Source organism: Nelumbo nucifera, chromosome 1, assembly GCF_055504915.1.
Source record: "Nelumbo nucifera cultivar China Antique chromosome 1, China Antique-T2T, whole genome shotgun sequence".
Lineage (NCBI taxonomy): Eukaryota > Viridiplantae > Streptophyta > Magnoliopsida > Proteales > Nelumbonaceae > Nelumbo > Nelumbo nucifera.
The window spans coordinates 107,008,073-107,080,161 of record NC_142649.1 but is presented as its reverse complement, the minus strand read 5'-3'; the positions used below and the strand labels follow the sequence as shown (position 1 = coordinate 107,080,161).

The window sequence follows — 72,089 nt, the reverse complement described above, 5'->3', positions numbered from 1 at the left end:
CGGCGATTTCTCGGTGATGATTTTGATGGTTTCTGATGGATGAGAGAAATGGCGATCTACTGAGGAGGGATTCCGATTTTCTAACTAAAAAAGGATTAGAAATTCTTGAACTCCATAGATGGATGCACGTTGACGTTGTCGAGATCGATTTCGTGCTCCCCATCAAAGAAGATCATCGGGAAAGAAGCGATTGTGGAATTCTCTGTCATATTTACTAGATTCCCGACTAAATTTCGTTGCTCCGCCGACGGAACTCCAGGGGCAAGGAGTTTGGACGAATAAGAAGATACGAGAGCAGTTTTTAAATTGGAGAAAGGCACGAGGTTTCCTCTTTCAAAACTGAAAATGCATGAAGAAAGTGATGCCGGGGAGAGGCTCATCACAGTTGTCTGCGTTCTAGTCTGAGGGATTTCTCCGGTGAGGTTGTTATGCCTTAGATCGAAGCTCATCGTCACCTGCAATCTCCCAAGTGATGTCGGGATCTTGTCGGACAAATGGTTGAGCCGACTGGAACTAGAAACGAAGGGATCACCGCCGTAGAGAGAGAACTCACGGTTGTGCCATGCGTCGCAGCTGGAGGGATAAAATAGGTATTTTGAAAATATTATCGGTTTAACGTTTTTCGTCTTGGTCGTTGACGAAGGGAGGTTTTTGTTGATTTTTTTGAAAATAAAAGGGAGGTTTTTGCTAAAGTTAAACTATAGGGGAGGTTTTTATGATTGTCAGAAACTTCAGGGGAGGTTTTTGTATTTTACCCTAAAGGAATTAATGAGAGAATTTGAATTAGGCGCTAAGTTCATATTTAAATTTAAATTTGCCTTGGAATAATTGACTAATTAATGAAAGAGAAATCAGATTTAATACTACGACATTAATGAGAGATTCGATATTAAATATGGATTAACGAAATTAATTATGAACCGAATGTATCGGACTGCTTTAGGCCCGTATCAGCCGATACAGATCCGAAACAGCCTGATACGGGCTGATACACATTCCGCGTATTGGGTTCTTGTCAGAATGATATGTATAGGCCGATACAGCCCGATACATTGTGATATTTTGAACCTTGGTGCAGCTAACTCCTTGAGACTTGGGAGGATTTAAGAACTATTAAATTCTACCTTTAATACTTACAAAGGGAAATTTAATTAGAAAACAAAAACAACCAGATTCCGTTTATTCACTGTAGTCATTAAGGAAATTATGGAAATTTTTACTATAGATGCTGTTCTGAACAGAACAGAATGGCAAAACAGGATTCATGTTTTTCTTCTTTTTTTTTTTTCTTTTGATAAGCAAAACGGGATTCATGTTGCTGGCTCCACATGGTTGAGACAAGGCTTAGATGATGGTGATGATGCTACTCTAATTCTAATTGTTTCTCTTAATATTTCTAAGATAGAAGCAGAATTTTATGGGTAGGCGAACATTGTTTAAATGTTTGAAACATTGGAACATTTTAACTTTAAGCGTGACTTGTGAGGTCCTGTTCTTGTATTCTGATTTGTGTACTTTGCCTTGCCAATAATGTAACCAATTGACAAGAATGATACAAAGTTTTGGCAAGTTCTCCCATGATTAGAAGTTTGAACATTATATTGTGAAGTGGATGCTGGAAAAAGGGCTCAATTCTTTATTGATCAATAATAAAAGGCCCAAACTCTTGTTTTTAATGCTCAGAAGTACACTGCCAAGTGCCATCTATTTGGGTTTGGAAAAAATAAAACAATCAGCAATTGACCTTTTTTGTTCCAGGATGTGGACGTGCTTGCTCTTCAGAATTTTTAAGAGATGCAACATTCCAATGGTGGTGATGGGAACGGTACATAGGTTTTCCTTACTCCCTTGATCTGGCATGCCTGACCCTCTCTCTCTCTTTGAAAACTGAAATGTATTGCTTGCGTCTCTGTACAGTTTCCTCCAGGTCTGGCCTTGAGAATTGAGAAGAAAAGCAGAAGGATCGAAATCTCTCTCTATTGCTTTGCAAGAGCTATTGAGAGCTTCTTCACATGCATGGCAGATGCCGGTCTTTTGCCACCGGCGACTAAGCTGAAGAGAGCCGATGTGGTTATATTCAGTTTGTCAACAGCCATCATCATGCACTGTTACGCACAAGAAAGGGAAGTTTTCCGCTCCAAGTACTTGAATGTTCTCGATTGGGTGTTTGGCGTTCCTCCCGCCATATCTGAAACTCCACGTTGCAAAAACACTTGATATGGATGAGCAATGGCCCAATGGGTGTTTTCAAGGGGGAGATTTTGATTCTTATTTTTAACATGACAAAAGAGTTCCTATTTTTGTAAGTGGTTAATCTTATGCCAGTTTTAACACCAATAAATTGAATACTGGCTCAATTTTGGCTTTCAAAATTTTAAGTGGGTTAATCTTGTTCCCTAGATATCCTGAAATCTAAGCATAGCTCTATAAACGATTTGGTATCCAGGGTTTCCCCCTGAATTGATCAATGGCAAAAAGGATCCATAGGACATCGTTCGTCAAGGTGCCATTTGGCAAGTCTTTTTTGGAAAGATCTAACAACCCAAATGGTCAAAAGGCTTATTGAGTCTTTGGGGTCTTACCTTTAAGGCCCTCTTCGTTTTTCGGTAAATTATTTACCCAGGTAAACACACTTACCTAGGTAAGTGTTTCCCAGGAAAGACTTACCCGAGTAAATGCACTTATTTGGGTAAGTGTTTCCCAGGAAATATTTACCCAGGTAAGTGCATTTATTTATATTCTTTTATTTTCCATGTAAACAAGGCAATGACCATTTTAGCCATAAAAATTCATTATTAAAAGGCATTTTTGTCTCATTAAGTGTTGGTAATTTTCCTCCCCAGTGGAAATGTTTTTTACCTACCTAGGGGATGGGTATCACTTGGTCTCCACATAAATCTAATAAAAGAACATGGGTTTCTTGGTTCCCCCTCTCAAAATCCAAAAAAAGAACGCCCCCCAAAGATCAAGGCCGTTTGATAAGTATCCTGGTCTAGCGAGCTGTTAAAGGAAAGATTTTGGACGTTTTGGGCATCTACAAGCTTTTTGGGACGTGGGTCTTCTCATCTCTTATTTGTCAAATGGAAAAAGACCAAATTTTGGTCTTTAAATATTTGAACAGCCAGCCTGAAGACCACATGGAACAGAGGTTTTCCATTTATGTAGACAACATTTGTATTGAATTCACATTGAATATTATTAATAAATTAAATTAAAAATATCAAAATATAATATATTGTTAATAAAGTGAACTAAAAAATGATTTTGATATTGTATGTCAAGAATAAAATGAAATGAACACATCTTTAAGGCTTGAATCTATTAGGGATCAGTACCTTGTACTTTGGCTCGAGTGACAATTTGGTACCTAAACTTTAAAATGCAACAATCTAGTGCCGAACTTTCAAAATGTGACAATCCAGTACCCAAACTTCAAAAATGTGACAATCCAATACCTATCGTTAACTAGTCCGTTAATTAGCCATTAAGTGACATTTGAAAAGTAAAAAATGCCCTAAAAATTTCATCTAATTCTCTTTACCAACCATCCAAACATTGACAATAAAATGAACAGTCCCAAATTATAGATTCTTCTAAACAGTCACCAACTTTTTTGAATAGAAGATGGTAATGGTAATGGTAAAGTTACCCAAAGCATATGATAGGATAGAGTGGGAATTCCTCAAACAAGTAATGGTAAAATTAAGGTTTGGAAGAATCTGGATTGATTGGATAATGGAATGTGTTTCCTTTATCTCATACAAAATCCTAATCAATGGGGTCCCCAAATAAAACTATCTACCATAGTAGAGGCCTAAGACAAGGAGACCCCCTGTCTCCCTATTTCTTCCTATTAGTCTTAGAAGTTCTCTCTTCTCAATTGAATAGGTTGGTGAATGCTCAACAACTATCAGGAATCAAAATTAATCAAGATTGTCCTGTGATCTCTCATTTATTTTTTGCAAATGACAGCTACCTCTTTTCAAAAGCTGATTCAGCTGAAGGACAAGTTCTTTTGGAAACTATCAAAAAATATGAACAAGCTTTGGGTCAACAGGTAAACTTGTCAAAATCTGAGGTTTTCATTAGTGCAAATATGCACCCCAAATTGCAAAAATTGTTAGCTAGAACTTTGGGTATGAAGAAAGTTGAACATCCTTCAATCTACATACAGACATTGGGAAATCAAAGAAAACCTTATTTGGGCACTTAGTTGAAAGAGTGGAAAGCAAGAAGAAGGTTGGCAAGATCTTCTCCTCTCTCAAGCCGGGAAGCAAACATTAATTAAATCAGTGGTTAATGCCATTCCTGCTTACTCAATGTCATGCTTTTTGATCCCCAAAACTATTTGTAACCAACTGTCTAAATTGCAAAGAGAGTTTTGGTGGAATGATAAAAAAATCAAAAAGGAAGATTTATTGGGTCAGTTGGGCCACAACCTATAGGAATAAATTGGATGGGGGAAGAGGTTTTAGGGACCTCATTTTTTTAACCTTGCTCTCTTGGCAAAACAAGCTTGGAGACTATGTATAAATGAAGAGAGCTTCTGGATAAAGGTGATTAAAGAAAGATGCTTAAAAGGGAGAAATTTTCTAAATGATCCTTTGCCCTCTAGGAGCTCTTGGGGGTGGAAGAGTGTGTTGGCTGCTAAGGGGATTATAAAGAGAGGTGCATGCTGGTTAGTAAATATTGGTTCAAATATTACAATATGGGAAGACCCTTGGCTTCCAGACATCCCAGGTTTTAGAATTCAGGGCCCAAGAACCAAAAATGAAAACATCAGGGTAATTAAAGACTTAATGACTGCTTAGGAGAGAACTTGGAATGAGAGTCTAATAAGAAACAACTTCAGTGAGGTGATAGCAAGTCATATCCTCAGAATTCCTTTAGCAATAGGTGAGTGGAAAGACATGTTAAACTGGACCTTGAGTAAAAATGAAAAATTTATAGTAAGGTCTGCATATTTCACAGCTAAACAGAGAGAGCAGGAAATTTCAAATAATCAAGTAAGCAGTAGAAAAGCAGTATCTTTCGATAAAAACCACTGGAAAGCTCTTTGGAAACTGAACATTGATCCCAAAATTAAAATTTTCTTGTGGAAATCTTGTTGGAATGCTCCAGCAGTAAAAGAAAATCTGAGGAAGAAGTTCATAGGAGATTCAGACTTATGCCCAATTTGCTAGAAAGAGAGTGAGTCAATAATTCACTTCCTTTTATTGTGTGATCATGCAAAAGCAGTCTGGTTTTGCGAGTTCTCTTAATTTGAAATCTGATACCTCAGATCTTTTGAGTCCTTTGGGACATGGTTTAAATGGTGGATTGAAGTATGCAAAAATCAAAGTGGTAAAGAAAACAATATGTTGTCTATCTCAGCAATAATCTTATGGTCAGTTTGGAAAAGCATAAATGCTTTTATATTTGAGAATGTTTCAGTTAATCATGTTGCATCTCTAATGATTATTAACAGGATGATAAATGAGAGGAGATTGACTTCCCAACAAGGATGGCAACATTATTCTCCAGTTCCTAATCAGAGGTCGAAGTCCTTTTTTTGGTCTCCCCCAAGAGCTGGAGTCCTGAAGATAAATGTTGATAGAAGTTTTGTTTCAAAAGGTAAGGCAGGTTTTGGTGTGGCTATTCGTGATCCTGAAGGTAAAGTGGTGGCAGCTCTTTTTGGCAATTGTACAGTGAGCTCACCCATTCAAGTTGAAGCTTTTGCAGCCGTACAGGCGTTAAAGACAATTTCTGTTTTTGATGGTTTCAATTTCTGCCTGGAAAGTGACTGTTTAAATTTAGTGAATGCGATCAACAAAGGTGTTTTGGAGCTGGCTTAGGATGCAGTCTTTCTAGCTAGTCCAGGACTTTTTAAATGTTATTAAGGGAAGGAAGTTTCTAGTCTCTTTTGTACATAGGGAATCAAATAGATTGGCCCATACCCTTGCTGTAAAAGGGTTAAATGAATCTGGATTGTATTTTCAGGAGCTAACCCTGGGTAGGGGTGTCCATGAAAAATCGAAAAATTGAATCAAACCGAGAAAACTGAACTGCAAAATACGGTTAATTGAATCGATCGATTCGGAATTTTTGAAAAATCGAAAGACTAGTTTGGTTTTTGATTAACTTACAAAAAAACAGATGGTTAATCGAATCGACCGATATATATTTATATGTATATTATATATATTTTTTAATATATGTCACATATTTTCTATATATTATGTATAAATATATACTTATATTATATTTATAATAATCTATTGATAAATATATTATATATTTTTAAAATATTTATAATATATTATATATCATTTATTATTTATAATATAATATTATACATATATTTATATAATATATATTATAAATATAAAAAACTAAAAAATTAAAAAATCGAACCGATCAAAAACTGAAACCAGTAGATCGGTTAATCGATGATACCGGTTCGGTTAACCGTGGACACCCCGAGCCCTGGGTGATTACAGGAGCTACCCGTGAAAGACTTTTTCTGTTCTGAAATTTAAATGCATTTTTTACCAAAAAGAAAAAATTGATGTTTGACAAACATATTAAATTTTCTAATTGAAATAATTTACTTATACATTTGGGGAGATAACTTTTGACGTCTATTTATTAGCAACAAAAGGTAACTCTTTTGTAGAACATCTTTTGCAAGGTAATATCACAAAAGGGCGGTAAAACATGAGGTGCATCCGCCGTATGGGAAAATGCGTTTGATGCATTTTTTATGACAAAACTGCCCCTCTTCCTCTTTTTTTGCAAAATGTATCGAAAACCCAAAGAAATCTCTCCGCCTTTCTCTTCCTGTTAATCGACTGAAGCTTTTGAAACCCCATTGTTCTTCTTCCTAAAGAAATGAAAAACTATAAAAAAATCTTAGTCCTCTCTCCAAAATTGAAAATAAACCCTATTATAGCCTTTATTCTTCGTATGAAACCCTGTTCATCTTTTTGTTGCTAATAAACTCCGGCAGCTGCAATCCAAGAGCTTCTTCCCAAGAAGCTCCCGATGGTGAATTTTTCGATGTTAGCCTTGCTCATGACGTAAAAACCTGCCCAGTTTTTGTTGCTCGAGACATCAGCCTTGGCCACGCGAAGGCCGGTGATGCTGCCGTAACAGCCAAGAAAGTATAGCATTACACGACCGACGTCACCGTGCAGGGCGAGCTCGCTCGCCAGGTTCCTGGTAATCTGATTTCGCTGGAGGAGACAGACGATGTGGGTGATGTACTGATATATCCTACTGGTCTCCCCCATTCCTTGATGCAGGCAAGGCTTGCTTCCAGCGCCATCTCCAGTACTGCTGGTTTGCTATTTCGAGCCTTTGCTTGATCGTTGGTGAGCCCTCTGTTGTCAGTTCTGGGTACTTGTCTAAGATCTCCTTGGAGCAGCAGCCACCGCCTGAGAGATGGTCTTGTTATTAACAGACCCATCTGCTGCCACCACAGCACCAGCTCGTAAAGCTGCACTGGGTGATTGAAGAAGCTTCCGATTTGCAGCAGAAACCCATGTCGGGAAGCCATCAGAAAGCAACCGGCGATTACCACCTTCATTAATGAACAGAGCAAAGTATATTTCCTAATTTCTAAGAACAGTCCAGAGTAGGAGGTTTTTAACGGAGAGGGTAATTTTGTCTTATGATATAAATTCAATGTATGTGTCATACGATGAATACACGTCATATATCAGATGCCTTAAAGCTGATATTTTCAAAGGATCATACCTTTGAATGACCAATCAGCATAGATCAGAATTTTATAATCCCATAATACAGGGGGAATGCATCCTAATGTGATTTATAGGAGGGAGAGGGGCTAGAATTCAAAATTCTGGGTCTTTTCGTACTTTTCCGTAAACTTTTGTAGTTAAAATGACACTTTTATACATACATTTTTCCTGGTTGAAATCACACTCACAAGTCACATCAACAAACTTGTATAGATCAAATCAAAATGCAACGGCACCGCAACGCCACGATACCGACCACCCACTTATTAGTCACTTACATTTCATTCAAACGGTGAAGAGGCCTATGACATCAGCAGCAGCAGAAAGAAATCATGCACATGCAGTTCGTGTGGTGTGCTTCCAGTTTATTCATCCTTTATCATCTTCATTTTACTCTCTCTGTCACGCAAACACTACGACCATTTCCTCTCTTTATAGTTTCAACTTTTAGGATTAAGGTTTAGGTTAGGGCTTTCCTTTTTCGGCACCGGCATCCGTGATCCGTGATGATGAACGACGCTGTTCTCCGATCTTCGCTCCTTTACCTGGGCATCATAGTACTGTTAATCGGGATATTCACTTACTCCTTCAAGAAGATGATGGTCACTTACTTCTTCGGCCTCTTCGCCATTTCTGGAGTGCTTCTTCCCGATTGGGAGTTCTTTGACCGCGATTTCTCTCAGTGGTTCTGCCCAGTAACCATCGAGCATGGAGCAGACTCCAGTTCTCCTCAGATATCCAGATCAACCGGGTAAGATTTCTCCTTTACTCTTTTAGGCCTGAGGTTCTCTACTGTTTTCGTCTCCGAACTCTTATTGATAGATCTGAACTGAAGGTTCGGTCTTTGAGAGTTCTGGAACGTGTTCTTCCTGCCTGTTCTAACTTCTAAGAATTCAGTTTTGAGTGTTCTGGAGTCGTATTGAACCCAGCAGATTCCTTTCATCAGTTTTTCGCTGATAAAGGCTCGATTTGTTTACCGTGCAAATTTCATTTGTATTAGTGTGAATGCATAGGGGTGCAAATAGGCTCTTTTAAATTTGGTTTACTTTTCTTTTAGATTTGACTGTGTTTTAGGTTAAGATTATATTTTTGGGAATGGTGTAAGAAGCAAGATGACGTGGTTCCCATATTATACAAGAGAATTGATGTATGTAGACTGTCAATGAGTGAAAAAAAATGAGAATGAGACAAAAAGTACAAATGGTACAAATTATAATTACAAACAATTTGATGCAAAATTAAACCGGGTGTAAAATTTGCATCTGATTCAGATTTACACATAAATATACTGTAAATAATAGAGTCCACATTAAGGCCTTCTGTGTTGTGTACGACTAGTGTAATTGTAGTTTTTTTTTATAAAATAGTGGAGTTGTAGGTGGTTAAAAGCATTTCTCTCTCCTGAATCTGATTTGTTTGTTAATTTGCAGCAGGTTCAAGATCTACCCATTGAGGCTGGCTTTGTATGCAATAGTTTATGGATTTGGTCTGTACAAGTGGTGGGTGTATGTATCCAACTAGCTAAGCCACTTTCCATCTCTCTCTCTCTAGACTTCATGTTTTCCATAAATTGCTAAGCTGTATTATCGTTAAGTAGTCTCTGGCAATTCTTTTTAAAGCCTTGATGGAGCTGCTTAACCGGTCATGAAACATGATCGTGAATGTCAAGTTTCAACTCTCACCCACTTGGCCACTAGTGTGCCTTTAGACAGGCACTGAGGCACATAGTGTCTGCAGTAGGGGTTTTATTTTTTTTGTTCTAAACTACAATTGATGAGTTAAAAGACTAACTAGACAACTATAAACTGTTACATAGTTAATTTATAAACTAAAATAAGATTGGTCATAACTTATAAATCAATGTCTCCACATGCTTACACATGCATTTCCCGACGGGAATCCGGTTACAACAACCAATCACAATTCCCTAGGTCAAACCACAACAGCACTGGACCTTGCTTAATAGATCAAAATTGTTTACCTTAACTAGTTACATTAGCCTCCGATTGGCTAAAGGTAACGCTGGTGGAGTTGCCGTTCAAGCGGTGAGGAAAATAATGGAGAGAGAGGTGGGGAAGTAGGAAAATAAATGGGTTATGGTGGCTTGGAAGTGAAGCCAAGTATCAGAATTATATGGTAAAGACGTCTGAAAATCAATACCTAACATTCCTAAAAAAGATCTGGATCAGGTCAAACCGTCAACCATTGCCACGCTCTACTCAGAAAGATCTTACCTGCAATGAAGTAAACTTATTCATACATCATACAAGTATATTCCACAGTCCACACACACACCAAAAATGAAAAAAAAAAAAAACGTAAAATTACAAATACTAGGAGGGAGAGAAGAAGTTAGTACAGGAAAAGATTACATCAGTCCTCCCCACGGGAAAAAATAACCATTCAAATAGAATGAAGACTTGAAACAGAAAGGTTGACCAATGCAAATGCTGCTATTATGCTACCAAAAAAGAAAATGATTTCAGTGTCAAGTATTTATTGATCAGGCTCATGTCGACTTCTCTGCTTCTTTTTCTGCTGCCTCCTCCTCTTGCAATTTCTTGAGAGATGGGGGTGGCCTGACAATAATGCTTTTCTTCCATTGCCGGTCAAGCTTCCTTGACAACCTCTTGTTGATACCCTCTTCAATCTCTCTTTCCCTTCTTACCGTAAGCATGCGGGCAATCTGTGCTTAGAGAAAGTGTTGATCCTTTAGAGGATATTTAGGTGAAAAAGATACTAATCTCATCATCATCTACGCCTGTGCCAACTATTTTGGGTCAGCTACATAAACCCTGTTTCCGCATTTCATATTTATTGTTAAATTATGTCCAATCATTTCTTATTATTTCAAATCATGTCCTTTTGGCTGTTATCTCTTCTACTCCCTCTTCAACTTTATAACAGATCAGTTTTTTTTTTTTTGTGGAAATAACTTGAGCAAGCTGGACCAGGTTTAAGATCAATCCAGGCCCAACCCTGACACCTAGGCCTAGGCTTGAGCACGGACTGAGCCCAATCTAAGCATGGACCAAACTAATTTTGATACCCAGATTGAGCTTGGGTCGGTATTAGGCTCAGGTTGGTCAGTTAGGCTCAAGTAGGCCTATTAGGCCCAAGATATTCAAAAATATTTCACACCATTAGGTAGGAATATATCTCAAGCTGGTTTAGGCTGTTTGAGTTGGATCAGGGTCAGGCTAGGATTGGACCAAGCTTGATATGGGCTCAGGCTACCCAAGAGAAGGACAGACAAGGTTCAAATTATCAGTATCTAAGAGTAGATAAATTAAGATATACATGATTATGCTAGGGAAGCTCAATTAAATCCCAAAAATACATCAATGACACTAAATCTAAAATCTACAATGGTCAAAAATAAGGTATATATACACATAACATATTTTAATGGTACCAGGATACACTTATTAAATGTTGGGAAATGGTAGAAGAATTAAAGTATGGCTTACATAGGAAGAATGACTAATTTCAATTATCAACCTTTTTTTAAATTTTCTAGTTGATATAGTATTAATAAAAAAAGTTGATAAAATGGCTTAAAAAGTTAAAATTTAAAGCATATTTTATTTTATCAAATTGTAGTAGTATATAGCCTAGTAGAAGGATTCGTTCTATTACATCTGGGTGACCTGGGTATGAGTCTTAGTACCGGCATTTATAGAATTTTTAGCAGAATGAATTAATAAAATAGTAATTGGGGAGTTTAGAGCTAATAACTTAATAAAGGAAGTTGAGTTTTTTTAATTGTTTAATGTTGGAAATTAATAACATTGGTTTTTAACAGTTACCAATGCCTTAAACCTTGGGGGAAGGGGGGGAAGAGGCTTGTAATAGTGAATCAGGATGGAGTTTTGATCTCAAAACAAATTAAATTGATCTTTGATACCAGAAGAAGGGCTCAAACCTTGAATTTAGCAGTTAATACTTAACAGTAAACCCTAACCGAGTTACCTCAAGATTTAACAGGAGATCCAAGGATAGAGGTAAACAAATATACTAGATTGTATAATGGTGACTAAACATGTGACAGAAAGGACGATAGTGACATAAAGAAGAGGAAATTGAAAATTGTCCACAGAGTGTTGCTACTGAATCAAACAAGCCCAACAATGTCCACACCTATTTTCCTTTCTTTTTTCTTTTCTAATAGTGAGCCAGAATGGAGTCCTGATCTCAAAACAAAATTAAGTAATCTTTGATACCAGAGGAGGGGTTTGAACCTTGAATCTAGCAGTTACTGAATAACAAACCTTAGGCAACTTATTCATTGTGCTCAATCTTGGTTGAGTTTAAGAGCATCAGTTGTTCTTTCAAGGGCACCATATAGAAATGCTTTATATATTCTTTGAGAGAAGTTTCATGGGAGCTGTTGAATATATGCTTATATGCAGCATCTACATTCCTAATATTAGATCTAAGTATATGTGACAGTCAGCCCTACTACCCTGTCTCTACTTGAAGAACACTTCAGAAGCCATGATCACATCAACAAGAAGGCCACCAGTGAAAGACAAAACAAGATATCTGTTTTCCAATTTGACACAGACAATTTGCAAATTTCATAGGCTAAAAAGGGGCCAGTACCCAATTTTGGTTCCAGTTATCTTGGGTCTTGCAAGGGGTGAACTGGATACATACCTAACCATTGGTGCTTTTGCAAGAAGTGATCACTCTAAAACTCAAACCCACATTCTCTTGATTATCAGCCCAAGTTTTTACCACTGCATCAAGTAAATGCCCATTTTAGTCTAGAGGCCATTGCTTGTTTCTCGACTCTTCAGTGAACTCTATTCGCAATGACAAAGCCATTGAAGATCAGCCCTACAAAAATGACATAAAAAACAGAAGGCAGCAGGTTTATTCAAACCTGAGGAGATAATGTCACTGCCTTCCCGTCCCTTATGCAGAAGAGGTTCCTGAAAGAATCGTAACAATGGCATTCTTAAATGGAACCTCAGACAAACAAATTTCAAGTATGAACCCAAAACCAAGAGCATCTTTCATCAGAAAGACTGCAAATATCATACAACATATTAATCCTCTCAGATTTTGCCAGATACTTTCCTTCTTTTTCTTTTTCATGTAAGCACCTTTAACCATCAAACACCCTTTCAGAAGGAGAGCTCACACAGTTACACCATAAGTCCGCACCCTTTACACAGTCCCTTTTTTATTCTTATTTGTTTTACTTTCTCCACCTTTTCCTTTCACTTTAGTTTTTCATAAGAGGCAGCATTCTGCTAATTAGAAAACAAAACAAAACAAAACAAAATAAGCCCACTTTCCCATTAAGAAACTGACATCCACTCAACCCCTTCCCCCAGCCGAGATAAACAATCAAGCCAAAATGAAAATTTTATGAGCAAAAAGGAAGCATCTTTTTTTCTTTTAGGCTATGTTTGGTTTGAAGGAAAAGGCAGGGAAAGGAAGGGAAAGACAGGGAAACCAATACAAGGTTTGTAAAGGTTTCCCTACCTTTCCTTTCTTTTCCCTACATTTTTTTTATCAATAACAATTTCACTAATTCACCAAAGAGGTTACATAACGAAGACAAACAAACTTATCTTCCAAGTACAATCAAGAAAACAAAAGAATGGGTAGAGACAAAAAATTACAACTTAGCCCAAAACATTGAATCCCTTTCTGCCCCTTGTGTAGCTAAACCATCAGCTAGAGAATTGGCTGATCTTTTGACCCAAGACATTTTAACTTCCATCTCCTGCACCAGCCACTTAAATTTCCTCCTCTGATTACTGTACCTCCATAAACCATTGTTTTCTACATTCAGCCACCCTATCACCACCTCTGAATCCCCTTCAATTAAGAGTTGTCTGATGTTCATCTCCTTGGCTTTCTGGACTCCTTCCATAACTGCAAAGATCTCAGCTCTAAGGGAGTCACCCACTCCAATTGGGTTTGAGAACAAGGCAAAAATGACCCCATTCTCATCCCTAAAGACACCCCCAATCCCCGATTGTCCAGGGTTCCCCCTACTACTCCCATCAAAATTTAATTTCATGAACCCAGCAGGTGGAGGTGTCCAAGACACACTCATTACTGACTTGGTCTGTGTGCACTTTGCTATTTCACCCCACTTCCTCAACATGTCATCCATTGTGTAACATGTGAATAGTTCCAAAGATTTCAGCCACTTTGCTATTTCACCCCACTGTACTTTAGTTCTTCCACCCCTCTCTCAGCCGCTAAGAATATCCTGAAGTTTCTTTCTTCCCATATTGTCCAACATATTGCAGCCCTCAAACCTCTTCACATAGTCCTTCCCCTTTTCCTACGCCACCTGAAAACAGAAGGGGAAAAAAGGCCCTGCAGATCTGATGGAGGGTTCCATCTACACCCAAAGAGGGAAAAAGCCCATTCCCAAATTGACCTCACAAAATGGCATTACACCAGTAGGTGAAAACCAGTCTCCCCATCTGCTTTACATAGAACACACCAATGGGGTGACAAGCAAGTATTGGGTTGCTTCTTTTGGAGTAGATCACCAGTGTTGAATCTTTCCAAATAGGCTTCCCAACAAAAACTACCAATCCTAGGAGGGATTTCTCTGCACCAAACCTCATCAACAGGGAAAGAGGGGGTTACAGGACTGGTGGACTGGCTTAGGACTTTGAAAAAGGAAGCACAAGAAAAGAAGCCAGTGGGGGTAGGGGTCCAAATTCTAGAATCCGCCCTTGTGGGGACTAAGACAACATTATCAAGAAGTTCAAGAAGGCTCAAAATATTAGCAAAGTCTGAATCCCTCAAGGCCCTTCTGAGACCCAAATTCCACCCAAGCCTAGAATTGGAAGAGGACGGAGTAATGAAGGATGAAACTGGCTCATTTTTAAGATCAGGTAGAGCATACAAAGAAGGAAACCGATCCTTTAGAGGGGCATTCCCCACCCAAGTTTGTTCCAAGAATTTTATGGAGTTACCGGAATCCAGATTATACCTGATATTGGGGGAGAATACTGGAAGCAGATCGTGAATGGCTTTCCAAGTAAAAAAGCTTGTGGTCCTAGCTTTGATTCCAGCATCCCAACCATTGTGCTCCAGCCCATGTATACTTGCCACTATTCTAGCCCATAGCTTCTCCTTCTCCAAGGGGAACCTCCACAACCACTTCCCTAGAAGAGCCATATTCCTTCTTCTAACATTCTCGAGCCCCAAACCACCACAAATTTTACTCTTGGACACTACCTCCAAGCTGACTCTATGATCCCTCTTCTCCTCTCGCGGATCCCACAAGAAGTCTCTCATCAACTTCTCCAACTTGTTAGATACCTTCACTGGGATTTTGAACACAGACAGGAAGTAAATGGGTAAATTAGCAAGTGTGGCCTTAATCAGTGTAACTCTTCCACCAAGAGAGAGGTAATTCTTTTTTCCAAGAGACCAATCTTTTTTCAAACCTTTCCACCATCGGGTTCCAAAAGCTCTCCCTCATATGGGTTGTCACCTAATGGTAACCCTAAGTAATTCAATGGCCACCCTGACACTTCACACCCCAACACTTCTGCACTCTCCATGATCTCTCCCTCCTCCATATTCACCCCTGCTACACAACTTTTCCCAAAGTTCAGCTTCAAGTTAGACATTTGCTCAAACAGTTGTATCACCAACTTCAAGTTCCTGATAAAGCTCACACTGCCACCTTCACAGAATAGAATCGTGTCATCAGCAAATTGTAAGTGAGTGAGGGGGGTTTCCATCCTCCCGACTCTCCAACCTCTAATGAGACCCCTCGAGTTTGCTCTGTGAATCAATTTCCCCAGGACCTCCGCAATTAGTATGAACAAGAAAGGAAAGAGAGGGTCTCCTTGTCTTATACCCCTACTGGCTGGAAAGAACTCTACCACTGTCCCATTCACTAGCACTGAATAATGACAATTCCGAACACAGCCCATGATCCAATTGCACCATCTACCACCAAACCCAAATTTGATCAAAACTTTCCTCAAGAATTCCTAGTTCACCAAGTCATAAGCCTTTTCCAAGTCCAACTTACAGACCACTCCCTTCTTTTTATCCTTCTTAAAGTTCTCCACACTCTCATTAGCAATTAAGATTTGATTAGTGATTTGTCTTCCACTCACAAAAGCTCCTTGATTTTGTGCGATGATGTCTGGCAAAACCTCCTTCAACCTCAGTGACAACACCTTAGCAATGATCTTGTATAGGCTATTTACCAAGCTAATTGGCCTAAAGTCCTTCGGGTGGGAGGCATCTTTCTTTTTTGAAACCATAGCTATAAATATAGAGTTCACACTCGGATTGATAATTCCTCTCTTGAAAAACTCCTCAAACACTAGCAAAAGATCATCTTTCAAAATATCCCAACAATCCTGATAAAAAGCCATTGTAAACCCATCCGGCCCTAGAGCTTTTGTTCTATCCATAGAAAACATAGCATCCTTAATCTCGTCCAAATCAAATCTTCTTTCCAACCTTCTCCTGTTCTCCCTACATCTGGCCAATTCAAATCTTCTTTCCACACAAGCCCCAGTTATCTCCTCTTGTTGTGTTAACTCAACTCCACCTACTACCAATTTGGAGATAAAGTTCCTCCTTCTCCTTCCATCCGCCAAGGAGTGAAAATACCTAGTGTTTCTGCCTCCCTCCTGCAACCATTTACACCGAGATTTTTGCCTCCAGCTTGTTTTCTCCTTATGCAGGCAATCCTCTAACTGTCTTCTCAAGCCTCTCCTGAGTTCCTTATCTTCCTCTCCAAATTCTCCCCTTTCTTCTTTAGAGTCAATGTTTTCAAGTTGGTCTATCAGCGTTTTCTTTCTTTCTTCTAACCTCCCAAACTCCAAAAGATTCCACTCCTTGACCTTTGCTTTCACAAATTATAGTTTCTTATGGAATCTTATCCCCTCCCAATCCACCATTGGGTTACAGTCATACCACCACTCCCTTACTTTATTGGTAAACCCTGGGTGGAGTAACCACATGTTTTCAAATCTAAATGGGGTGGGTCCTCCACTCTTTCTTTCCTCCTTACAAATCACTATGGGCCAATGATCCGAGGTCACCCTTGGGAGAGCTCTAGAAGCCAAATTTCCCCAATGTTCTTCCCAATCCAAAGAGAACATGAATCTATCCAACTTAGAGCAGACGGAACTAGATTGGAGACTTGACCATGTAAATGTTTTGTGGGCTAAAGGAATCTCTTTAAGCTCAAAGGCATCCACAAACTTGTTAAACTTCCACATGCTTTTTGTCACCCTTTGATTAATTTTATTGGTTTCCTCCGAGTATCTGATCACATTAAAGTCCCCACCCACACACCATGGCCCATCCCACAATCCTCTAACATCAGCCAATTCCTCCCACAACTCCTTTCTCTCTCTGTAGTCATTTGGTCCATATACATTTGTGAGCACCCATACATAACCATCCTCTTGCTGCTTAAACTTCATGGAAACCGAATACTTCCCAATCAGCTCCTCCAGGCCTTCAACCACATCCCTCTTCCACATTGTTACAATCCCCCCCGAAGCACCCCACGAAGGAGCAACCACCCAACTAATCCCCCTGGATTTCCATACACTCCTTGCCCAACTATTATTAAACTCCATTCTCTTGGACTCCTGTAACAGAACAATATTTGGGTCATACCTCCTTATCACCTCTTTTATTGTTGCTCTTTTTCTTGCACTCCCTATTCCCCTTACGTTCCAACTAAGTATCTTCATTTCCACTTCTTTCTTGACTCCCTCTCTACCTACCCACTACTTTCCCCCTTTTCTTCTATCTCTTGTTGCCTCGAACTTCTCATCCCCTTCTACATCTCTTTTCAGTCTCTCTACTTCACTCAACTTCCTCTTCTTTGTTTTTATCTCCTTCCTCTTTTGTAGACCTTCTTTCAGCACATTCAGATCTTCCAGCCTACACCCCATCTTCCCCACAAATTCAGCTATCATGTCCTCTTTCACCGAATCCTCCACCCCTATCCTTCCTGCACTTTCCCCTCCAACTCTGCCCCCCACCCTTCCCTCCTCACCTCTGGTCCCACCCCTCTTCTCTCCTCTCCAACCATCCCCCTCTCCTGTTACCTGCCTCCAGCCATGTTCTCTCCCCACATTCCTCTCCCACTCTACCCTCTTTCCTTTCCTTCCTCTCCACTGACCCCTCCCCTCTTCCTCCTCCCCATCCCTCCTCCAAGTCAGAATTCCTTCAACTTCACTAAACACTCTTTCAATGATTTTCCACACTTTTTCGTTCCTATACAACCCACCTTCTAGCTTGGTTGCATATTCATGGGCTACAGTACATGGCATTGGGACGGAATTTGGAACCAAAGATACAAGAGACACATTAGTAGCACAAACTGAATTCACTTTGTTACCTAGGAATGATGGAAAGGTTGGAAAAGGACTGTTCCCAACCTCCCTCTCTTGTTCCAAAGGTTGGTAAACGTCTATCTCCCTGAGTTGGTTGGAAAGTACTTATGTCCTTTGGTCACTCTGGTGATCTCTCCTCTCTACCCCTAAATCACCCCTAGGAGGTGTGTTCCTTCTCTTCTTCAGGTTCTCCCGATTTGCCCCTTCTGTTGTACCTTGCACACTCTGGAGTCTTGGAGATGAATTAGTCTGGTTACAACCTTCACCCTGAAATAAGCTTGCAATATTCCACCCATCCATGTCACCTCCGACATAGCCACCTTCGTCGTTTACACTGCCCACGCTGGTACCATCATCTGAGCTTTCGTCCAAATCTTCATCTTCCTCACTGCATTGCACCCAGCCTTCATCCGCCTCTTCCCTCTCTTCTACTCTTTCCCTTGCATATCTTGGATTCGGCCTGTCTGAGGAGCGTTGCAGGGGGCTAACCTCCTCACAGTTCCGGCGGGGGACCCACTGAAAGTTCCCCTTCTCCAACTTCCGCTGATGCGAGCGTCCCCCATCCATTCTCGCCATTTGGGACAAAGATAGACCAAGTTCACTGTCTAGTAATGGTCTGTGTTGTGTCTCCTTACCCCGACCCACGCGACAACTTAAGTTATCACGTGGGTCATTCGAAAAAGACCTGTGTTCGGTATTAGGCCTGCCCGACCCGCCCACGTGACCACTTAAGTTGTCATGTGGGCCCTTAAATGAGTGGCCCGGTTCACTTTCCAACCCACCCACGTGACTTTTTAAGTTGTCGCATGGCTCCTTCCAAATTTGTCCCGATTTAATCTTCAGCCCGCCCGACCCACCCACTACCTTCACCGGCTCGGACCAAGCCATTCTGCTCCCAGAAGCAATCTACTTATTTGTCACGTCAGCATAAGATGAAGAGCTTGGCCTAATTTTGTTTAATTCAAACCCATTTGAATTAATTTCCTTAAATAGGTTCCATGTCGTTTGGTTTTCCCCAACCGACACAGTAACCCCAGATTTAACCTTCATCTGCTCCACCTTTTCACCGCCCTCCCTCTTCCCTCCACATGTCCACCACCCTGCCATCTCATCATCTTCAACCTTAGGACCTCCTTCCCACCACGACCATTCGACTTCTGAAGCCACCCACACCTTGTACCAGGCTTCATCCGAACAGATATCAAAGAACCTCAACAAGTTCTTGTGTCTAACACCAGCAACCCATAACTTCACTGCACTCAGGTTACACCTATCAGCCTTCACTAAAATACCTTCCAGGCTCTGCACTATATACTCAAGAACAGGGTCCCGCCATAGGTGAAATGGAAGGCCTATTAGCTTCAGCCAAACACACCCATCTTGAACTTTGACTTCATTGCAGATTGGGCTCCAGTTCTGAACCTATATCAAACCTCCATCCACCACAACTGCTTTGAAGCTTAGTTCCTGGTTGCCTACATCAAGCATGGATTTCGTCTCCGCAAAAGGGAACAGCATCGCTTCATTCCCAGCACCTATCTCTCCTGCAACTGTACTCAGAACCTTCTTCCAATCTGTCACCCCTTTAACAGCCACTAACACCATTCTTTTCTTCCATTCCTCCTTCCCCACTCCTACCAATATTCTTCAATGAATAGAAGAGCAAGCAACCACCATTTCAGGACTCAAATGGCCTTGCACTTCTACACTCCCAGAGGTACCAATGGATGTTGCCTCCTCCTGAGTTTTTTGACTCTGGTCTTCAAGCTTTTGGCCAGTTGCCTTCCCTCCATCCACTCCCTTCTCTTCCGAAGCTACAAGGTAAGACTGCAGCACCTGCACAAAAGCCATCCACCCTTTCTGCAATCTCCCTTCTGGCACACAAAGCATTTGTTTTCCATTTGTTCCAAAAAACTCCACCACAGTGACGAACCACCCCTTCTTGTTTCTATTCAGTTCTGTTACATATCTCTTGCCTGGAACTGACATGGAGTTTTTCCAACCATTCACCTTACCAGAGTTGATAGCCCCATCTACGAAACCTTTCATCCATGCTATAACCTCCTTTGACACCAACACTGTCGCCCTGTTATTCTCTCTGATTTTCAGTACAACCTTGCCTTTGGTCCTTTCCTCTTCGAACTTGAATTGGCTTCGATCAACACCTCAGACCTCCATCTTCCTACTGCTCTGAATCCTCTCTCGCCCTCCATTCTGATCTCTTCAAACCATACATAGCCTTAGGGAAAAAATCAAAGCAACAACTTAAACAATGGATATCCCATTCCCATCCTCAAAAAAAGCTCAAAACTCAAAAGGGGATCAAGAATTTATGAGAGAAAAAACAACAAAAATGGAAAGAAATATGATTAGATAATTCTTGTGAGCTCTTGCAACTCCCAAAAGGCCAAACTAACTAATTGTAAATTGAGAATCAAAAATCCTTTCCAAAGCATGCTCGACTGCATGCTTCTGGTATTCAAATGAATCAAAACCTGAAAGTAAGGTGAGAAAATCTAAACTGCCTTTACATATCTAAATCACACCAGTATGACTGTGCCAATGTTTTTATATCCAAATAAATTCAATTCTTCGTGGTGCACGACTTCCTTCTAGTCACATTGAGTCATGGGTTTCCAACAACATAAACACGAAAAAGTTCAGATGTCAAAACTCAAACGACCCATGTCTCTACATCATTTTCCTAGAACATTCTCTACAAGTTGCTTTAAGATTTAGTAGTTCAAAAAGAACTTGTCAATTAATGTAGCAGCAATCCAAAGCCCTTGCGTTTTAACTATTCAACGAGAATGTCAAAAATCGAATAAGGAACACTAAAAAGCGGAAGCTTTGGAAATTCTTACTCTTTTTCGCATTCGACGGAACTCGCTGGATTTGAACTCGTTACGGACTGATTTCTGCAATCGAAGCATGAAGAGTTCACCTTTGAGATCGACGATCTCTTCGTTAAATTCCTCGGTGGTCTTAGCTCGGATCTCCTTCATTTCTTCCTCTCTTTTCGCCATCATTACCACAGACGAAGCAGGGTTTCGCAAAGACGACGAATAGGGCATGCGAATAGGCAAAGCATGCTGAATTCGGATACCATGGAAGGAAGAGGATTTAGCGTTCGTAGAGATGGATTTTGAAGAGCAACAGAAAACGCTCGAAGGTGAAGCTGCCGAGAGGCTCAACATCTTCGCTCTCTCTCTCTCTCGTTCTCTCGTTCTCTCGTCCGTCGTTCGCGGGCGTTCGCCCACCCGGTTGGTGTGCGAGAGTACCTGAGTGGTAAGTAAGTTTGGATAAGGGTAAATTTCAAATCAGTACCATGTACATGTAATTTAGGGTAGTCAGACTTTGGTACCCGAACGGCGAACGCGTGCCATACTGCCGTTACAGACTTATGTCAACTCTTAAAAACTGCCATTTAGTTCAAAATCGTTAGCCGATGTTAAGTGGCATGTGAAAGGATAAAAACATCCTTCGGTGCAATTTAATTTTTTTAGGGTAAAATACAAAAATCTTCCCTGAGTTTTCTGACAATCTTATAAATCTTCCCTGTGTTTTGATATGAACAAAATCCTCCCTTATATAGTTTTGAAAAACTGTGCATATACCTCCCTCTTATTAGCTTTTCTGACAGAAAACCCTAACGTAATACATTAATTTTCTTAAAATATCACATTTACCCTTAAAGTGGTAACCGAAGCAAACCAATCTCCTCCCCTGTTTTTTCCACTTCTCTGTCTTAATTGAGCTAACCAATCGTCTCTCATTTTTTATCCTTTTGCTCTATTTTATTTATTTTTCACATTTTCTTAATTTTTCGTCTCTTTTATTCTTCTTCTCTCTCTTTCTTTTTCATTCTATTTCTTTCCTAATTTTTTCTTTTCATTTTCTGGTTTTTTTTTTCAGGTGATAGGCAAATAGGAACCACAGTCTAGAGACTTCGTGGAAATGCCTGTTAAATGGTTCTAAGTGATTCCTTTTACTATTTAAGTAATTTAACAGTTTTTTTCAAAACTATTTAATCTACCCAAAAGGCATCAACCGTACTAAATTCATCTTTATAATGCGTTCATATGATGTGTGTGACAGTACTCCAAGTGTTCAAAGAAATTCCTAAAATGATCTCAAATCATAAAATAAAAACAAAATTCAAAGTTCTATTAATTATTAAGCGCCAACCTATTTCTCTCAATCTTACCTGGATTGTTTTATTAAATTTAACATGAACAAAGTCAAAGACATTGCCTTCCACACAGATTGATCCCCAAGAGCAAAAATCTTGACAAACTAGAGAAATCAAACATGGAATCTAAATTAAGATTATCAACTGCCTTGAAATCTTGTTGAAACCTACTTTAATGTTGCTAGTGAATTTGTGGAGATATTTTTGTTTCAAAGAGAAGCTTGCTCTTTTCTTGTTGAACTTGATGTAGAAGTATACATCTCATAAAGAGGAGGATGATACTTGGTATTATTTAAGGGTATTTTAGTAAATTTTTCTTTTAAGTTAACAGACTTTAATGGAAGTGAGGTATTTATAACTTTTTTCAAAACTATGGGGAGAATTCTGTTAAAATTAAAACATAGGGGAAGTTTATAAGATTGTCAAAAAACTCAGGGGAGGTTTTTATATTTTACCCTTATTTTATCTACTACTACGAGTGTAAACGGTATTCGATAATTGGATTCAGAATTCAATATCCAACGTAATTGAATGGAATTCAAATGGTTCAATAAATTGAATGGTAGAATTCGAATTTATACATTTTACCGATTAATTTATCAAATTCAAATTCGAATTCGTATTGATCCGAATCAATAAAAATTTGAATAAATTATATACATTTAATATATATTAATAAATATAATAAAATATAAAGGTTAAAGTCATAAAGAGGAATCATGTAGAGTCCATCAGAAAAAAGGTTGGCACCTACAATTATATCCCCTGCTATCATTCTCGCTAAACCTCTCCTCTCTCTCTCTCGTCCAGTTGTCCTTTCCTCTCCCACTTTTATTTTATTTTATTTCTACAATTATATCACCTGTTGTCATTCTCGATAAACCCCCTCCCATCTCCTCTCTCTCTCATCCAGTCTTCCTTTCCTCTCCCGTTTTTATTTTATTTTTGATATAAACCAAAAACCAATTTCCTCTCCCGCTTTTAATTTCTTCTTCCTCCTTTTCTCTTTCTCTCTCTCCCTTCATCTTTTCTATTCGCACTAGTCGCACTCCTCTTCTCTTCCTCTCCCTCTATTTTTTTGTTCCCAATCTTTGCAAGCTACGAGCACCTACGACAACATCAGTGATAGTAGTCGAGTATCGGTCATCGGCCACTACCATCTCTTTCACTGCTGCTCAACACCTCAAGGCCCTCAACTGTCCAGCATCACTGGCCAGCACTGCTCACTACCATTGTAATCGCACCATCGGGAACCCACGATTGCCGCCATCACACACTCACACAGACTTGGCCCATCGTCGGGAACCCACAACTACCGTTGTCAATCTCCTGCCTCTTTTCTCAAGCTAATCACTTGTTTTTCTTTGCAAACTCAGTCTAGGCCTCATATCGGTCGAATTTGAATCGAATCTAATATTCAATTTAACAATCAAATACGAAATTGAATTTAAATATTCGATATCTGTCAGATATCAAATTGAATTTGAATATTGTTTTTTATAATTGGTTTCAAATTCGAATCTAGCCTGATTCAATTTGAATTCAATCCGTTTACAGGCCTACTCCTACATAAACTAACTTAACCAAAACTCATCTAACTAAAAGTTTAAAAGAGAGTAAAGAAAGAAAAAAATACTGAAATTCAAAGAGAGAAAAAACATCAAATGGCAAGCTTGTGTTTTTAACTCGTAGTTGACCTGGCCGTTCAAACCGTTTGAACCATCACCCGATTAAGATTTCGAGTCTTATTCAGTTAAGATCTGTCAGATTGTCAAAAACTGTTGACTTGGTTAAGAACTGTTCAACCCGATTAGTTCAATGGTTGACCCGTTTGACTCGATCATCAGGTCATGGGCTGCACACGCAATTTAAGCAAACTTTCGGAGGCCATAACTTTGCACTTCGATGTCTAATTGGTGTGGTTTTTTTTATTTTAGGTAACTTTTCGAGATCTATGCGTACCGCTATTTTTGCAAAAAAAAACCTTTTTTGGCCTCAAATTGCAATTTTTTAAAAAATTAAAAACTAAGTTAAAATATAAATTAAATATAAAAGTACATATAACATATCTAAAACATATTTATACATTATTTATTGATAAAATATATATTTGTACACACATGTACACTAGTAAATGAGCGTGTGCATTACACATGGCAATTTTAGATAATATTATTATTTCCCATATGTGGATGTAGTGTATTGTGGATAGTAGATCCAAATTCTTCTTATTGTTCACTCTATATCTATCTATCTATCTATCTATATATATATATATATATATATATATATATTAAAAATGGTCCTGCCATGTCAGCATGTCTCTCCTTTGAGAGAAGCTATTTATCTATTTTCTCCTTTTTTTTGAATTTTTTATTTTTTTTAATTCCATGTCATTTTTTAAACAACCAATGAGAAGCACTTTCTCAATAACCTAAATAATCTCTTATCCTAAAATTACTCCTAATCTACCTCCCCCATTATCCCCCACTTTCTCCAAAATTATCTCTAATTCCTATTTATCTTCTAAATTATCTCTAATTCCTATTTATCTCCAAAATTATCTATAATTTAGTAGAGAGTTTCTCTCCTAAATTATCTCTAATTCCTATTTATCCTCTCCCCTACTCTTTATCTATATCTATCCAAAGAAAGTTTGAATTAAAAAAATTAAGAATTATTTAAATATTCTAACAAAATTATAAAATAACTTTAAAATATTTATTAAAAACACAAAAAATGATTTTATATTTTACAAAATAAATCACGAAATTATGTAATAAAAATTTAAATTATCAATTTAATTTTTTTAAAATATTTAATAATATATAATAGCTTTAAATAAATAAAATTTAAATAACAAAAAATTTTAAACATTTTATAGATTATTTAAATATTTAAATAACTAGATTTTAAATAGTTAAAATAACGAAATTATGTAATAAATTTAAAAAATTTCTTCAAAGTAGAAAAATAATAGTTAAATTAATAATAATTTAATATATTACAAATTTAATAATGAAATTATGTAATCATAGTATAAATTATGATTTTATGGATAATTAAATTCAATAAACAATTAAGATTTTAAGTATTTAAATAACTAAATATTTTAAATAACAAAATATTTAACATAACTAGATTTTAAATAGTTAAAATAAAAAAGTTCAATAATTATTGGATATTAAATTACTATTGTTGAAACTTTTAAATTTAATTTATTGTACTTATTGTATTTATTGTGCTTATGTTCTAAGCTATTGATTAATATTTAGTAGAGATTAAACTATTATTCTAGATTATACTATTTATTGACTAAGTTAATATTTTTTTAGTACTTATTGTAGTTTTCGTTATATATATTTTTTCAATAACTGTGTATTTTTACTATAAATTTTCAATAATTATTGGAGACTAAACTATTGTTATTTATTAGAGATAAGACTATTAATTTAGCTGAAATTATGAGTGTTCATGAGTTGGTTCAGTGCGGTCGTAGACTATTTGGTTAACCAAATTGACCTGATCAAGTTAGGGAGTTGGTTAGCTGAAACTGACTATTGGTTTGGTTAGTCTATTCAAAAGATTTAAACTTAAAAATTTAATTTAATTTTAAAAATTATAATGTGATTGTTAAATAATAAATTTTAAAATTAAATTTATGATATAAAATATTTTAGACTAAGAAATATGGGAAAATTCTCACTTTTTCATATTAAAAATTGTATTTAAAATATAAAATATTAATATATATCCATGGTTAGGTCATTGGATTTTGGTTAGTTCACAAATGGCTAAAGTGGAACTGATCCAACTTGGTTGAATTGGGAAATTTTTGAGCCAAAGCCAACCTAAAATACTAGAAGACCGACCAACTCGGGTTGAGTTAATTGGGTTGGTTGGTTTCATCAGTTTGATAAATAAACCTAACTGAAATTAATTATTGTTATTTTTGTATTATAAAAAATTTATTAAAAGTAGTATATAAAATATGAATAATTATTAATTATTTAAAAAGTTAAAATATAAAACAATTGTATACTCTTATGTGTTTCTATTAGGGTCATTTATTAGAACACACTTTTAGGGATGACAATTTCCCCATCCCCAATGGGGACCTGACTTCCCTGACCCAATGGGGTTGAGGATGGGGATTGTTTTGGCGAGGCGGGGGCGGGGATGAGGATTAATAGGAAATCCCGATCGAGGTCGAGGTTGGGGATGGGGATTGAGGTCCGATTGAATGGAAATTTATTAAATCTTTCAATTAACAATAATAGAAATTTACCATGTGGTTGATACTCAATATATCATTTTGATCATTTCTATCATCAAATTGAATATTGGGTTGTTGGGGATAGTATTTTCAAAACTAGATCAAACCAAAAAATTGGGAACAAGACACCGTTTCACCTCAAAACCACTTTTTGTCAAAAAACTGTTTATTTGGTTAGTGAATTTAAGACTCAGGCGGTCGAACCATCAACCTGGATAGTAGTTTTTGTCCTTTTTTGTTTTACTAATTTTGTTGTCAAAGCGGGTCATTCGTTCGGACCATTCGACCCCAGAACAGTTCCCTATCCGGTTCAATTTTAAAAACCTTGGACGGGGAGCGGGTGCCTTGCCTTGAGCTTGGCTTGGTGTGCGGCATGGCCTAGCCTAAGGCCCAGCCCATAGACCAGCCCAACCCATGGCATGGCACGGGCTCGTGTAGGCTCGGGCCATGGGCCATGCCAAACCGACCCCCAAAATAGGACTAGATCTCATATTGTGGTCTGATCCATTTGCACTCTACCTTCTCTCATTTCTCCTTACCGCTTTCTCCTTTCTCCCTTACCCCTTCCTAGCCCTTCCATGTAGTCACATGACAACCATCTCTTCTAGTTCTAGGGTCCTATTCCAACTCTTTCTCTCTCTCTCTCTCTCTCTATCTATCTACCTATCTATCTAATGCTCCCAACCACTTAGCTAACCCCTTCCTAAAATGTCTCCTAAACTCTTTCTCTCTCCCACCTAAAATTCCTCCTAAAATACCTCTTAATCTATATTGCATGAGTTTGGATCTCCTACCCACAAGAACCCTGCCCACGTCTACCCACAACACACTACCCCCCATGAATTGGGAACATCTCCCCTTGCATAATACTATGCAGAGGATGAGATGTTCTCCATGTGTGGCTGCGATAATTAAAAAATTTCAGTAATTTTAAGTAAAAAATTAATTTAATAAATATAAATTTATTTTTTATATTTTCATTACTTTTGATATTTACTATATTTTTTAGCAATAATTAGTGATTTTGGTAATTTAATTTAGTGAAAGCTAAATTATAAAAATTCCAATTATTAAAATAAATAATTGGAAAGTTTTAATAATTTCCTTAAGTATTGGATACTACATTTATAATTACCATAATTATTAAAACTGTATTTATGGGTTTGGAGGATGACCCCTTGGGTAGGAATGGCAATGTACGCGTTCGGGGCAAGGATCATACTCCCCTTTCCCCAACCTTGAGGTTTAAATTAATCCTTGTCTCTAACTCCAATCCCCATGATGAAAAAATTTAGCTTGCTTCCCGAGTCCCCGTTAGAGATAGGTTCCCCATCGGGGGGACATGAATCCCCAAATTTTTTAATTAAAAGCTTGTTTTCAAATAGGTATTTATTTAAAATAAAGGAAAAATTAAAATGCAAAAAATATTTTAAATATATTTATATATTTTGATATATATAATATAGATAATATTATATATTTAATATATATAATTGGGGTCGGGGCAAGGTGTGGACCTCACTCCCCATCCTCGTCCCCAATCGGGTATTCTTATTAATCCCATTCCCACCCTATCCTTGCTAAGGCAATCTCTATCCCCATTAGGGGTGGCCACAAGTCGACCTTCTCACGAGCTATTTGAGCTCAACTTGTGAAAAAGCTCGGCTCGGCTCCATTTAAATGATCTTCAAGCCGAGCTTGAGCTTGATATATAGGCTCGTTTGCTAGTCATGCCGAGCTCGAGCCCAATGAAGCTCGGGTCGTGAGGCTCACGAGCCTAGTATAATAAATAAATATTTTTTTATTATATACATATATATTATAAATATTTTTTATTATATATAATATTTTTATTTTTTATATATAATAATAAACAATTTTTGTAATTCTTATAGTTTTGTATATAAAATAAAAATGTTTTATATGTATATTTTTTATTTTTATATGTATAATAATAATATTTTTTATAATTCTTAATTTTTTGTAAGTAAAATAAAAAATATTTTTATATGTATAATTTTTATTTTTTAGAAAAATATATGGCTTCAGTCGAGCTCGAGAAGAGCCAAGCTTGAACTTGTGAGCTTTGAACCAAGCCGAGCTTGAGCTCAAGTCTCTAGCTCAAATTGAACTTGAGCTTGAGCTCGAACCTAACATAGTTTCAGCGAGCCGAGCTTGAATAACAAAATATTCGGCTTGGCTCAGCTCGAATCCACCCCTAATCCCCATCTTCGCCTAGTTGGGGAGGTCAAGTGCTCGACGATGATGGGGAAAATTGCCATCCCTATCCCTAGGCTGTATAGCCTCATAGAGCAATAAGTTTTAAGCCTAACAAGCCCTAACATCTTTTTCTTGTGCACCACAGAGGAGTTTGCTAGTGTATATATCTATATATATAGATATAGATAGATAGATAGATAGATAGATAGATAGATAGATAGATATGTATTTATATATGAATGTGTATAGCTGGGCCGGGCTTGGGTTGGGACAAGGTTGGATCAAGTTTGGACTACCTAAGGGCTAGGTAATAAAAAATCTCAAAGTCTTGGGCCCAAGTCTATTCAGAAAATAGAAAATCCAAGCTTAACTCATGTAAAATTTCAGGTTGGATCGGTTTGAGCTTTGGTTAGGCCCACCCAAGTTGACGGTCTTAGAGTTTTTAATAGGGGGGCAATTCTACTCAAACAAAATACTTTTCCAACATGATCTATGTTTGCACATTTTAGCATGAGATTGGGACCCACCATAAAACTGGGACCTACGGGTGGATTGGATTAAGACAATAGGTAGCCACGTGTCATTTGTCATACAATTAACCGGTGAGGGTCGGAATAAATGTGATATATTCGCATTTTTTGTTTTGATGGCAAAATGCGATATATTAGCTAGCATTAGGATTTAGGAGGACGATTGTTTTTTCTGTTTCCAACATTTTTCTCACAGTTTCTGTCTTTCTGATATATTTCGCTCTCTGCCTCTGTACTCTTTTTTCTCCCGGTATTCAATGTAAATCTTTCCCCTGCATCTCTCGTACAAACACATACACAGACTACTCTCTTCTCATCTTCATTATTCCCTCTGCATATACTCCTGTCAAAGCCCTAACACACACACACAGACAGAGACAGACAGAGAGAGAGAGGGAGGCTTTGAATCTGATCGTCCATGGAGAGTGAATTTCAGGGCTGAAGGAAGGAGAGGACGGCTGGTTTCTGGTAGATGGTCTAATGGGTGCTGCGGGTTCCAAACTCGAGAAAGCTCTTGGTGATCAGTTCCCTGAAGGCGAGAGGTACTTCGGACTCGAGAATTTCGGCAACACTTGCTACTGTAACAGCGTTTTGCAGGTTCCTGCCATTCCATGTTAATCTCCTATTCGTTTGGTTGCACCTATCTGGTTTGCTTTGTAGGTTTCGTCCTTGTTAGATTTACGAGGTTTAATCTCGTTTCATCATGTGACTCGTTGTGGAGTTATTAATTAATTAATTTATGCATTTCAGAAGTTCGTTATATAAATTAGTATTTGATCTCTGGAGAATTTCCAAATTAGTAATCATTCTTCTGCTCCGTGTGTTTGAAAGCTTTGTAATTATAACTTGCTTAATTTGCGTTTCGTAATGCTGTATTGACATGATTAGTTGACTGTGAGAGAGATTTGTTGAAATTTAGTGCTTTTCAGTACTTATGTGTTTATTTTTCTGGTCTCTATACTTTTATGGTTTTTTGTGCTTTTGAGGTTTTGTTTTGCCACCTGTTTACCGAAATGGTAGAATGTATTCTTTGGTCCCAATGTTTTAGAACTGGAAAAATCTGAAATGCCTTAGTTTTACCTTTAAGATGAAGATCTAGATGGTTACATTTTTTTTCTTCTGTTCAGATAAATGTTTCTATTGTGATAATACATCTTCATCTGCTTTGAGAAAGAATATAATGCCGAGAGAGGATTTGTGCACCTGATCCCCAACCCGATAGTTGGGATTAAGGTTTTGTGTTGTAGGAATACCAAAGTGAAGTTTCTTTCTTTCTTTCTTTCCTTTCTTTTTTATACTGTAGATATAGAGTAAACCACAGCTTTGGAATTCAGAGTAAAGTCTTCCATGGTTTCCCCACAACTGAAGCTAATATTATGGATTTTATGGACTGAATTACCAAGGAAACTGAGGGATCAACATTGGGTAATGGCCTTAATTACTAAGGAAAAGGTCTGCAGGAAAAACTTTATAAAGAAATTAATAAGTTATAAGGTTTATGGTTAAAATGTGTGTGTGTGTGTGTGGGGGGGGGGTGGTAGCTGCACATGTTGAAGGATTTGAAAATGGAAAAAAGAAAGAAGAAGAACTAGGGTTTGAAGCACTTATAAAAAAGATCTAGGCTTTAAGATGCCTGAGTGTAAGACCAGAGGCTGGCTTTAAATTTTAAGAGTGTGTACTTCATGTATGGGAGGAAATATTTGGATTTGTCAGTATTTTTGACTAGCACTATAGCTTCTTTGAATTTCTTAATTATTTCACAATTCAGTCTTGTGAGTTGCAGTTGTCTATTTAAACATATTTTTATTTATCATGGTGGTTATTAAGATTAAAATGATTTGTAAATACAATCTGGATATTCAGTGGACCAACTGGAGCAGCAGACTTCACAAATGTTGAGGTGATGACACTCCTTTTTGGCCGTGAAGGAGTATCACTAAAAAACTCTTCTCTTTTGATAAAAGGTGATTCTGCAAATGTTATTAGATGGGTCAAGGGGTATGCGGGAAGTCCTTGGGGACTGTCCTTAATGCTAAATGAAATACAACTATATTTCAGCTCCAATGTTAAATGTCATGTAATAGATTTATATATATATATTTGATTTCTTTTGAAGGGCTACACAACAGGGGGTAGCCCATTCCCCAACCCAGGTGCAGGTGGGATTCGATCCCAAGTCTCCACTATGACCAGCAGGAGACCTTACCAACCAGTTGATTGGCACCTTGCCATGTGATAGATTTATATGGACCATAATAGGATCACATTGTCATGGATGAGCTAGCTAGAATGGGACTAATAGGACAGAAATGTTTAGTGGGCCTTCACAAAACAAAATGAAGTGAGTCAATTGAGAGAGAGAGTGTGTGTGTCTCTCTCAATTGATTCACTTCATTTTGTTTTGATGTGCATCCAATACTCTTTTTTGTAACAATTTCTTTCCTTCTTTACTAATCATATCTTTATTGTCACTTCCCCCAACTAATGTAGGGGTTGTAGATAGAAAGCAAGGTTGATGGATACCCTTACTTCAAAATCCAACAAAGTATGTATCGAATTTAGGGGAAAATCCAGAGAGTAGTTGCTGGTTTTCTTCTAGTATCAGTGAACTACTATAAAATAACAGAGGAAAGGAGAAATTACATGTTTTTCTAACTCTGATTTCAAGAGGAGGAAAAAATGAAAAACTGTAGAGAAGAACAAAAATTGCTTCCTTCAATTCTACTGTTCTGCCAAGTTTACATGTATATATAGAATTCTTCAAAGCTTTTACTGAATAGAAATTTGGCAATTACTAAAACTGCACCAGACTCCTTATTAGAATCCTAGAAACCCCTAAGAATAGAAAGAAAATAGAAACCAATCAAATAGTAATTAACTTAATCACTTAACCTAATATTTGCCTAAACAAATAGGGAATTATTAATTGTAGACCTAAAAAATAGAAAACTTACCACAGCAAATAATAGTTCACTTGAAAACATAAAAAATAGAAATTATGGATTTAGATTTTAGAAACTGCTGTCAGCTTCCAAATCTGGATGCTGCCATTGGTTCATCCTTCTCCTCACATATGTTTTAGTAACTTTGGGATGCTCAAATCTCTCCAGAAATTGATTTTCTGTATACTCTATTGCTATAGAAGGCTGAACCACATCACTGAACCATCCAAACAGAAAAAGAAGAAAAGAAGGAAAAGAGAACTGTAGCATCAATATATATATATATGTATATATATAATATATATATTATCCAGCATATTTATTTTATTTATTTTTTTTGCGGGGTGGGGAGGGCTCTTTGGAGTCAGTATAACCGTACAAGGAATGTTCAATGGGTTATGATTGAATGTTTCTTCCACTCAAAATATTTCTCTACCATGTGGACTTAAGATTATGGGTCATAGCTTCTTCTGTGTTTCATTTTATATTTTACTTTGAGACCTGTTTCCTGAGTTGTTTTCATATATGGTTATTTTGTATGCAGGCCCTTTATTTTTGTGTTCCATTTCGGGAGCAGTTACTAGAATACTATTCAAATAATAAAAATCAGGGGGATGCAGAAGAGAATCTTTTAACATGCTTGGCAGACTTATTCACGCAGGTAACAACTCTGTTAGAAACCATTGGGCTGCATTTGATGTTGCATAGCTTGTGTGACCTTTACTCCTTGATCTCAATCCAACTAGAAACTGCTATTTGGTTGCAAGTTCATTAGATTTTCTTTTCCAAATATGCAGATACTATATATTTTGTAGCATTTGATATTGTCACTGCAATCAAATTATATAAGTAGAAGATCAAGACTGTAATCAGTCTTGAATCCTAATAGGTTTTAGGTTTACAAAACAGAAGAAGAATGAGAGAAAGGAGAGAGAATAGAAGAGAAACAGGAGAACACAAGTGGTTGAAAGGAGGGACAGATTCTAACTGATCTGCCGCCGCCACTTTCTTATTATTTATAGGTTATGTTTAGTACATAATGGAAAGGACACATCTGCCCTTAGTACTTACATAATAAATAAAGTAAATAAAAGCTGAAATAAATAACAATTGAATTAACAAACTGACTCAAACTGACACTACTATAACTGAAACAAATAACTACACATGCTGTCCTACAAACACAGTGGGGACCACTGCAGTGGGGCCCACATCAGTGTTCTCTACACTCCCCCTCAAGTTGGGAGTAGATATCTATCATTCCCAACTTGGATAGGTCTGTCTCTAACTTCTTCTTTGGTACAACCTTGGTGAGGATATCCGCGAGCTGCATATTAGATGTGATGTACGGAAGACACTTTTTGTGCTGTGACCCTTTCTCGCACAAAATGTCGATCAACTTCGATATGTTTAGTTCTGTCATGCTGCACTGGGTTGTGGGCTATATTAATAGCTGTCTGATTATCACAATACAACATTAAGGGCTTTTCATAGTCAATACCCAACTCTTCAAGTAGTGACCTCAGCCATAAGATTTCAGCCACTCCATTAGCCATTGACCTGTATTCCGCTTCAGCACTGGAGCGGGAAACAACACTCTGCTTCTTACTCCTCCAAGAGACAATGTTACCTCCCACAAGGGCACAATATCCAGAGGTGGACCTTCTGTCATCAACACTCCCAGCCCAATCGGCATCTGTATAGACTTCCACCCTCATGTGATTATTGTTCTTGAGCAGTATACCTCTACCCGGGCATCTCTTCAAGTATGCTAATATTCTCTCTGCCGCAAGAAGATGAGAAGTTCTAGGGGAGTGCATGTACTGGCTAAAAACACTAACTGCATAGCTGATATCCGGCCGAGTGAGGTAGAGATATAGGAGCTTTCCAACCAACCGTTGGAACATAACTTTGTCTTCAAGAGGCTCCCCGCTCTCTGCACTAATCTTGTGATTTTGTTCGATGGGTGTATCAGCTGGCTTAACACCCAACTTTCCAGTTTCCGCCAACGGATCTAGAACATATTTTCTCTGAGAGATAAAAATCCCCTGCTTGGATCTAGCAACCTCAATACCCAAAAAGTACCGTAGTGCACCAAGATCTTTCACCTCAAACTCTTGATGAAGGAGCTGTTTGAGGGACTCAATCTCATGACTGTCATTTCCTGTCACCACAATATCATCAACATATACTGCAAGTAGTGTCAGAGAGGACTCCACCCTCTTGATGGTGTATGATCTGACTGGGCCTGTACATAACCAAACTTTCCAAGGGCTAATCTGAACCTATCAAACCAGGCTCTAGGTGACTGCTTCAAACCATACAATGCCTTGTTCCGTCGGCAAACCTTCTTACCTGTCTCTGTATCATAGAATCCAGGAGGCAATTGCATGTAAACCTCTTCTTGTAAGTTTCCATTCAGAAAGGCATTTTTAACATCCATCTGAAACAGGGGTCAAGAATGATTTGCTGCAAGGTCTCCAAGTAGTCTATACCATAAGTCTGAGTGAACCCCTTTGCAACCAGCCGGGCTTTGTACCTTTCAATAGAGCCATCAACATTATGCTTCACAGTGAACACCCATCTGCACCCCACCGGTTTCTTTCCTTTTGGTGGGTCAACCAGTGCCCAAGTATTATTCTTCAATAGGGCATCCATTTCGACTTGCATCTTTCCATTCTGGAACTGATAAGGCTTTTTGCACTATTCTTGGAATAGGGACATCGGCAATGGAAGTGAGATAGGACCGGTAAGATGGAGACAGACGATCATAGGATGAGAACTGTGAGATGCTGTGAGCTGTAGAAGTGGTGCAATGTCGTTTCCCTTTGCGAATGGCAATAGGGAGATCAAGGTCATCCACAAGAGAGGAAGTGGCAACAGTGAGAGGTATCTCAGTAGGCTCTGGATCTGGAGCTGGCCGGGACTGCCGATGACTAGGATCAACCTGCCTGCATCGCCTGTGATAGACTCTCAACTCCGGCTCCCTCTGATCACCCTCACCACTACAGCCTTCATTATCCAGTGGAATAGGTAAAGGAACAGCCCCACTCAACACAACCCCACTTCTACCAGCCCCACTTCCACTCTCACTGCTCTCCCCCTGAGGAAAGAAACTCAAAACAGCCCCACTCTCACTGCTCTTTCCCTGAGGAGAAACCCTAGGATAATAGGGTGTCTCCTCAAAGAAGGTGACATCCATGGAGACAAACTGTTTCCCTGAAACTGGATCATAGCAGCAATAACCCTTTTGAGTTTGTGCATAACCAAGGAAAATGCATTTGGAGGCCTTGGGTTCAAACTTGGAATGATGAGGCCCGAGAAGCTGAATGAAACAGGTACAACCAAAGGTTTTAAGGGGAACAATGAACAACTCCTCGTCTGGGTATAGAAGGGAAAAGGGGGTTCTCATATCAAGAACCCGGGAAGGAACTCGATTAATGAGATAAACTGCCGTGAGGATAGCATCACCCCAGAAGCGAATATGTACATTGGAGGTAAACATAATGCTTCTAGCCACCTCCAAGATATGCCTATTCTTCCTTTCGGCAACGTCGTTCTGCTGTGGTGTATAAGGGCAAGTGCTCTGGTGAATAACTCCATGGCTAAGAAGGTAGGAGGTCAATGGCTGAGCAAAGTATTCCTTTGCATTATCAGATCTAAGGACTTTGATTTTGGTCCCAAACTGAGTGAGAACCATCTGATGGAAGTTTTGGGTCAGAGCAGGAACCTCATCCCGAGAATGCATAAGATAGACCCAAGAAAAACGGGTATGGTCATCAACAAACAGTAGAAAATATCTATACCCACCCATAGAAGAGATATGATATGGCCCCCAAACATCAGTATGCACAATATCAAAAGAGGAATTACTCCTTTTATTACTTAAAGAATAAGAGGTTCTACAATGTTTGGCAAACTCACAACTCTCACACCTTAACTTTGATAACTCAACAGACTCAAATAAAGCAGGAAACAAACTCTTCAAAGACTTAAAAGATAAATGACCTAATCGGTTATGCCAAAGCATTAATCGAACTCACAGACTGGGAAACAAAAGACTTCTTATCCACTGACTCCTCCCGACGAGAACTCTCTCCAAGCAGATAGATCCCGTTCGTCTCACGGCCAATCCCAATCACCTTCCTCGTCTCCAAATCCTGAAAAACACATCGGTCAAGGAAAAAGGTTACTGAACAGTTCATGTGTTTGGTAATACTACTAACTGAAAGCAGGTTAGTATTGAGCTTAGGAATGTGCAAGACAGAAGATAAAGAGATAGTATCCGATAGCTTGATGTCCCCCTTGCCCGAAATGGGAACAAGAGAGCCATCAGCAATGGATACTCTATCTCGGCCAGAGGACAAGTGATAAGAAGTGAACAAAGATGGCAAGCTAGTCATATGGTCAGATGCACCTGAATCTATTACCCAACAGTGGTCAGTATTACCTGGAGCTAAAGCATGGTAAGTTGAGGCTCGAGTACCTGAATGTGCAAATGCAGATGTGGTAGGAGCTGATGGTGACTGAGATGGCTGAGCTGAACTCCCAACTTCCTTTTCCAACTGTATGAGGGCAGCCCGAACAGCAGCTAAAGTCTCTAGGGATGTGCTTGATGAGGATGCTGAATCAGTGTTCACTGCCACATGAGCATTACCCTTCTTATTTCTTAGTTTTGATGGGACCAAGTGAGGATGTGGCTTCCAACAAGTATCTTTTGTGTGCTTGGGTTTCTTGCAATGTTCACATACCAGATCCCGTTTATCTTCCTTCTTCTGGTCCCTTTCTGAGTCACCCCCTAGCTTAGGTTTAATAGCTGTCAAGGCTGGGAAAGAGGGCTGAGGCTGCATCATGACTTTCCTCTTGGTCTCTTCACTATGCATCAGGGAGTATGCTTGAGAAAGGGTCACAATATCTCTTGTCAATATCTGTTGTCGCACAATGTCATAATCTGAATTCAAACCAGCTAGAAACTCAAATACCCTATTCGTCTCGACTTGCTTTCTGTGAGTCTGTGCATCTTTGGGACTCTCCCATTCAAGGGTCTCTAGATGGTCAATCTCATGCCACAAGGATTTCAAGGTAGAGAAGTAGACAGAAACTGGCTTCTCTCCTTGTTTAAGGCTGTTCACCTCACACTTCAGTTCATAGGCTCTGGCAACATTAAGGGGTTGGGAATAGGTTTCTTTCACAACATCCTATATCTCTTTGGCTGTCTTTGCCCACAAGTAATTTCGGCTGATATGTGGCTACATAGAATTACATAGCCATGCCATAACCAAATAGTTTTCTTGAACCCACTTGGTGTATGTTGGGTCCTCCTTGGAAGGTTCTTTCACATCTCCCAAGAGGTAACTCAGTTTTCCCCTTCCTCCAATAGCCATCATGGCTGATTGAGCCCACTTCAAATAATTTGACCCATCAAATCTCATAGTTGTAATCTGAAACCCGGTTTCAGATACACTACCATAACTGTGGTTTCCAAAACTACTTTCTCCCTGACCCTTAAACTCCATCTTTGATCAAGATTCAGTGGCTACAAACTGTTAGAGCCACTATACTAGAAAACAGAGTCAAACAAGCAGGTCTGAAATCTGATCCGAAACCAACACAAATCTGATCTGATCTGAAATCTGATATGATCCGAAATCTGATCTGAAACCAACCGCCTATCACAGTATATGCAAGGAATCAACTTAAATCTGATCTGAAATCAATCGGCATGCACAGTACCAGGAAGCCTGTCAATCTGAGATGCTATTTTTTGAAATCACTACTGTGGGGCCCACTGCTGCGAGAGGAAAATTAGGGTTTCAACTGTAGGTCTAAAATAAGTGCTCAGCTGCACTCTCCAAGCAGTCCGCACAAGTGGGACTTGTCGTAGGGCAATATGAAACCCTAAAAACTAATCACCTCTGAGAGGGGGGGGGGGGTAAGTCAAACCCTAGAAACAAACTTAAACACAGTTCGGCAAGTCAAACCCTAGAAACAAACTTGAACACAGTTCGGTCCCTCCTTCTAGATAGGTCCAACCTATCTCGACTGATTGCAGTCTCTGAAACTCAATAAAAAAACTTATTTATGTACTTCGGTTTGCTGTCTTCTAGGGTTACCTGAACCCTAACCTTCGCTGCTTCTTCCTGATTACCACCTCTCTGCAAGCCGCGGCAAGTCTTCAACTGCTGCGAACCTCTCCTGGTAATCTCCAAGATTCAGTCACCGAATACTTCTTCAAAGCTTCCAGCCCTAGCTAGTCCTCATGTGGTCGGCTGGACTAGACACACATGAGAAGCCCTAGATAGGCTCTGATACCAAGTAGAAGATCAAGACTGTAATCAGTCTTGAATCCTAATAGGTTTTAGGTTTACAAAACAGAAGAAGAATGAGAGAAAGGAGAGAGAATAGAAGAGAAACAGGAGAACACAAGTGGTTGAAAGGAGGGACAGATTCTAACTGATCTGCCGCCGCCACTTTCTTATTATTTATAGGTTATGTTTAGTACATAATGGAAAGGACACATCTGCCCTTAGTACTTACATAATAAATAAAGTAAATAAAAGCTGAAATAAATAACAACTGAATTAACAAACTGACTCAAACTGACACTACTATAACTGAAACAAATAACTACACATGCTGTCCTACGAACACAGTGGGGCCCACATCAGTGTTCTCTACAATATATAAACAGAAATTGATTGCTGTGCTTGCTCATGTTGCAAGTTGTAAGTTCTTCACAAATTTAATAGGGAATATAGGCTTAACTTTTTTTTTTTTTTTGCAAAGGATTCTTTCTTTTTCTTCATTAGTAATGATAATTGATAAATAATATAATCAGTAGAAGAAAAGGTATTTTTTTGGAGTTCTGTGATTTCACTGTTTTTTGTTCCTCTTTTATGTCCTGACTGTTTCTTGTTTATATGTTACTACTGGTTTGGCTTAAATTGTCATTTATGTGAACCAGTGTATATCTTTGATGGCCTTTACATGATCATACATGTCAAAATATTTATATAATCACATTATTCCCTTGTAGGGAACTGGACATAGAACTTTGGTTTGTTATCAATAAAAAAGTGGCTATTCAGGCTATATATGTGACAAATCTTTTAGACTGGGTTTGATTCCAGATTTGAGGTGGATTTGGATTCAAAATTAAGAGTTTCAGATGTTTGATGAATTTGCTCTTCCAGAAATTAGAATTGAATTATAATGAGAATTCCAATCAAATTCCAGGAATCAAGTTTTAAATTATAACATGGGCCAACAATATTTAATGGTGGTGACATTATTTACAGTTCCAATTGTAATTGAAGGAAGTTGCTTGACTGACTGAAGTTTCAAAAGCTTTCTTCATCTTGAACATCTTCAGCACATTCCTTTGTTACTTTGTAGCAGGTACCAGTGGCAAGTGTCACAAGTTGATGGTTAGAATAAAACTAGTGCTTTTGAGTAAGAATGTGAACAATGCTATACATATTGCTCTGTTGCTATTGGTGATCCATTGGAAAGGGGCAATAAAACTAGTGCTTTTCTTATGCATAATTTGTGCTGCTTGTTCAAATAGATATTTGTACTTGGGGCTGCTGATATGATAGCACAGATACACTTCAAGATATGGAATGTCAAGGAAAAAATCTGTGTTCTTGAAGTTCTATAAATAAATTTTGCATGCTTTCTAATATTTTTATGTTTTCTCAATTTCCTCAGATTTTCCAGATATTTGAACAAAATTTATGAAATTTCCCCATTTGCACATGGCAAAGTGCTTAACAAACCAAAACTTTGTACTACCATGCTTTTAGAAAAATGATTTAACCATTGTAGAGATTTCATTTTGAAACTGATGAGCTGAATCATTCTTTGATTCAAGGCATTCATGGTCTAAGTATTGCAAATGGCTGGGGCATGGGATTTTGTAGATATTTGATGCGGCCTCTTTTCCTCTAATTCATCAGGTATGGGGGAGGGAATAATGCTGGTTTCTAGAAGTATCTCTGCTGGGGAGGCTCTTTATGTGTAAACTTTTCTCATCTGCTCACCTTCTTAAGCTATTCTATTGCTCACCTGAAGCCTTCTTTGATTCAAAGCACTCATTGCCTAAGTGCAAATGACTGGGGCATGAGATTATGTATATATTTGATGTACTGCCTCTTTTCCTCTAATTCATCAGGTGTTATCCTTGGGAGGGACTAATGTTAGATTCTAGAAGGATCTCTGCGGGGGAGGCTCTTTATGTATAAAATTTTCTCATCTCTATACTATGCCGACCTTTATAAGACATCCTATTGCTCAATTTGTCTCTTAGGGTTAACCTTGATTTTGGAAGGGGCCTTAGGGATCATAAATCCTCTAAATTGGTTTATTTATTTCACTATCTTGAAAGAGTGTTTCTTGATCCTTCAGCTGGATGGGTAAGATTAGATGTGTGGTCAATTGAATTCCATGGTCTTTTCTCTTCCTCCTTTCTTGAGCTTTTTGCTCTCTTCTTTCTCTTTAGAATCCCTTTTTGGCAAAGGCAGTCTTGTTGGGACCCACCCCAAAAATATGGCTGTGTTTGGAGGGGGGTGGGAGGTAGTTGGAAAAGTTGGCCCTAATGGACAATTTGGCAGATAATTGGGAACTGGGTGGAGGGGGTAGTCATTGCATTATCCACCTAAGCAATGGAAAAAACAATGTAAAACTGATTCTCATATTCCATATGGCTCAGTTTTTGGAGCCAAATAACAGAATGTGGAAAGTAGTGGATCTACTTTCCACTCCTGTCTACCTTGTCCATTTTCATTCAAGTCCAAACATGGCTTAACTCTTAAGAGTTTTCTGTTTGGAGTTGGTATGCATGAAAATCAAAACTTGTGAGCTGATTTTGCATTTTACCTCTTTAGCCTCTTTCCCCATGGATGTCCCTTTGTAGGGCTAAGGATGAAACCACCCTTTCACTTGCTAGCTCTTGTTCAATTTATGTTGAAGATTTGGGGCACTTTTTTAATTTATCTGGTGTTCGGTATGTTGAGTCTGTGTTTAGATCTCAGAACTGGATGTATCTGTAGTTTGTAGTGGCTCTAGGCAGCCTCTAATGGCCTAGGCTCCTTTGTACTGGTTCTTGATTTAATAAAATACCTTACCTTTTCCAAAAAAAAAAGACATTATGAGCTTGTGTGAGCATTCTCTTGTCTCCCTTAATACCATTAGATAGATTAGGGAAGATTATGCAGAGATGAAGGCTGTTATGTCTATGGTCGGTGTGGAAAGAGCAGAAAACAGAGTCTTCTTAGATGGGAAAAAAAAGGTTTTTGTAGGTTTTGATTGACCTCATTGTTATTGCTTCATTGGATTTACACTGTAGAGGAAACAATAGATTTTCTATAGATTATGCGGTGGAGGGTGCCGGGATGGGGTTTTATTGGCTTCTTCCTTAGTCTCCACTTTCCAGCACTATGTGATCTCAGGCTTGGTTTCATCCTCAAGTAGTCAAGCTTAATTTTGCTGGCTGTTCCTTGTGGAATCTATAGCCTTCTGGTATTGGAGTCATTTTAAGGATTTATCAAGGGGAGGTATTGTTCTTTATTAAGAGGGTCCTCAGTTGATTGTGCTTTGTGTTTCTCCCAAGCTCAGGTGGAGGGAGATTCCTTGGTGATGATTTAAGGATGAGTTATTGGGGTGAGCCATGAGCATATCCACATCTTATTAGGGAGCCTCAGTCTTTGGCTTCTTAATGGAGCATCTTGCTTACTGAATCAGTAGATTGGTTAATGAGTTAGTTGGTTCTTTAGCCCCAGTTTAGCTTGGTCCTTCTGAAAAGGACATGAGTGTCTTGGGGAGCTGATAGGTCATTGTGCAGTTTTTACGGTTGTTTTCCCCCTTTTGTTTTGTGGTCTTTTGTGTCTCATTTTCCTTCTTAGTAATAAAGTTTCTGCTTAATCTATGCTCCTAGTAGAAAAGGATGAGTTGAGCATCAAATTCATGCTAGTTTGGTGATTTCTCTGGGTCTTACAAGCTTATATGGAATAGCTGCAGATGTACATCCCTGAAATAAAATTGTAAAAAAGCAAAGGTGGTTTGTGAATTTATTATTGCCTTTGTACATCAAGCAAACATAGGAAGAGATATTCTACATAATAATTTCAGATGATGTTAAATAAGTTACATTTTATATGGGGCTGTCCATGCAGAAGCCTAACATTTATAAAGAGACCACAGGCTTACAAAAGTTTCGCAAGGAAAGGACTTGGTCAAATTGGGAGCAATCCAATATTCTTAAAGGATAACGTGGGCCTGGAAGGCTGGAACAGAAGAGAGAAAAAGATGAGCAGAGAAAAACCTCCAGACTTGAGTCCATAGTTGTCAAGGTGATGCCTAGGTGACAAGGCGTCCTTTGAGGCTCGCCTTGCCTAATCGCCAAGCAGTTTTTTACTTCCTACTATAAAATACTTTTTTGTTCATTCTTTTTTGGGATTATAATTATAAAATAAACATTATTAAACTAAAATAATCATTTTGTGTGTTTATATACTAATTTCTTTTTATTGTTTTCTTATTTATTAGGGTTTAATCAACACAGCATTGCTAAATCCTTTATTGAACCCTCAAAGAATTCAAAACCTGAACCAATAAGTAAGGAAGAACTTAAAATTTTATCTAGTCAGCACATTTTATTCTTCCATATATTCTTCTACTTCTTCTACTACTACTACTACTACTACTACTACTACTACTACTACTACTACTACCATTACTTTTTCTTTTCTTCTTTTCCTATAGCAAAAATAAGGGTTCATCCCCTATATTTTTTGAATTTTATTTTTCTCCTTTTACTTCTCATCTACTACTACTACTACTACTACCATTACTTTTTCTTTTCGTCTTTTCCTATAGCAAAAATAAGGGTTCATCCCCTATATTTTTTGAATTTTATTTTTCTCCTTTTACTTCTCATGAATATGTTGATTTTCTATACTTCAATATGAACTTTATACTTTTCTTATGAAAATTATGAATAGTTATTAAGGAAATATGGTTATGGTACCTAGGGAACTACCCTAGGATCTATATTTTCAACATAAAAAAATCCATTGCCTAGGTGACAAGGTGCCCCCCTGTCGCCTAGCCTCGCCTTGGCGTCTTGAAAACTATGCTTGAGTCCCACAAGAAACTATGGTTTTCTATCCATCAAAATAAAAAACTATGATTTTCTTGTGTGGGGTGCATGTGGATTCGCTAGGACCTGCAGAGTGCAGACCAAGCCACCCTGCTAGGGCTTGAAAAAAATTTGATATACAACCCTAAAATCTCTCATCCATGTGAGACATGATCAATTTCTCCCAAAAGCTTGGGTTCTGTGGATAGTTCTGTAAATTCTGCCAGCTTTCAAATTTGGGTTTATTTTTGAAATTTAGTGCTTCTATAGGTATCAATCTCTTGTTTAAGCATTTTAGAATCTTTAGAAATATTAGGAAGTGTTCAGTAGTTTTCTAGTGGTATTGAGAAGTCATCTTGGATCTTACATTATTTGTCTTAAAGTTGCTGCTTTATTATCTTCTTTTGGTAGGAAACAAGGGCTGGCAAATCCAACCAATTCATCATCATCATCCAAGTGTTATCCCAACTATATGGGGTTGGCTACATGAATCCTGTTGTACCATTCTGTTATGTTTAAAGCCACGAATCCAACCAATTAAGTCTATAAATATGCTTCTCATTTATTTGGCTAGTGAAGAGTTTTGGATATGAAATAAGATTTTAGATAGTGGTTTTTCTTGTGAGATGTGGCCCCTCTCTCTCTCTCTCTCCTGAAGGAACAATTTGTCTCTCTCTTCTCTATTCTCTCCTCTTATATTCTACTCTCCTATTATTCTAGTTTCTATGACTTTCTATGCTGCAATCCCCAATTTCTTGTAAAATCATCACTCCTTTATTCTCTAGTTTCTTTGTGCTATTACTTATCAAAAAAAATTGTGCTATTACTTATTCTCTAGTTGCTGTTTAAATTTTCCATTTCTTCTATTCTTCTAAATTCCAGATATGAAATCTTTCTATTTTCCCTTTCTTTTACCCTATATCAGATTCCTACCCACCATGCGAGATCTATGGAATTTTTTCCCTTCCTGTCCTATACAAAAGAAATTTGGGGAAAACATGCCATCAGGCCCTTGGAACCAAACCTTCAATTGTCCTCAATAGGGTGGGGAAGGGGGAGAAAAGCCTCTTTCAAAGGTTCAACCGTTGAAGAACAACAAGCAATGTTTGATCTAACTCGAGTACTTGACATCTCTAAGAAACTGTAAGGCAAAAAAGAAACACAATTAAACCTAGCCAGCAGGAGAAGCCTGGCACCACCATCAAATAGTAAGATTTTTGTAAAAGGAAAATTTGGTATTGATAAATTTCCCCAATTTGTTGAGTTTTTCAATGTCATTTTTCTGCTTAATGATTAATCTGTAGTTCAAGTGGGCTAATTGCTAGTTTAGCAGTTTGGTTTGCCACAGTTTGTAGGTGCTTAATTCAGTTCTAGGACCTCTATTGTTCATGGAGGCCTGCATGATTTCTTCTAGCAATTGTTATATCAAGGTTTCTTCCAGCATCTCTGGTGGAGCAATTGTGATGAAAAGGAGTTCAAAAGGGATGACCACTTAATGATGATTTTGCATGGATGCCCTTCATCAAACCAAAAAAAATCAGATTTTCGGAAGAATGAACTCATTATTAAGATGCATGGACAAGCTTCATGTTAAATGCCATGCTAAATGGGCATCCCCCACTATAGGGTTGTGCTCTCCAACTTTTGGTCTTCATTAAATTAAACTTTGGCTGATGCAGCATTGGCAACCCAGAAAATTTAGGTGAAAGAGCCTTTAGGGCTACTCATCAAGGAGAAATTCTATTGGTCAACTTGATGGGAAGAGGCATTAGGGGTTCCATTTGGGATGAATTATTGAACTCTATATTGGGTTCTGATTTGCCGCTCAGTAGGCTATTGCAACCTAGGCTTTTTTAGAATCAGAACCAGAAAAGCATTACATGGTGTAATGGTAAAATCTCAGGCCATCAAGCATGAGAATGTGGGTCAAGTCTGAGAGCGGCCACTTTGTGCAAAAAAAGCCAAAGGTTAGGACTGTATCCAGTCCACCCCTCCCAAGGCCCCAGATAGCTGGAATGGTGGAACCAACATTGGGTAATGGCCTTTTTTAACCAGAAAAGCATTGGAATCACCACTGCTTAAGGGTGAAGGAATTAGCACCTTCAGTTGTTAGAATCACTCCAACAGTAGCAGTAGGGGAAATCACACTTGCATGAACCACTATAGGCAAAGAGGGGAGAGTTGGCCATTCCTTTTCCTTTGTTTTCATACTCTAAAACAAACTAAGAAACACTATTTCTAACTGATTAGGAAGAGGATGCAAATCCTAGTTGACTCAGGACTATGAATAAGACAAATCCTACTTGACTTAGGACTATGACTTTTATTTACTAACATGACTTTTGACTTGACAAAAAAAAAAAAAACTCCATCCAGTTGGATTAAGGGTCTGCTTTGGGACCTGGATGAATTCCTGGTAAAATGCATAATCCCTAATACAATTGGATTCAATTCCTACTGTTACTAGGAATACTAATTCTTAATGCTATTAGAAAAACTATCAAAAACTCAAATAATCAGAGTGTCATCATCATTGTGATTTAAGCCTTGCCACAACTATATAGGGCCAGCTACATGAATCCGGTTTTGCTGTTCCATTCTGTTCAGTGCCATATATTGTTAGATTATGGCTTTATGAGCCCTTAAATCATTTCTTACTACCTCACCCATACCCTTTTTGATCTGCCCCTAGTTCAAACAATCAGAAAATAACTACAAAAAGTTGACTATCCTAACTACAAAAAATATATAGAAAATTCAGAAAATCCCAGGTTTGACTTGTTAGATTCTGCATCACTTTCATTTTTAAGTATCTATTGGATGGATGATAGAAGTCTACCCAGGTCCTTGGCAGGTATGACACTTTACATAGAAAGCAAAATCTTTTGCCACCACTATGAACTTTTGTTTATATCAAGATTCAAGATTAGCCAAAACATTGACAATTCCACTTGTTAGGGAGGGGGTGACAGGATCTATTTTGGGGGTCTTGGGCTAGGGGATATATTTTTGTATTGGGACTTCATTTGTTATTTGTTGGGGGAGAGTAGCTTGGTGATGTTAATAATCCCTTTTAATTTTGCTCTTATCAATTAGTTAAAAGAATCACCATGCTAAGTAGACATGATTGGGGGACCATTATATAATATGGTTGTTCTTGATGCTACTTCAATGCAGATCAGTTCACAGAAGAAGAAAACAGGTGTCATTGCTCCAAAGCGTTTTGTTCAGAGAGTGAAGAAACAAAATGAACTCTTCCGCAGCTACATGCACCAGGTAAATGCCTAACATTGAGGTATGTCTTTATCCATATTAATATGGGGCTGGTTGTAGTAGCCCATGACAACTTGGTAGCAGGATTGCATGCCCTAGATCTCTGGATAAACCAAGTGAAATGTAAATCATTATTGATCAACTATGATCGCCAAGGAGGGTCATTGTGGTGAGGTGATGTGGTTACTTTAACATTGTAATTGTCATCATGAGCAATGGTTAGTAAACCACTCAACCAAACTGACCTCTACTAAGCCTTGTCCCAACTATATGGCATCCTTTGGTTGCACTGCAATTTCATTTGCATTTGTGCAGAAGTATGGGAGTAGAAGTGAGTTCAGTGCATATTCTGGTTTACTCTTGTCATAGGTTTTACTTTGTTTTGTTTGTTAGCAGTATTGGTGAAGTAAAATAAAACCTGAAGCAAAGTAAACCTAAGCAAAGCAAACCACGATTTGTTCTCTTCTCGTTGACATTTCCATGCATTTGTACTAGTACAAATAAAATTTCAGTACAAACAAGCAGATCCTATGTAGTTGGCTAACATGAATCCTGTTCTGCCATCCCACTCTGTTCAATATTATATCTAGAATTTGATTCAAATTTAAGCCAGAGAATTCTAGATGCATATTTTATTATTTATGCATATAGGTTTCGGTCATATATATTGCCCCTTTAATGCAATTGTACAAATAATATATTAATATAGGTAACTTTATTAGTGAGTCTGATTATATTTATTAATGCCGAGGAAAAAAGAAGTGAGTAGCAGCTTAAAGCTGTCTATCTAACAGAAAACAGAATTAGAAAACATAAATATTTAAAATTAGTCCCCAGTTCTGTCATCCCAAATGAGATTTGTCTCTTTATAAATTAGTACACATAATATAGGTTCCCCTATCCATATGATTTGGGCAACAGAAAAGGTTCACTCAACAAGTCTAGATTATTTAGATACTATGCTACTTATCAATGATTTGAATTCTCTAATTAAGTACTTTAGCTTTGTAAGTTCAAGAAATGTTAGGCCACCTTTTTAACTCCTAATGAGTGTCTTTATTTGGAAAATTGGGGTTGAGTGGTTTTGTTTTGGCTCAAGAATTCAAGGGCTGGCCTAGTAGAAGAGGACAAATTGATTGATGATCATTAGATCAAGTGATGTATTGTGCTTGCTGATCTGATTGTTATTCTTGTCTTCTATGACATGATTACTTGCATTCAGCTTACCATTGGGGTTAACAGAGTAAGACAATTGGGTTATCACATATGTTTTGCACAATTTCTTTCATTGGACCTATGACTATAAATTGCACTGGAGGAGCAAAATTCATGAGAAAGATAGGGAGCGGGAAGGCATAGAGGATGAAGATTTTCCATTTAATGAGGTTGTTCAGGTCAAGAGGAAAATTGATTTGAAAATAGTGGTGGATACAGGAGTTCAAATGATTCAGAAATTGGGTTTTTCTTCTTTAGGTGGGGAGGAATTTGCAAGAGAAATATTTCTGGAGTTGGAAGAGATTTTCCATTAAAGACGCCCAAGGTGGACCTCTGGATCTATTCTTTTTTTTGAAGATAAAATAAAAAATTATTAAAGAAAAAAAGAAAGTACAAGAAAGGTGACCAACAGTCACTGGAGAGAAGCAAAAATATGACATAACAAACTCCACCCAACACTGCATACAATTCCAAACACTATGGACTACCTACAACTCTGAAACTTAGGGATAATATTTCCACTCAGCCCCAAACAAACCTTACAAAAATTACAGCCTCACACTAGTAAACTTAACATAACCAACCTTTAGACATTACCAAACTCCACTGAAACAAAAAGACCAACTTCATTACTTGGCTCTTTCCAGTGCTTGAGTGGGAGCTTCACTTCTGGTGCTACTTCTTTGATTTTTTCACCTTTTTGATGGGACACATCCCAAAAAGGCCTCCTTTCAGTCATAGTTGTCAAGGTGATGCCTAAGCGACTAGGCGGTTTTACAGTGTCGCCTCACCCAAACGCCCATAGTTTTACCTGAATAAAGCAAGTAGATTTCTGTTCTACTGTAATTCAGAAAAGAGAAGGAAAGAAAAGAAGAGTAGAGGAGAAGAAGAAGAAGAGAAGAGAAGAGAGAAGAGAGAAGAGAGAAGAGAGAAGAGAGAAGAGAGAAGAAAGAAGAAAGGGGAAGAAAGGGGTTCAGTTGATGATCCCTGCCGCCCCATACACTTTTTTATTTATAGTTTTGGTTCCTTACAAGAATAGGAAACAAAACATAAAGTCCTAGTCCTAATAATAAAACAAAACTTAAAAAGGATAAACATAACATGGATAAGGATAAGGCCAGCCGGCCCAATTTTAAAAGAAATTAAAAACAACTAGATGTGGGTATGGTGGGTATGGAACCACACATACTAGAGCTTGAGTGTGGGTATGGAACCCCAAGCTCGTGGCTTACTAACTATTTCTACACTCCCCCTCAAGTTGGGAGTAGATATTTGTCATGCCCAACTTGCGTAAATCTGTCTCCAATTTGATTTTTGTGACTGCTTTGGTGAAAAGATCAGTTAACTACATGTCTGAGGCAATGCAAGGAAGGCATACTTGAGATGTGACTCGCTCTCGATAAAATGTCTGTCAACCTCGATTTGCTTAGTCCTGTCATGCTGTATTGGGTTGTGGGCAATATTAATTGCAGCTTGATTATTGCAATACAGCATTAGAGGCTTCTCATAATCAATTTCCAACTCATTAAACAATGATCTCAGCCATAACACTTCTGCAACACCATTGGCCATGGATCTGTATTCTACTTCTACACTGGAGCGAGCAACAACATTCTGTTTCTTGCTTCTCCAGGAAACAAGATTCCCCCCTACAAATGCACAATATCCAGAGGTGGACCTCCTGTCATTAACACATCTAGCCCAATCCGCATCTGTATACACTTATATTTTCATGTGACCATTATTCTTGAAGAGTATACCTCTCCCTGGACACCTCTTTAAGTAAGAAAGAATCATTTCTACTGCAAGGAGGTGGGTGGTCCTAGGAGAATGCATGTATTGACTGACAACACTGACAACATAAGAAATATCTGTCTGAGTTAGGTTGAGATAAAGAAGTTTCCCAACCAGCCTTTGGTACATAGCCCTGTTCTCAAGAAGTTCTCCACTTTTTGCACTTATTTTATGGTTAAGCTCAATAGGAGTGTCAGCATGTTTTACTCCTAACTTTCCAGCTTCTTCCAATAAGTCTAGAACATACTTCCTTTGAGAGATAAAAATGCCATTCTTAGATCGAGCTATCTCAATTCCTAGGAAATAGTGTAATTTCCCTAGGTCTTTCACTTCAAATTCTTTGTGAAGATGCTGTTTAAGAGTTTCAATTTCACTAATGTCACTCCCTATTATCACAATGTCATCTACATAGACTGCAAGTAGAGTTAGGAAATGATCTGTCTTCTTAAAGAAGAGAGTGTGATCTGACTGAGCTTGTATCTATCCAAATTTGTCCAAAGCTAGTCTAAACCTATCAAACCAAGCTCTTGGAGATTGTTTCAGCCCGTACAAGGCCTTCTTCAAAAGGCAAACTTTATTTCCTGCTTCTGTACTATAAAAGCCAGGGGTAATTCCATGTATACTTCTTCTTGCAAGTCTCCGTTGAGGAAGGTATTCTTAACATCCAGTTGAAATAGTGGCCATGAGAAGTTTGCAGCAATGGATAGAACTTTGATAGTGTTCATTTTTGCAATAGGTGCAAATGTTTCTCTATAGTCTATGCCATAAGTTTGTGTGAATCCTTTTGCAACCAATCTAGCCTTATACCTCTCTACAGTACCATCAGCATTATATTTCACAGAAAACATCCATCTGCATCCAACATATTTCTTCCCTTCAAGTTGGTTAACTAGTTCCCATGTATTGTTCTTGACAAGGGCATCCATCTCTACTTGCATTGCTTCCTTCCATTCAGGTATCAAAAGGGCTTCTTGTACTTTTCTGGGTATAGGAATAGCAGCAATAGATGCCAATTAAGATCTGTAGGATTCTGAGAGACAAATATAGGAAAGGAACTTGGAGATGCAATGGGCAGTGGATGAGGTGCAACGGCGCTTCCCTTTAAGAATAGCAATTGGAAGATCAAGGTCATCTGACGGTGGAGGCTGAACATTTGTAGTAGTGGGATCAATAGTGGGAGCAGTAGTAGTGTCTGGATCTAGGACTGTAGAAGATGTTGGAATTGACCTGGATTGCTGTTGAGTACGAGAATCAACCTACCTCCACCACTTTCTGTGATACACCCTCAACTCTCTGCATTTTTGACAACCCTCCTCACAACTCTCCCCCTTAGTAACTGGGACAGATAAAGGAATTTTTGGGGCTGGAACTGAAATCCCTTCCTCACTATTCTCCCCCTGAGGAGAAGCCCTATGATAGTAGGGCATATCCTAAAAAAAAGTGACATCCATGGACACAACACTTCCCTGAAACAAGCTCATAACAACAATATCCCTTTTGATTTTGTGCATACCCAAGGAAAATACATTTAGTAGCTTTGGGATGAAACTTGGAGCGATGAGGTCCAAGGATTTGAACAAAACAAGTACACCCAAAAGTTTTGAGGGGAATAGTGAATAGGTCCTTATCTGGATATAGGAAATTGAACGGGGTTTGCATGTTTAGAACCCGTGAAGGAACCCTGTTAATAAGGTACATGGCTGTACGGATTGCATCCCCCTAGAAGTGTATGGGAACATTAGAGTTGAGCATGATGCTTTTGGCTACCTCTAAGAAATGCCTGTTTTTTTCTCTCAGCAACCCTGTTTTGCTGAGGTGTACGAGGACAGGTTCTCTGATGAATGACCCCATGATTAAGGAGACAGGATGCCAAGGGTTTTGGTAAGTATTCCTTGGCATTATCAGATCTAAGAGTTTTGATCTTGGTTTCAAACTAGGTTAGAACCATCTGGTGGAAAGCCTGGGTTAGAGAAGGGACCTCATCTCGAGAGTGCATAAGGTAAACCCATGAAAAGCGGGTATAATCATCAACAAATAATAAGAAATAACTGTACCCCCCATGGTGGGAGTATGATATGGCCCCCAAACATCGGTATGCACAATTTGAAAAGGAGGGTTGCTCAAAGGATAAGATGATCTATTGTGTTTTGCAAGCTCACAACTTTCACACTTTAAACTTGACACTTCTACTGACTCAAATAAGTTTGGAAAAAGACCTTTCAAAGACCCAAAAGATAAATGACCTAAGTGGTTGTGCCAAAGCATAATCTTACTACAAGACTGAGAGACAAACAATTTCCCTACTTCACTCTGCTCTCCCTGTGAATGTTCAAGCAGGTAGACTCCATTCATCTCATGGCCAATCCCAATCACCTTCTTCGTTTCCAGATCTTGAAAAACACAACGATCAGGGAAAAAGGTTATTGAACAATTTTTATTTTTAGTCATACTACTAACTGAAAGTAAGTTAGCACTAAGCTTGGGAACATGCAAAACTGAGGATAGGGTGATGGCATCAGACAATCTGATGCCTCCCTTGCTAGAAATTGGTACAAGGGAGCTATTAGCAATAGAAACTTTGTCTCTCCCAGAGGATAAACAATAGGTGCTAAACAAAGTAGATAAGTTGGTTATATGGTCTAAAGCACCTGAATCTATTACCCAGAAAGGTCTAGTATTACCTAGGACAGAAGCATGATATGCAGTAGCTCTTGTACCTGTATGTGCAAGGGCTGAAATAGGCTGAGCAGGTGTAGTAGCTGAAAACTGAGATGTAGATCCACAAATGCCAGCTTCTTTTTCTAGCTGTGTCAGTGCAGCTTGGAAGCTGCTAAGGCATCCAAGGATGTGGTCCTTGTGCTGGAAGAGGATGTACTGTCAATAGTAGTTGCTGTATTAGCACTTCCCTTCTTGTTTCTAAGTTTAGCAGGCATTAGGTGAGGATGCAACTTCCAACAGATGTTCGTAGTGTGTTTGGGCTTCTTGTAATGATCATAAAAAATATCTCTTTTGTCCTCCTTAACTTCCCTTTCCTTTTCCCCTCAAACCTTGAATTTTGTTGCTGCCAAGGCTTCTTCTGTGGGCTGAAAAGATAGCATTACCTTCCTCCTACTCTCTTCACTGTGGACTAATGAGTAGGCCTGAGATAGAGTCACACTCTCCCTAGTGAGAAGTTGTTGTCTTGTAATATCAAAATCTGAATTTAGACCGGCTAAGAACTCAAAAACCCTATTTGTTTCAATCAGTTTTCTATATGTTGCTGTGTCCTTCTGGCTTTTCCATTCAATAGTTTCCAAGTGATCAATTTCATGCCAAAGGGATTTTAGAGTAGTAAAATATACTGAGACTGGCTCCTCTCCTTGCTTGAGGTTTTTCACCTTACATTTCAGCTCATAAGCTCTAGCAACATTGAGGGGTTGGGAATAGGTCTCGTTCATGCTGTCCCAAATCTCCTTGGCTGTTTTTGCCCAGAGATAGTTTCGGCTGATGTGGGGCTGTATAGAGTTGCATAGCCAGGTCATCACCAAGTAGTTCTCTTGAACCCATCTTGGATGAGATATATCCTCCTTGGCTGGTTCTTTTGTGTCTCCGGTTACATACCCTAATTTCCCTCTGCCCCCAATGGCCATCATTGCTGATTGGGCCCACTCCAAGTAATTTGTTCCATCAAACCTAACAGTTGTAATCTGGAACGAATTTTCAGTCATGTTACCAGTCTCAAAACCTTCCCCTTGTGTTTTCACCTCACTTCCAACTTTTTCCATACTATGTAGATTGCAAATAGGTCACAAAACTCCAAGAAGAAGACTATTTTTTTTTTTGCTGAAACACTTAGAGAGAGAGAAAAGCAGTCCAGAAATTGATCTCAGCAAAGAATAGGTGCCTAGAACTTAATTTCAGTCGGCAGTTTCTTCTTAAAACTGTAACTTCAGTAAAAACCAAAACCCTAATTCAATATCAATAAAGAACAGATCCTGATTCCTCAAAAAGAGATCGAAGGGTTTAATGCCAAGGAGACAACAGCAAGGTATTCTCAGATATTGAAAAACAGCAAGGTATTCGCAGATTTATTATGCTGCTGCTAAAAAGAATTCTTGATAACTTCTATCTAAGGTCGAATTAGCTTAAAGGTTGTACTTTTCTCAGAAAAAGAACTCTTTGGTTTGAAACCCTGATTATCCACTTCAGAAAAAAGAACTCTGATCGTCCACTTAGGTTTGAAACCCTAACCTTGATCGAACCTGAATTCTTTCTCAGAAAAAGAATTCTGATTGTCCACTTAGGTTTGAAACCCTAGCCTTGATCGAATCTGATCTCTGATTCTTCATGGTCACCGGGTAATTCTCCAAGAATCTTTCTTGGGCAGTCTTAAGCACTCCAGTAACCTCCAAGAACCAGGCAACTTCTGCAGAAGCCTTGATCTAATGGATTCTCATGTAGCCGACCAGATCAGGCTTACATGAAAAACCTAGTTTTTCTCGTCAATTGCTCTGATACCAACTTGAATAAAGCAAGTAGATTTCTGTTCTACTGTAATTCAGAAAAGAAAAGGGAAGAAAAGAAGAGTAGAGGAGAAGAAGAGAAGGGAAGAGAGGAGAAGAGAGAAGAAAGGGGTTCGATTGATGATCTCTGCCGCCCCATACACTTTTTTATTTATAGTTTTGGTTCCTTACAAGAATAGGAAATAAAACATAAAATCCTAGTTCTAATAATAAAACAAAACATAAAAAGGATAAACATAATATGGATAAGGATAAGGCCAGCCGGCCCAATTTTAAAAGAAATTAAAAACAACTAGATGTTGGTATGGAACCACACATACTAGAGCCTGAGTGTGGGTATGGAACCCCACACTCGTGGCTTACTAACTATTTCTACAGTTTTGTATACTAGGCGACCATCCAGAGACTTAGACGGGCGCCTAAATCCAGCTTCAGTGCTCCTTTTTTTTTCGAAAAAACAGGGGCTTCTTCTCTTCCAGCCCAGCTTCAGTTCTTTTTTTCTTCGAGAAAACAGGGGCTCCGCCCCTATACTCCTCCTCCTCTTCCAGCCCAGATTCAATACTTTTTTTTTTTTTGAAAAAACAGGGTCTCCACCCCTATTCTCACTTCTTCTTCCAGCCCAGATTCAATGCTTTTTTTTTTTTTTTTGAAAAAACAGGGGCTCCGCCCTTCTTCTTCTTCTTCTTCTTCTTCTTCCCTTCCTTGTTACTGGCTTCCTGCACTTATTATTTTTAACAGCTGAATCTACTCTACTCCCTACCTAGTTCTCAAACTTACAAAATAGTTTATGTCAGATTCCATCGCCTAGGCGACTAGGGTGCCCCATGGTCGCCTAGCCTTGCCTAGTCGCCTTGACAACTATGTTTTCAGTCTTGCAAAAATCCTGTCAATTCTCATTACTTGCATTAATTCTCTCCAATTCTAACACTGCATTCTTCTCAAAAGTCTGGTCTGCACCCCTCTCATCTTCTTCTTTATCCACATCTTCTTCAACTATAGATGAACTAAGACTCTTTTGAAGCTCCTCTGCCCCTAACAGTTCTTCCTCGCGACTATCCTCCTTGAACTCTCTAATATACTTACTTGCAAACTCCTCACCCTCCTAGAAAGATAACCCCAAGATCTTACTAACTTCCACTTCTTTGTTAACCACCATGTCCAATTCAACTGAACTATTCACTGTATGAGTTTCATACAAATCTATACCATCTTCTGCATTTCTTCTCTTGCCTCTTCTCCTTGCTCTTCCAACTCACTCTCAACATTATCATTAAGAGGTCTTGTTCTGTAGCTTCTTTTTCTTTTATGAATCTTAGTAGCAAACGACCCAATCCCATAATCTGCCACCCTAGTTGCAGCTTCCCCTATTAGAACCTCCACTTTCTGGGGATGGCTCAGACACCTCCTTTGATCCAAATACATAAACATAACATGTAAAGTGTATTCAAAGGAAAAATTTAAAAATAAAATCAAACATATAAAACATTTTCAAGCATGTAAAACCCACGATCCCTTTTTTTCCTAAATTGCATTACTTCAAAATTTCAAATGGCTAGTGGTGTAAAATATATTGCATTCCTGATTCTACGAGTCGCCTTTGTATCAATCCCTTCAAGGCAAGCCCAAACAAGTCCATGTTAGGGTCTTAAATTCTTAATCCACACTTAAAAAATAATGATTTTATAATTTTAATTGTCTTTTAAGAAAATATTTTACTATGATGAATGAATGAACAACAATAGAAAATAGGGGGAGCCCCTAGCCCAGCCTCTAGGTTAAAGAAAAGCACAAAAATTTAAAAAGGCACACACCTGGGCTGAGGCAGAAGGCGCATCAGGTGCACACCTAGGTGCACCAGCCATGCACCTTTTTTTTTGAAAAGGTAAAGTAAAATTTTATTAATCAAAGGAGAAATACAAGTATATCTGCTCACTGTACAAACATCTGTACAAATGAACAAAACTTTAGGAATCCTTAAAAAAATGTTTACTGCCACACAAGAAGCCAGAACCCTAAAATGTGCCTCGCTTGTGCACCTAGGTGTGCCTCAGGCGCACCTTTTAAATCACTGCCATTATTACCCACAACCTCCTTTTCTCTAGAAAGATTTTTTTTGATAAGCAAGAAGGGGAAAATATTCAGCAAAAACCAAATTGCACACGAAAAGTACAGACAAAAAAGTGTACAATGATGGGCCTCCCAAGAGGCCATCCACAGATGACAACAGAGAAAAAATAAAATACAACAAAGCGAAAACAGTACTGATTACAAATTACACATATAGCAGCTGGTCCTGGGCATCTCAAAATTACACAAGATTTCCCAACCCGGCCTTAGCCAGAGAATCAGCCAACATATTGGCATTTCTAGGCACCCATTTGAATGAGGCGTTCAAATCAGCACTTAGAGCTTGACCATTCTGACTAAAGGTCTGAACTTCCAAGGAATTTGCTCTTGCCTTGTCATCTGGGTAAAACCATTTGACAGTCACCTTCAACTTCCACATTCCATAACTCCTGCCTAACTAACAACTTCAAATCCTGAACCAAGGCCAAAAGTTCAGCGTTGGAAGAATTTTCCTGTCCCATCGGGCCTGAAAAGCTTAGTATGACTAGTGATTTAAAAGGTGTGCCTAGGTGCACAGGCAAGGCGCATTTTAGGGTATGCGCCTCACCTAGGTCCTAGGCACACCCCTTTCATGCGCCTTGTGCCTTAGTCCAGGCGTGTACCTTTTTAATTTTCTAAGCTTTTTGTTTCTTTTTTGAGCCTAACCCCTTATTTGCTAATGTTATTCATTCATTCATTTTAATAAAATATCTTCTTAAAAGGCAATTAAAGTTATAAAATCATTATTTTTTATGTGGGAAATAAGAATTTAAGACCCTAACATGAACTTGTTCAGGCTTGCCTCGAGGGGCATGGTACAAAGGCGACTCATAGAATCAAGAAGGCAATATGTTTTGCATCACATTAGCTACTTGAAATAATGCAATTGAGAAAAAAAAGAGATTGTGGGTTTTACATGCTTGAAAATGCTTTATATGTTTGCTTTTATTTTTAAATTTTCATTTGAATACGCTTTACGTGTTATGTTTATGTATTTTAATTTTAGATAATAGGTTTTTAAAACATTTATTTTAAAATTTAAGTTTATATTTTTTATTAACATTATGTTTAATATTTTTTGAATTTCTTTTTTTTTTGCATTTTTTTAAATTTTGCTCCTTGCTTCAAAAAGGCGCATGCTTCGACTTGTGCCTTGCGCCTCAGGCACAAATTGGCCCTTGTGCTTTTAAAACACCAAGTATGATACTGCCCTCATGGTCTCTAACAACTCCTCCCACTGCTGAGGGCCCTGGGTTTCCAAGGCTGCAACCGTCAAAATTGAGTTTGAGCACCTCTAGATAGGGGGGGGGGGTACCATTACCAATCTACCATCCTTTGTTGTTGAGTATGCTGAAACTAAGTGTTAAACTTATACTTGCCTCTAACACTGTTCCTTCTGCTGATGACTCAATAGATTTCCTTAAGATGTCTTCAATTAACTCTCTTTCCACACCAAAATCTTTTCTTCCAATCTTGGTCAACGTCTCCTCTCCAGACCTCCTTCTTGGACTTCTTTGAAATTGACTTGGTTCCTTTCTTTCAGGGGTTTAAGAGAAGCATTAGTTATTCTTTTATTTGAACCAGCCCAACTAACTTCCTTTTTGGATCTTATAATAAATCTTGGGAGGAATTTTCAACAGAAGTATTTCTGAAACTGAAAGAGAAAGAGAATGTCTTGGAGAGGTTGAAGAAATCCAAGGTGAACCTGGGGATCTATTGAACATTAGTGGTCCTTTTCAAAGAGAAGGGAGAGGGGATGGGTTTAAGATTGAAAATGAAGTTAATGGGAATGTTGGTGTTGGGGGGTGAGGAGTTCAAGGAGGTAGAGCATCTTCGGGTGGGGGAAGTGTAGCTTTTAGTAATGGGACAATCCAGGGAAGAGAGTAGTGAATTATGGGAACTGATGAGTTGGGGAATGCAAGAAACCAATAAAGGGCAGAGATGAATAATCTGAATTGAATGAAGCTATTTTGTGAAAACTGATTGATTTGTCAGTAATCAGTTGCTGAAAATAGTTTGTTTTAGATTAGTTGTTTCTTGGCTTTTATGCTTGTTGCTATCATTAAATAAGTTGCTGGGTTTGGGGCTGGCATTTAAGGGTTCTTGGTTGATTCTGAGTGCTGTCTCAGCACTCTCCAGCTGTAACTTTTTTTTTTTCATTTTAACAAAATTTGTTATTTTATTATGAAAATAAAACTGTTTTTGGCAGATGTACACACTGACAAATAATTGGTGGAGAAGATAAATGCACTTAAAATGAAATATCTTAGAGTTATATTCATGTTTTCTTTTTTGATTGCTTCTTTTTATTTGTATGCTTTTTTCTTCTTTAACATATTATTACATGCTTCATAGATGGATCTCTTGGAAATCTCTTTTGAAAGAGTATGTTGTGATTGAGTAGTTTGGGTGTTGTATAAATAACTCCATGGTTCCATATCTCATTTAACCTTTGAGACAAAACATCTTGCTTTCCTTGTAGGATGCACATGAATTTCTGAACTTTCTGCTAAATGAACTTGTTGATATACTGGAGAAAGAGTCTCATGCTGCAAGAAGTTCTCCACAAACTTCATCACCATCAGAGAAGACTGCAAATGGGCTAAAGAGTGCTCAGGCTAATGGTTTTCAAAAGGAGCCGCTAGTAACCTGGGTTCACAAAAATTTTCAGGTGAATTGACTGAGCTGATCTCTGTTCTCCAATTTATGCATGATAACTGTTTCTCTTTTGCTTTTTCTTAAAGAATTGTGTTGTTGATGGCTTTACAAATGCAGGGTATACTGACTAATGAGACGAGATGCCTACGATGTGAGACGGTAACAGCAAGGGATGAAACTTTTCTGGACTTGAGCCTTGACATAGAACAGAACAGTTCAATCACAAGCTGTCTTAAAAATTTCAGTTCTACAGAGACTTTGAATGCTGAGGACAAATTCTTCTGTGACAAGTGCTGCAGGTGCTCTTTGCTGCTTTGATCCTTATTTGTTGCAATATAGCATTAAGAGCATCCTCCCTATTAAAGTATGTGAAATTAGGTTTTCTCTATTATATTTGTTTTGCTTAAAACAAAATATTTACCATTGAATATACTCTTTGCCCCACCTACTTTAGATGCTAAGCACATGCTAGCAATTCTTATCCACCCTTTGTAGTTTCTCCCTACTAGCTCTTTTAGGACAAAATGTTCATATCGAGTTATCCTTGGTGTCTCACTCTATGCGAGTAAAATTTTTGGCCTAGGAGATTTAAATAGGACCTGTCAAATGATGGTTGCGTTGCAGCTTTCATGCAGGTTGTTGTGTACAGAATGGTTAAGAAGAACTACATTTTATTTTATTTTTTTTAAAGAGAAGTCCTATGCACTTGCATTCATTGTTTTCAGACCACCAATATTGGATTATGTTACTTTCTAATGCAGTTTGCAGGAAGCACAGAAGCGGATGAAGATAAAAAAGCCACCTCACATCTTGGTTATCCATCTGAAACGCTTCAAGTATATTGAGCAACTTGGCCGGTACAAGAAACTATCTTACCGTGTTGTGTTTCCATTAGAACTGAAACTGAGTAATACCGTGGAAGAAGCAGATTCTGAGTATTCACTATTTGCGGTTGTTGTCCATGTTGGAAGTGGACCAAACCATGGGCATTATGTCAGCCTTGTGAAGAGCCACAACCACTGGTTATTCTTTGATGATGAGAATGTGGAGATGATGGATGAGTCTGCTGTTCAAACGTTCTTTGGGTCAGCACAGGAGTATTCTAGTAACACAGATCATGGGTACATCCTGTTCTACGAGAGCCAAGCTGCTGTTACTATCAAGAGTTGAGGGGATTATTTTTATGGTGAGCTTTTCAGTTATGGGTAGCATGTATATGCTATCCTTTTTAAATCATTTCTTGTTTTCACAGTTTTCTCCATTTCCCCTTTTATATAACCTGTGGGAAGAGCTCTCGGATATCAGTGAGATGAGATGACATGTTGAAGTAATATTCAGGTGGCTGCCATGTACAGTGGACGGTGGAAGCACACTGTCCTTTGGTGCGTTTTGACAATAACAAAGTGTAAATGATGAATGAGACGGTCTGTATTCTTCACTGTCGAGAATATTTGATTTATAATAGAATTATAGAAATGCATTGTAGTTGTACCGTTGCATCGCTCTGCTCATCTTTTATGGAGACTTTATTTAGGGTGTTATGTATTCGATGCAGTAGGCTGCTGGGTCTAGGATATAGAGAGTTGGCTACAGCAGCCTTTCAGGGGTCTGGTACTTGGATGGTATAGGCTCTTGGGGTTGATTTATTTGGTTGGCTCAAATTGATTAAAATCTCGTTTCTTGGATGGCTGAAATTGATTCACCAAGACCCCACTTTGAAGGCCTGGGTCTTTGGGTTACTTGGTACATCAGTTAGGAGACTTAGATTTGATATATAGCACTTGAAGGACAGAGATTGCTGGACCGATATAGGATATAACATTGATGGGCTATATATTAGTTCCATCTACCATGCCCTAGATTAGTTGAAACCTTTGTATATCAATTGGATTTTCAAGATTAGTTGACTGGCTTTGAACTCCACGTATGATCTAATGTTTTAAAAGAATTTGATTTGAAATATTTTTTTGATAGTGTTGATAGAAATAGTAAGCAAAGGGCATTTAAGGGTTTTATCAAATGGTTAATTGAAATATCTCTAGGTATGACAATGTGGTGGGTTTGGGGAGGGTTGTGTAAATTCTAAACCCTCCCCAGCTCTCCAAACCACCTAATCTGCACCCTCCCCACAACTATTGTCTTGTTATTTTTTTTTATTAGTAAACATGTATTTTATTAAAATTCAGATTGTAAACAGTTTATACAACTAGGTGATGGGACTATTGATCCCCCTTAATCACTCTATTCTATCTCTCATTATAGTGCAGCCCAGAATAATTGCTGTCTCAATGCTCTCTGTTTTGCTAAATTGTTAGTTAGCCCATTTGCACTTCTTCGGACTCATTTAAATTCAGCCTCAACGTTCTTTGCAATATTCTCCACTTCCCTAATCAAATGTTTAAACATCCATGGGATATAACTGTTGTTTGGTAAGGTAAATAACAGCCATACCCCTTATCATATTCCTTGGTAAGGTAAACACTTGCGATATGCTGTAGAAAAGAAGGCCATACATTTGCCTTTCTCACGTGTGCTCGTTGTGTAAGGAAAGTGGTGAGACCCTTTCTCATTTAATGATATCTTGTTCTTTTGTGACTCGAATTTGGGAATTCTTTTGTACTCTCTTTGGCTACAAGTGGGTATCCCCTCAAGATGTAGCAGTACTCTTCAACCATGAATTCTTGAGACAACAAAAGAAAAGAGGAATGGTAATGTGGAAAGCAACAAAAACATCAATTTGCTGGGTAATATGGGAAGAGAGGAACAACAAAATTTTATTGGAAAAAAGTAGAACAGAGGAAGTTATTGATAGTATCAAGCTGAAAGTAGTCCATTGGGTAAAACTCTTGGACAGCTTTCAAGTCTTCTCAATCACAAACATTCTAAGAACATAGTCCGAAGTAGCACACTCTTCGAGAGTAAGAGATAAAGTAAGGCTGGAGTGGAAACCACCAAAAGGCAATAAAGTAAAACTGAATTTTGATGGGAGCTCCTTTGGCAATCCGGGCATCTCAAGAATAGGAGTATTAAGAAATTTTGAAAGGCGGATATTGGGTATGGTTTCATGACCAATTGGCACAAAAAACTCATTGAAGGTTGAACTATTGACATTACCAGTTTACTACAAGGGTTAAAGCTAGGCAAACAGGTAGGATACAAACATGTTGAAGTGAAGGGGAATCAAAAGTAGTAATTTCATGGGCAGCAAACAACAATCATACCCCATGGACGTTTAAACATGTGATTAAGGAAGTGGAGAATATTGCAAAGGAGGTTGAGGCTGAATTTAAATGTATCAGAAGAAGTGCAAATGGACTAGCTAATGGTTTAGCAAAACATGGGGCTTTTGTTGCTTGCCACATTACCATCCCTCTTTTCTTTTATTGTCTCAAGAATTTATAGTTGAAGAGTATTGCCACATCTTGAGGGGGAACCCACCTGCAACCAAGGAGAGTGCAAAAGAATTCTCAAATTCGAGTCACAAAAGAACATGATATCATTAAATGAGAAAGGGTCTCACCACTTTCCTTACACAACGAGCACACATGAGGAGAAAGGCAAATGTATGGCCTTCTTTTCTACAACATATTGGAAGTGTTTACCTTACTAAGGAATATTTCCTAGCCGAAGGCTTGGATCTTCGGGGGAATAGGCTTGCATCAAATTTTTTTCACAGGGAAATCCCCACTTAGGAGGTTGGGGGAAGCAAGTACTTGGAAGAAAGAGGAGCAAGAAAAGAGGTCATCTGAGAGCCTACCCAAATTCTAGAGTCTTCCAATGATGGGTCCAAGTGGATTTGCCCTGGGAGGTCCAGCAATCGGATTAAAGACTCACACTCATTTTCCCTTAGTCCCCATCTAAATCCCAAATTTCAGTTCACACCGTTTGGACATGGTGTTCCCGACATGGATATAGCTTCCCCCTTGAGGTAAGATAGCGCAAAGAGATTAGGAAATTAGTCTTTAAGTGGGATTTCCCCTACCTATAGTTCTTCTTAAAACAAAATTTTATTACTTTGTCTCACATCATACCGGATGGAATTGAGGAAAGTAGGGTAGATTTCATGAATTACTTTCCAAGGAGAAGATGAAGAACTGTGAGGGAAAACTTTTGCATTTCAGCCATTTTCATCCACCCCATGAATACTCTCAATCACTTTGTGCCATAGTCTGTCGCCCTCAAAGGGAAACCTCCAAAGCCACTTACAGATCAGAGTTGTGTTTCTTAAAAGGGATGTTCCCAATTCCTAAACCCCCTTTGTTCCTTAGGTTTGCTAACCTATTCCCACTTAATCAAATGGTCATTCCTTTGCTCTCCTAGGTCCCAAAGGAAATCTCTCATATACTTCTCTAAGCACCTTGCTACCTTAGAAGGGATTCTAAAGGTTGAAAGGAAATAGGTGGGGAGGTTTGCCAGAGTGGCTCTAATCAAGGTTATTCTTCCACCCAAAGAAATATAATTCCTCTTCCAAATGGCTAACTTCCTATCAAACCTTTCTAAAGCTGGTTTTTAGAACCCAACTGACTTGGGATTTCCTCTTAAGGGTAGACCTAAGTAACGAATAGGCCAGCTTCTGATCTCGCACCCCAAGATCTCTGCAAATCTTATTAGTTCTCCTTCCTCCAAATTAACCCCTACAATTCCACTTTTGGTATAATTTATCCTTAGTCCTGTCACTCCCACAAAATTATTCAGCAGCACCTTCAAATTTTCCACCACTTCCTCATTATTTCCTTTATAAAAAAAAGATAGTGTCATATGAAAATTGGAGATGGGTAACATTCTCCTGATTTCTACCTACCCTCTAACCTCTAATAAGGCTTTGAGCATTAGCTTTTGCCACCACTCTACTTAACACTTCTGCCACTAGGATAAATAAGAATGGGGATAGGGGATCACCTTGCTTAATTCCTCTCCTAGCTGAGAAGAAGTCCTTTGTTGTACCATTGATTAAGATTGAGTAATGAGCTGAACTTAAACATCCTTTAATCCAAGACCTCCATCTAGCTCCAAATTCTAGTCTTTCTAATATTTTTAGGACTTCCCAATTAACCAAGTCATAGGCTTTTCGTAGATCTACTTTACAAACCAGCCCATTTTCTCTACCCTTTCTTTTTTCCACAACGCATCCATTAGCCACCAAACAAAATAATATGAACAAACATTAACGGTTTAAATATGTAGAAAATACATGAACTATCAATTATTTTTTATATAAGATTCAAAACATTATTAAATTCAACACATAATACATAAGTTCATAAATAGGTTAATTGTTAGCATTAGAGGTATTTTAGTAAATTCATTATATGTGGGTGGGGGAAGGTTGAATTTAGTCTAATATCATACCCTACCCATATTCATACATGTTTTAAAATCTCAAAACTTCCCGTTGACCTAGGTTGTTGAACTGTCAACTCATTCGACCCAGACAACAGTTTTTGATCATTTTTTTTTTATTTTAGTTATTTTTATTTTTTAAGTTAAAATGGGCCATCCATTTGAATTGGACAGTTAAACCGGTGGCCAAAGCAGTTCCACTTCCGAGTCAATTTTTAAAACGTTGTTAGTTGTTATGGATTCATTTATGGATATTTTTTAAATACTTGCAAATTTGGCAGAAAAGGTCAAACTCTGAGCACTAATATTTGTTTTCTAGCACGGTTTTCAACTGTTACAGTTATGGTTTCTTAGATTTTGGGAGCAACAGATGCACTTTCAAAAGAATCAGAGTGCCTTCACTATTTCAGAACCTGATCAATGGTTATAGTGGATGTTCTGGAAACAAACATGTGCAGTTAATAAGAAAAATAAAAAAGTATGGCAATTCAGTTCCATGCTTCAAGCTTAAAATACTAAATTTGAAGGAGAACAACTGCCTCGGAGAACACAAATTCCCAAAGATATGTATATCTTGGGTGGTAAATGTAACAATAGCAGATAAGTTGAACTTGAAACAAGGAACCCAATATCGAAAAATGGTTGAAGTTTATTTAAATACAGATGTTACTCCTGAATGCAACTCCAAATATCAGACAGACGGATTGATTAACCACCTCAGTATAAATCAATTTCAAAATTAAGGTTATTTTAATGTTGATCAATCATTTTACTTAGTGCTGTCAGCAGACTCCAAAAATCCGATAACAATCTGACATTTGATTGGATTATATCGGATTTGAATGTTAAAATGTGTATCCGTTTAATAGGAATGGATGCAGATTTGGTCCCATCCGATTCAATAAAAATCCAAATCTGATTATAGATTCTATAATACAAAGCAGAATCAGATGCCGGATTTAGAACTTCAATAATTGAATCTGACTCTAATCCAACCTGATTACAGCCCTACTTCTGCTTCTCTGTAAAAAATAAAAATGACTTAACCTCGTATTTGACCAGTAACAAAAGAAAAATAAAGCAAATAAACTACTTAATTAATATGGTTTGACATCTATGTGTTTGACTAATTCGGTGATTAAACTATAATTCCCATTTTCTATCTTGAAAACTTGATGTGGTGGTGTCATTGCTAATGCGAGTAGAGGCCCCTCTCAAATTTTCATAAGAAAAAAACACTCTTTCTCTCTCTCTCTCTCAAAAAAAAAAAGAAAAAAAGAAAAACTAGTGTAGTAGTTGGTAGCTTAAACAATGAATTGGTGCGGTACAGATGCTCGCAATTTTAATTAATTGCCCGTGTTATATATATATAAAATTAAAAATTTTAACAAAGAAATATTTAGAAAGCGTATGATGTTGGCTATAACAGTTGAGAAAAATACAATACCAGCGTAGGTCATACATTGGTAAATCATTGTGAAGATACAAGTGGAGTTGCGACCTTCCTTGGTGAAATAATTAATTTACTGAGATCCATAGCAAACTTATTTTAATTAATTTCTACTCTTTGTCAATTTGTTGTTAAAATCTCAAATTGAGGACCCTTGAGTCCAAATTAATGTCATAGTATCCTTCAATTTTAGAAGGAATTGACCCTTAATGGTGGCACGTAGTCTTCTTCAGAAGGGGAAACAGGAGGAAGCTTTCGATGTGTAACTAACGTTGAAATGAGAAAAATACGATCAAATTAATAATAATAGATGTTGTAGCTAAGTGTCAAAGTTGTTGGGTTTTATTATTAGTCACAAATACAATCAGTCTACTTTTTTTTTTCTTCAACCTTCAGTGCGCTGCTTGTATGTAGCTAGAGGTTTCCTCTTTCCTGCATTTTTTTAACACATTACTAAAAGATTCATGTATGTCGTGGGTGTCTTCATCATGTACTAAAAAGTCTTGATCACAAACTTTCGAAACTATGGCCATGTTTGGGAGTACTTAAAAATAAGTGTTTATGTTAAAAATAAGGGTTTATTTTTTAATTCTGAATTTCCAACTTTTTTTTAAGTGTTTATACAGTAAGCACTTATTCAACTTTTTTTCTGCCAAAATTATTTCTAGTTGAATTTTAAAATGCCACTTATAAATTACCCCTAGTTGAATTTTATAAAAGTATTTTCATAAAAGTACTTTTATAAAAGTATTTTCATAAAAGTACCTTCATAATAGTGTTTTTATAAAAGTAATTTAATAAAAATACTTTCATAAGGGTATATTTTGAAAATTAAAAAAAAAATAAAAGACAAAATAGTCACAAATGCTTATTTAAGTGTTTATTGGAGAAAAATACTACCAAATGTCTAATATGAAATAAGCGCTTATGTTTTAAAATAAGCAATTAAAAAAATTGGATGACAAATACAAATAAGTGCTTATTCAAATAAGCACTTGATTTTAAAAAGACTTGCTTTTAATTTAAACACTTCCAAACATGGCGTACGTCCCTCCAATTTGTAGAGGTTTATCTTATCACCAAACTATATATATATATATATATATATATATATTTTTTTTTTTTTTTAATTTTTTCTACTGATAGAGTAGGGAAGGAAGGATGGTTGATAATTGTTGATGGCGGAGGCTTTAGTGGAATGTTTTAATCTGATTGGTTGAAATTGAGATATAATGTATCACAAATATTCATTTTTGCAATATCATAAACTTGACAAAACGAAAGGAAATAAAGAGAAAAACTTTTGGACAATTAATCCATCTCTTATAAAGGACTATCCAAAATTTGTGTCCGTTGATGGTGGGGAGAGGGGCTGTTAATCGGCTTGTTAGCTAGATAAAGTAGATTTGATTTACTAATCGGATGCCACTTGGTCCAATCAAATGGACGGTCTTGATTCAAATAGATGGAACATCAACTGTTGACAATTGTTAATTGCTTTTTTAAACCTATAGTTTTGAAGGTTCGGTTTATAATTTAGCAAGTATTAATAATATAGGGTGTAAGTAGGCAGCCTTTGTAGTTTGTACTACCACATTATATATATATATATATACAAATGCATAGTACAAGCATTAATTATCAAATATATATCGTAATAGTCCAAACTCACAGTCAAATTAAGATACAGGGATATTCTTTAGAAAGGGTGCAATATATTTATTTGGTGTCTGAAGCCTGCAGGAGGTATCAAATCGAAGTACAAATACAATAATCTTTGGATGACCAAAGATGCCCATAAAATAAGAGTACCTGAGCTTTATTAGCAATGACGTGAAGGAACAAAAGAAGATTCCTAAAACCCAATTGGAAGCCACAGAGATCATGGCTTTTATACATAAAAATCTTGTTAAAAGTTAGTTAAAACCACTCAGGAAAACCCAAGTGTCCAAGAGTCTCCAATCATATATTAATTGTTGTTTTTGGCTAATCAATTCTTGATTAAACCCTCTTTTTTGAAATGTGATTGCTTCTGTTACGTTGTCCTCCATGTGTATGTCCTTTGGTTTGTTTGAATGAAGCAAGAGTACTGGGAGAGGAAGTAGAGCTAAATTAATCATGAAACCAGACAATATTAATTGCTTCCACTATTAGCTAGATTCTTTTTGTTTCTAATTTGAATGGCTGATGTGATACTTCAAATCTTAAATAAATAATAGTGTGATCAGTTTGAGAATATTGAGCTGATGAATCAGGCAGGGTTTGCAAGTAAGACGGGATCTGTTCTTCACAAATAGGCGCCTCACATGCACATCCACCGTGCATTGGGAACATCTCCCGTGAATAATAACTAATATTCACCGCCAATGCATGGTACAATGTGCATGTGAGGAGCAGATCCGGTCTCAGTTTTTGTTAGCTATATGTCAAACAATGAAGCAGGACGTACTACGTCTCTGTACGTACCTAAATAAAAGTTAAAGCACCACGTACGCCTAGCTGTGCCATTGCACAACTGGTCGATGTCAACACACCTAACTATACCGACTGGGTGTGGTTGGACTCAAACGCAACAAATTAAAGAAATGTAACTTGATCTCTCCCTCTCTCTCACTCTCTCTCACTCTCTCTCTCTCTCTCTCTATATATATAAAGCTTATAGTTCTAGCTTTCCTCCTTTGCTATTTTCAAAAGCATACTAATTGGATCACTCATGATTGAAAACAAAAGCGGTTCCTATTATTTTGGTGCAGAGAAGAAGAGACTAAGAAGCAAAAAAAGCTATATATATATATTGACATACATATGTTTGTCAATAAAATGGTTGGTTGGGCCAACTCACTCCATCTGCCATCAGTGCCATGTATTAAAGAACTGCAACCTACGCTGTAATTCATGCATGCACTTACGTCGTATGCAAATTAAATTATAAATATAAACGTATAGGTAGTTGAATTATATATATATGTATATTCCCAGCAAGCTTAAGGGCGACGTGTTCCTAATTAACAAATGGGACATCACAAGTAGTCTCATTTTAAAAATGCAATATTTCCTAATTTATATCACATTGCTTTAATTATCTAAACTGGGTCTTAAATATTACAGCATTTTTATATATGATTCAAGTTGATTATGTCTCATATTAAATAAATATTACTAATTTACTTGTTTCGATTATATATGCTGTCTTATATACTTCTGTAGAAAAGAAAGAATCGAAATTAACTGACCTGATAATATCTGGTGGAAGAATGACAAAATAACAGCAAGCAATTTTCAGTTTTGGCTTGGCGAAGGGAGAAAGGTGAAGGTGGGGTGAATTCTGGCTCGCTATCTGGGAAATACTTCCACAGAATTTTCCCGTGTAGTTTAACTAATTGAGTAGATAAGTACCGGCCTCTAGTTTTAACTATATAGTAGTTTTACTTTTTCAAAGATTATGAGAATAGTAAATAATATGTTTCTAAAATTTTTTTTATATTTCTATGTCTATAAAAATAATTTTTATTTGTCACTTATTTTTGCTTAATATGATGAATATATAATGTTAGAGATATGTCTAAATTCTTTCTATAATTTTTTTTTCTGTTTTTATACCTTTGTGTGTTTTTATCTTTTTAACTATTATTATTTAATAATAAGGTTGAATTATTGACTCACCATCAAACTGGAAAATAACTCCAATTTTGGGTTAGTTTTAAAATTGTATTTACTCCTATAATCAACAAAAAACAATTATTCTTTGTCACACTTATTTTTCCTTAATATAGTTAATTAATATAGGATTCAATGAAATAATGAGAGTTAATGCCCTAAATATATAAGATATAATGAGAGGGAATTGAATGAAGAGAAATGTAATAGTTCAAATTACACTTGGTGCCCTCACAATTATAGTGAAACCAAATTCATAAATCATATATAGAATTGTTCTAGTTAAGAAAAGAATTCAATGGATGTTAATGGAAATTAATACCTTAAATATAAGATTTAATGAAAGGCATTTGAATGGGGAGAAAAATGGTTGCTCAAATTACATATTTCTGCACTTGAATTAGAGAGGGACCAAATTCAAAAATTGGAGTATTTTAGTCAAATAAAAGTTCCACACTATCATGGGCACTTTTAATAGTACTATAGATATAGATGTCAATGGGTCAGGTCTACCCCATAAAACTGAACTGATTGAATCGTATTGTGGTTTTTGTCCTGATTAATAATTGGGTTGGACTGGCCGGTTATTATTGTTCTAAACCTATTAAGAACCAAACTAGAATATATGGTTTTATTTAGGAAGAAAACAAGAATGTATAGTTAATAATATATAAATTAAAGGTCTTTTGTTTTTTTTTTTGTGTAATTTTTATTGTATTTTATATCTAAGAGGATAAAAGCACTTTGTTTTATCAACATATAAGCAGTTTATTACATGTTATCATTTTTATTGAAGTTATATTATCAAAAAATAAAGTTCCAAGTTGTCAATGTAATTGGTAATTATAGATAACCGGGTCAGGCTTGATATCCCGATTAAGAATTGATTTGGGACTGGTCCACCTATCCCAAATTAAACCTGACCCATTCAGAGCTCAAAGTAGTGTTTTTGAACCATTGTTGACTCGGATGGTTGGACCGTTCAGCCCGAAAACCATCCAGGAAATTGATTCTACTTCATGCTTAACCCATTCATGGGCCAAATCCCATTGACTTGTCAGAGAATGGCTGACCTGGGCGATTGAATCGTCAACCCATCTATCTCAGACAGTGGTTCACGGGTACAACAAAAAGAGAGAAAAACGATCTTAGATTTGAGACAAAAACGATATCTGATCTGGGATCTAGATACAACAGAGAAGAAGAAGAAGAAGAAGAAGAAGAAGATTGCATAGGTTGGAGACTTGAGATAAATTAGATGTCAGATCTGCGTTTCTATTGTTAGTTTGTCACCATAGTCGTCGTTGCTATTGCCATCATCATCGCCGGTGAAGGTTGAATCCTCCTCTTCCTCTTCCTTCTTCTTCCTTCCTTCCCTCTTTCCCTCCTTCCTTTGCTTTTTCTTTTTTTTCTTCTTCATTTCTTTTCTTCTTTTTTCTTTCTTTCTCAGCCGATAGCCACATCCTCTTTCTCATAAAAACTATAAGAGACTAGTACCAACATTTTCCCTAATAATATAAACCATCTAAATTGTTTGACCCGGATGGTAAAACCTCTGGCCCAAAAACCAGTGGCCACAACAATTCCGTTTCCGGGTCGGTTTTTAAAACTTTGTCTCAAAGAATTTAATTAATTGATCATCTACTTAGTCATTATTCACTAAAAGTCAAATTAAACAATAAATCATTTAGTTTAGTTGCTTCAACGGTTATCAAAAAGTCCCTTTAACGCAAGGTTTTTAAAATTGAACTGGACAATGAACCGGTCAGGGGTCCGGTTCCTGGGTCAAATGGTCTGACCATTTGAACCAAAAGGATGTCCCATTCTGAAAAATTAAAAAAAAAATAAAAAACAATCAAAACTGTTGAACGATTTGAGTGGTTCAACCGCCCGGGTCAGCAGTTTGTTAACCAAATCAATGTTTTTTTGACAAAATTCCGATTTTGAGGAAAAACAGAACTAGTCACCTGATCGGTTCTCGGTTTTTTCAATCCAACCCTCTAGTTCGGTCCGATTTTGAAAACCATACTTTAACGTTACTTTTTGCATGTTTATTGACGAAAGGGAACTACTAAAACAAGCAATCAACCTCTTTCAATACCCCCAGATGGAGAGATCAATGGGGAAATTAAAGGCCCTTTCTAAGTATATATGCGTTTTAGACGGTTCTTGGGTTATTATTGATGTGGCCACATTATATGGCCCTAGGGCAGAGCAGGATCACTCATATGGAAGCTCCTTAATACTACACAGTGCTCAATTTGAAGTTGTCAAATCATCCTTAACTTCATCAATCCGTTTCCACAAGATTTCAATCAACAGAAATTGTTGAACTTGGCCAATTTAACTTAGGTTTCTCACGTGCAAACTGTTAATCAGAAAAAAATTATCTGTTACAACAAGTTCATACAAGGGATTTTTGTACTGCAATCCATCTCATTTGCAGCCCCTCGTAGTCTATTAGTAGCCCCCTTATAAATCGCATCTTGCCTATAAATTTGGCATCAATCTATGGTCAAGATTCAGTCCACCCTTAAAGTGGAGTTCTAGATTTATAGGAGTAGATTGAACTGTAAAAATCCCTAAGTTCAAAGGGGCTAAAAAATAAAACTAAGGGCAGACTAACAATTATAGGGAAAATCTATGATGCAGGAAATATATGGTATGGAATATCTTTTCCATATCATA

At 37.7% G+C, this 72,089-nt stretch overlaps 3 protein-coding genes across 5 annotated transcripts; 2 read left to right on the top strand and 1 right to left on the bottom strand.

The window, feature by feature from the left end:
• Positions 1–7,974: 7,974 nt before the first annotated feature.
• LOC104605991 (signal peptidase complex-like protein DTM1) lies at positions 7,975–9,512 on the top strand. Of its 2 annotated transcripts, none has more exons than XM_019199214.2 (2): positions 7,975–8,493; positions 9,176–9,512. In XM_019199214.2, exons 1-2 carry the CDS (start codon positions 8,249–8,251, stop codon positions 9,261–9,263), a joined length of 333 nt encoding a protein of 110 aa, XP_019054759.1. In that variant the 5' UTR covers positions 7,975–8,248; the 3' UTR covers positions 9,264–9,512. The 2 variants fall into 2 exon arrangements, with proteins under 2 accessions (XP_019054759.1, XP_019054758.1); XM_019199213.2 differs by having other exon boundaries at positions 8,019–8,493; positions 9,173–9,512.
• Positions 9,513–9,545: 33 nt separating this feature from the next.
• On the bottom strand, positions 9,546–21,429 carry LOC104605992 (large ribosomal subunit protein uL29c-like). 2 transcript variants are annotated; one of them, XM_088891552.1, is made up of 4 exons: positions 20,974–21,429; positions 12,631–12,679; positions 12,402–12,484; positions 9,546–9,976 (listed from the first exon to the last, which is right to left on the bottom strand). In XM_088891552.1, the coding sequence occupies exons 1-3, from the start codon at positions 21,304–21,306 to the stop codon at positions 12,402–12,404; spliced, it is 465 nt and encodes a 154-aa protein (XP_088747678.1). In that variant the 5' UTR covers positions 21,307–21,429; the 3' UTR covers positions 9,546–9,976. The 2 variants fall into 2 exon arrangements, with proteins under 2 accessions (XP_088747678.1, XP_010269277.1); XM_010270975.3 differs by lacking the exons at positions 12,402–12,484; positions 12,631–12,679 and having other exon boundaries at positions 9,971–10,428; positions 20,974–21,425.
• An 8,013-nt stretch (positions 21,430–29,442) lies between these two features.
• Positions 29,443–60,452, top strand: LOC104605993 (ubiquitin carboxyl-terminal hydrolase 3). The gene is made up of 6 exons (XM_010270976.3): positions 29,443–29,924; positions 32,814–32,930; positions 46,584–46,682; positions 58,779–58,967; positions 59,072–59,253; positions 59,716–60,452. Exons 1-6 carry the CDS (start codon positions 29,808–29,810, stop codon positions 60,122–60,124), a joined length of 1,113 nt encoding a protein of 370 aa, XP_010269278.1. The 5' UTR covers positions 29,443–29,807; the 3' UTR covers positions 60,125–60,452.
• Positions 60,453–72,089: the final 11,637 nt, after the last annotated feature.

Bases quoted from the DNA above. Each gene is read 5' to 3' on its own strand.
- LOC104605993 (XM_010270976.3), top strand. From the start codon at position 29,808: ATGGGTGCTGCGGGTTCCAAACTCGAGAAAGCTCTTGGTGATCAGTTC. The intron at 29,925-32,813 runs GTTCCTGCCATT...TTTTGTATGCAG, and splicing joins ACTGTAACAGCGTTTTGCAG to GCCCTTTATTTTTGTGTTCC. The intron at 59,254-59,715 runs GTGCTCTTTGCT...TTTCTAATGCAG, and splicing joins TTCTGTGACAAGTGCTGCAG to TTTGCAGGAAGCACAGAAGC.
- LOC104605991 (XM_019199213.2), top strand. From the start codon at position 8,249: ATGATGAACGACGCTGTTCTCCGATCTTCGCTCCTTTACCTGGGCATC. The intron at 8,494-9,172 runs GTAAGATTTCTC...GTTAATTTGCAG, and splicing joins CAGATATCCAGATCAACCGG to CAGGTTCAAGATCTACCCAT.
- LOC104605992 (XM_010270975.3), bottom strand. From the start codon at position 21,306: ATGTTGAGCCTCTCGGCAGCTTCACCTTCGAGCGTTTTCTGTTGCTCT. The intron at 10,429-20,973 runs GTAAGAATTTCC...CTCTAAGCACAG, and splicing joins TCCGTCGAATGCGAAAAAGA to ATTGCCCGCATGCTTACGGT.